The 72,089-nt window shown below is 40.3% G+C and overlaps 1 protein-coding gene and 2 long non-coding RNA genes across 3 annotated transcripts; all 3 read right to left on the bottom strand.

Annotated features, from left to right (window-relative positions):
- Nucleotides 1–24,841: 24,841 nt before the first annotated feature.
- Nucleotides 24,842–47,662, bottom strand: LOC121656509. The gene is made up of 3 exons (XR_006013407.1): nucleotides 47,344–47,662; nucleotides 30,027–30,032; nucleotides 24,842–24,851 (listed from the first exon to the last, which is right to left on the bottom strand). It is a non-coding gene; the product is annotated as an uncharacterized LOC121656509 (long non-coding RNA).
- Nucleotides 47,663–53,240: 5,578 nt separating this feature from the next.
- Nucleotides 53,241–56,897, bottom strand: sox4a (SRY-box transcription factor 4a). The gene is made up of 2 exons (XM_042011534.1): nucleotides 56,736–56,897; nucleotides 53,241–56,504 (listed from the first exon to the last, which is right to left on the bottom strand). The coding sequence occupies exon 2, from the start codon at nucleotides 56,444–56,446 to the stop codon at nucleotides 55,343–55,345; it is 1,104 nt and encodes a 367-aa protein (XP_041867468.1). The 5' UTR covers nucleotides 56,447–56,504; nucleotides 56,736–56,897; the 3' UTR covers nucleotides 53,241–55,342.
- Nucleotides 56,898–60,067: 3,170 nt separating this feature from the next.
- On the bottom strand, nucleotides 60,068–61,821 carry LOC121656508. The gene is made up of 2 exons (XR_006013406.1): nucleotides 61,292–61,821; nucleotides 60,068–60,996 (listed from the first exon to the last, which is right to left on the bottom strand). It is a non-coding gene; the product is annotated as an uncharacterized LOC121656508 (long non-coding RNA).
- Between the last annotated feature and the right edge of the window lie 10,268 nt (nucleotides 61,822–72,089).

Raw genomic sequence — 72,089 nt, 5'->3', positions numbered from 1 at the left:
GGATTTCGCTGCTATTCGCGGCCGTTTTAGTCAATGGTTTGGTTTCCACCGGGCGTGCCGCAGCGCATATTAGAAGTGTTCCATAAGTGCATGGTTGTGGAGCTCAGCTAAATTTACGCGGCAAGTCTGTTTTTGACGCGTCACTGCATTCTCCACTCTGCAGTTCTCCACTCCTCCTGTGATTTTGTGATCTCGCAGATCCTTTTAGGTGGACTGCACTCGCAGGTGCTCCACACCTGACACGCTCTCAGTAAAAATTGACGCGCCACGAAGGTCGGAACAAAACCATGGTGCAGCCGTGTCAACTAAATGTGTTCTCGTGAGAACATAACACACCTGCACCTCTCTCTCTGTGTGTGTGTGTGTGTGTGTGTGTAATTGGGGTGAAATATGTCTGACCGTTGCAAAGAAAGAAATAATCTGACATTTCTGACACCCTTTTACCCCCAGTTTGACTGCTGGGTCAAACTGACCCGAACAGTATGTGATATAAACATGTAGGGAGTGGTTGCAAATATCTGAGATGAACCATTTCATTTTATATATTGATTACACTAATTAAGGCGAACAGAAGAAGTTTCATACTGAAAAAATACTTTTACCTACTATACTAAAATACTTCAAGTACTTTTAAACTTTAAACTGGTCAGTATAACATAACAGGAAGGTTAAAACATGACTGTTTAAGTTAAGTAGAAATAGAGTAGATTTTGCATAGTAAAAAGAAGTCAAGCATCACTGTAACTCAAACTTTACCATGCCACTGGTTAGACTGCAACTGACTTTATGTTCCACAAACATAAATACACCACTTATGAGTAGTTCCCAACTCTTTCTTCACACTATTTATTTCTCAACTTTTTTTGTGTTGAAATATAAAACTTCCACTTAGGCAAGTTGCTCTATTTACTTATTCTTCTTTAAGTTTGGGCAAACCTAAAAACCAGAAGTAAACACAGAAAAAAAAAAAAACATCATTTTGCACTTTTACCTTGTAAAATACTTGCAAAAAGGCATAGACCCCTGATCTGAAACAAGTTGCTCCTTCATTTTATGGGTTACCATCGTAATGCGTGTCAACAACAGTGATTGCCTTTCCTAAAAAATAAAATAATAATAATAATAAAAAAAAAAAACTTAGATATTGGTTACTAAGCACAATTACTGCAGTTTTCCTCAATACATTAACACTATGTAACAGTAAATAACAATAACAAACTTAACTACAGATCCAAAGTAGTAGTACTTAACATTCCTACACATCAGAATGTTAGCCTCAAATGAAGGCTGCTGGTTACGCATTCTTTGTGGCCTCTTCTCTCCCAGAATTCATTGCGCACAAGATGGTGGCGAATGAGCTACTGAGCTCAGAAGAGTATGTTTTAGATTTCAATCAAGTTTTGCTGAGAAAAAAAAAGAGTACATTTTTTTTAACTACATCTTGTAGAAACGTAACATGCTTATTTAATGGTGACATTAAAATTCTGTAATATTTGATATTCGTAGATTTTTGATGGGTTAATGAATTTAATGAACCATTTTCTTATGTGTTTTGGCCTCAACTAAAAAAGATAAGCAACCAGAAGTTATTATTCTCTTTAATGTTTTGTAAAATAACCGTAAATGGGTCAAACAAGCAGTGTAGAGCCTTTATAGATTGTGAGTCATCTCAAGAGAAGTCTAGATTTTTCAAGGGCCACATTAAAATTCCTGAATTAATCTAATTCATTTTATGTACTTAAAATGCTCTGGTAATTATTAGAACTGTGACTTTCTCATGCGTCAAATGTAAAAGGATCTTTTATAGACCATATGCTGAAACATAGAACTGACTCACTATTCTCACTCCCATGTGATGGTGTCATTGGGACTGGACTCCTGCTATTGGATGATTGCATAAGGCCACTGCAGCAGAAGGAGTGCAAAGAAACTACAAGCCTTATCATAGTTGCTATACCACAAAAGTCTAAACATTTTTGCTTTGCTGAGGTTTTATTCATATTGCAGAGACAGGCTAATCAGCAAAGGCTGTCATAATGCACGAACTCAAGGCACATCAAACAGAATGCTGTACATGGAAAGTTCAGATCAACCTGGATGTATCATTCATTCCTCTGCTTCTTTATCTCACGCACTCCTCCAATGCTGGCTCAGCAGTTATATAAATTTACTGTGCATCCACTGACTGTGCCTAACTCCCACCCAGCTCTCGCTTTTCCAGCTTAATGGCCAAGTGTGTATGTATTGACACAGCTCCTCAAGCTACACAGCAGTTCGAGGGCACTGCAGTCCAGCTGGGGGTGAGTCTAATGATAAGGTTAATGAGGGTGGCAGGGACTCAGGCATGCTTCCATGGGCTATTACAGGAAGAAAAGAAGAGGAGGAAAAAGTAGGAATACACATGAAAGGTCAAAAAAGTGAAACAGAGGACAGAATATAATAAAAGAAAATAAATAAAAAAAGAAGGAAGTGGTTGTAAAAGGAATGATATGAGAAGAGGGAAAAGGAAATGAGTGGAGGAAAACCTAAGGAATGGGGTAAGGACGATGTGGTCGGAAGACATGAGAAGGGTATAGAGGAAAGATGTGAAAAGAACAGGAAGAAGAAAGAAATTAAGAATAATAAAAATGGAAGAAAAGCACAAAAGGAAAATAATGGATGAGAAGGAAAAGGAAGGGAAATGAGATAAGGGAAAGGAGAGGACAAAGAAATGGACACACACATGCTTAATCCTCCTCATTGACTAAATACCCCATGATGCATGGCTTCCCTTTTTCTACTTGTGGTTTATTTTACTGGGTGAACAATAGAATTAATAACCACATGCGTTACTTAATCATCAGCCCAGTTGCTGGTAAAGAAGTGGTCATGCTTCCAGCTAGATGCTGGCAGTCACACCCTTAGGCTGGAATAGGCAAACACACACACACACACACACACACACACACACACACACACACACACACACACACACACACACACACACACACACACATTGCTCACCATGCATTCAGTGCACATGCCTCTGACCAGACAGCCCAGTAGGTGTAAATCCTCAGCTGACAGACATATCGGTGTCCGAGCAGAGATTAGCCTATTTCCTTCTTTAGTCTGGAAAAAGCCCTGAATCAGCTTCAGAATACTGCTGATGCTCATCTCTAATAGCCTAATCTGCACTAAACTGTCATTTTGTGCACGTGTGAACATGCGTGAGCCTAAAACTGCCTCTTTTAGATTAACCTCACGGTTTCAGTGAGGGCTTGTGGATGTGTGCTTCAGCTTTTGCCAAAAAGTCTGTACTGTAAAAATAGCTTAAGCTACGGATCAAACCAATGGAAAGCATTCAGGGATTTTCTTTTTATCATCTTTTCATTTCAATTCATTATTCTGGTTTTTAGCTGATGCTCATATCCAGAGAGGATTAAGATATGCAGAACTATGGAATGAGCTTAGATTATCAGAAAAGTTATTAGCAACCAAAAGTGCAAAGGACAAAGTTCAGGTTATGGGTGCTCTTTAAATATCCCACCACTAAGAAAAAGCAAAGCTATTTTAAATCTTATTAAAACAGAAAAAGTAAGCAAACAGAATCTGGGGATTTTTGAAGTGGGAGTTGAGAGTGACATTTGTCTGTAAAAGGAGTAAATGCGAAACACATGTTTAAACACAGAAAAGAAAAAATATGTGCTCAAGAAAGTCCAGTATTTTGACACGACCGTTTAACAAAGTACATAAGCATTGTCACCCTCCCTTATCTGACAGCCAAAATGAGTAGCTTTTCTATGACCTCACACACAAAAAACAAAGAAATCACTTCCTCACTGACTAACAGTTAAAAATGAAATCATTTACTGTCATTTTGAATTTTGAAATCTTACTTTCCACATTGTTTTAACTTCTTTATCTGCTGTTACAAATCACTGATATTTCCCCAGCTGATTCAACTGGGAAAGCACCCACTCTGGTAAATAACAGAACTAGATAAACAATGACTGACACTTGAATGTAGGGACAAGACAAATACTCATCCATTTATTTCTACAGCATTGCTTCCATTTGTTATATGGTGTTGTTTACTTTTAGTAGACCAAAGCAAGTGATAAGTGTTAGATGTTAGCTATACTGTTGGACCTTGGTGTATTTTCTTCCCTTCCCTTCCCTTAATTTATGTTCTTTTAAGCCTTTAATGTTCACACGTTCGCAGTTCGGGGAGGGTTTAACCTATCTCTGATACTCTGGTTGCTGAGGTGGTTAAAAAGCTCCTCAGTGGCAAGGCTCCAGGGGTGGACGAGATCCACCAGGAGTTTCTCAAGGCACTGGATGCTGTGGGGCTGTCTTGATTGACACACCTCTGCAGCATCATGTGGACATCAGAAACCGTGCCTGTGGACTGGTAGACTGGGGTGGTGGTCCTGTTCTTCAAGCAGGGGGACCGGAAGGTGTGCTCCATCTACAGGTCTATTCAGTAGTCCTTGAGAGCAGGGTCCATCCAATAGTCAAATCTTGAAATAAGGAGGAGCAGTGTGGTTTTCGTCCAGGTCGTGGTACAGTGGACCAGCACTATACCATCTGCATGGTCCTGGAGGGGGCATGGGAGTTTTCCTAAGCCGTCTAAATGTGTTTTGTGGACTTGGAAAAGTAATTTGACCATGTCCCCCAGGGTGTCCTGTGGGAGGTACTCCAGGAGTGTGGAGTACTGCATCCCCTTGAATGAGCTGTCTGCCAGAGCTTAGTTGTATTTCCGGCAGTAAATCAGTTTTTTTTCCAGTGAGGGTTGGATTCCACCAAGGCTGCTTTTTGTTATTGATTCTGTTCATAACTTTCATGGACAGAATTTCTAGGCACAGACAAGTTATTGAGGGGATCTGGTTTGGTGGCCTCAGGATTGGGTCTCTGCTTTTTGCAGATGATGTGGTTCTGTTGGCTTATAGGCCGGGATCTCTAACTCTCGCTGTAGCAGTCTGCAGAGTGTGAATCAGTTAGGATGAGAATCAGCACCTCCAAATGCAAGACCATGGTCCTCAGCCAGAAAAAGGTGGAGTGTTCTCTCCAGGTTAGAAATGAGGTCCTGCCCCAAGTGGGGAAGTTCAGGTATCTTGCAGTTTTATCCACAAGTGAGAGAAGGGTGGGGTGGGAGACTGACAGGCGAATCAGTGCCGTGTTGATCGTGATGCCGATGCTGCTACGATCTGTCGTGATGAAGAAGCTGAGCCAAAAGTTGAAGCTCTTGATTTACCAGTTGATCTACATTCCTAACCTCCCCTATGGCTACGTGCTGTGAGTTGTGACTGAAAAAATGAGATTGCAAATACATGGGGTCCAAATGAGTTACCTCAGCAAGGTGGCCGGCCTCTCCCTTACAGATAGGGTGAGAAGCTGGGTGATCCAGAAGGGGATCAGAGAAAAGCCGCTGTATGGCGTTACATCGCTGCCAAATACCTTGATGAGCGTACTAAATATCCTGGTGAGCGTATTTATTAATTCAGCACCGCATTTCTCTGCTCGCTCTCTCTGTTCAGCGGGCGTATTTGTCAGTCAGGGGCGGTAACCTTCTGATTAATCTGATTGGCCAGGATTTTCAGTTCCAATTCGGTGACAGCACGGGACGTCAGTGTTCCTGCCTGCTGCTCCTGAATAAAGATATATTTTTTAAATGACTAGTAATGAGTAATGGCTAAACTAGCTACAGAACGTAAATGTAGAGCAGCTGTAACATGAGCTAATATCAATGAGTGTTACCAAAGAAGTCAACAAGTATGTGTGAAAGAGTAATACAAGAATAAAGAGGGAAGATAAAAGAGTGATAGTGAATAGAGATGCACAGGGAATCTGTGAAATATAAGTTAATTAGGAATCAAATTTAGGTGATTATTACTCAGTTATTGGTGGAACATGGAAAGCAAAAGGGACAAAGTAGTTTTCAAAAATATTTAAACAGTTTAAATAAAATTTAATGGAGAAAAGCCAGTAAGCTCTGGATAATTACCTAACAAGTCATCTGCTTTTCTATTATATGTAATAGAGCAGGGGTAGCCAACGTTGGTCCTCGAGGGCACCAATCCGGCAGGTTTTCCAGATTTCCCTGCTCCAGCACACCTGACTCAAATTAAATGGATCCAACAGCCTATAAGGATCTCCACAATGACTCGTTAGTTTAAGTCAGGTGTGTTGGGGCACGGAAATCTGGAAAACCTGCCGGATTGGTGCCCTCGAGGACCAATGTTGGCTACCCCTGTAATAGAGAATTCATGAAAAGCATTACAAACTCCAGAGGTTTCCCTGCTACTACACATTAAAATCCCCAGTACATGAAAAACTGTTCACCTTAAAATACAACACAGGACCCCAAAATGTCATCTCCAGGCTAAACATAACCAGCAATGTGAGAACAAGGTGATAATACGTTCCCACTAACCAAAGTCATATTACACATCAAATTCCATGAATCAATGAATAACAATGCACTTGATCAGTACACTGAAATAAATAATATAAGACCGTGTTTTTAACTAAAATAAAAAGGCTGTGAGGACATGGTGTAAAAGCACAATAGCTATAACATACAAAGGCAAAATACATTTAAACAAAATTGTATCACATGATCGTGACTTATAAGACTGATATTGCATTGATTTACCTCTGGAAACTAAAGGAATGTATTGATGATGATCGCAGTCTGATCTAGGTGTTTGGAACTATTGAATGTCTACAGTAACATTTTTTGTACACAGGAGTGAAAGTGTCACCACTCTAAGTATATTGAGGCAGAGCCGTCCATACTGCTGGGACATTATATACTACCACACGGCTTTAATAATTAGATGAAAGTAAGCCATAACAACCTAATCATTTAACCTTACAAAAGTGGTTATCAGTAAGAAATATGTCTGATCTTTGCTAGCTTGTTGGTTGAAATGAATGTTTCCGTCCAGAATTGTTTACACTTATTTAATCTGTTGTCAAACATGACTTGATCATCACTTAAATCAACATTAACATAATAATGCATTCATTGACAAACATATGTGCAGTATTAATATGTTTATTTAGTTTTAACCCTCAGTAATCCGATCGCTTTACCTCTCTGTATTATTTTTGTTTTCTAAACTGTCATTTAGAATCTTCCTGGTGCTCCAATAGGATTTTTCGCTTACTTTCAGGTTAAACTGCCGTGTTTGTAAATGTTTCCGTTCCTTTGGGGCAATAAAGTTGCACCAAGCTATTAAAAAAAAAAAAAAAAAAAAAAAAATGAATACAGCCAAGTCCCGTGCTGTCACTGAATTGGAACTGAAAATTCTGGCCAATCAGATTAATCAGAAGGTTACCGCCCCCTACGGACAAATACGCCCACTGAACAGAGAGAGCGAGCAGAGTTTTCCAACGAGAGCGTACTGGTAAGTGTGGGGGGCGTGTTTTACGCTCGATGTGCTGCGTTCACGGCCCCGCAAGTAATTAAAAACTCCAGTGATCAGAGCAATGCGCTCGCTCGATTAAGAAATGCGGTGCTGAATTAATAAATACGCTCACCAGGATATTTGGTACGCTCATCAAGGTATTTGGCAGCGATGTAACACCATACCGCTGCTCCTCTGCACTGAGAGGAGCCAGATGAGGTGGCTTGGGCATCTGGTAAGGATGCCTCCTGGACGCCTACCTGGTAAGGTGTTCCTGGCATGTCCCACAGGGAGGAGACCCCAGGGAAGACCCATGACACAGATGGACGGATGGATGTTCACAAGAAATGCAAACAAAAAAAATGCTTCTTTGCATTTTTTCAATTTACTTTAGACTAAAACATAAAAATCTTCTTTTTTTTTAATGGCTCAGATAATATTTAGTGATGTGATAATTAACAGCTAAATGATCAGAGCTTGAAACAGTAATGATATAACTAATAATGTTAGAATGGACCATTAAAAGGTTTAAAGTTGTTCAAATAGTATATATATATATATATATATATATGCATATATATATAAATCTATTTAATTTCTGTACCCACTTCTCTCCGTTTTGAGTCATGATTTTAGGTCATGTTGTGGTCGTGTGAGAGGTGATATACAGCCTGGAGAGTTTGCCTAGAAAAACTGAACTGTGATTTTTGTTTAATTATAAAACTTCTTCATTTTTATCCCTAAAGAACTGTCTCAAATCCATGAACTTTAGACAAAATTTTGTCTAGAAAGGGAAATGAAAAGGGAACTTTGGTTTCTGAATTAAACACTATTGCAGTGCTTCTCAAACTTTTTCAGCCACAACCCACAAGACAACATAAGTTAATTAATTGTGTGATATATCAAAAGGCTGTGATGGACTAGTGACCTGTCCAGGGTGTACCCTGCCTCTCACCTGCTAAATGCTGGGTTAGGGTCCAGCTTTCCCGCGGCCCTTCATTGGACGAAGCAGCATAATGGATGGATGGCTGTATCAAATGGGTCATCTTGCAGTGATCCTCTAAATGTAAGGCTGGAAACTGTCAGAATCTTTATAAATAAAGAGGATAAAGTGGTTTTTGGTGGTTCACTGCTGTGACAAGGCAGAAATTCTCCCTCAGAGATAATGTAAAATTCAGATTTTTAAAATTGCATGTGTACTAACTTTGTTATTTATGCGTTAATGTGTTAAAAATGAAGGTGCTTTTCAAAGATTTATTTCTTCTTTAATGGTTTTAATTTTGACAGACTTGGTAAAAATCCCAAATGTTTTTCATAAATGAAAGTTATATATTTTTTACAATTATCTGGTGAACTCATAAATTATCTTGCGACCCCCAGTTTGAGAACCACTGCACTAGTGTATGTGTCCTTGAGCAAGAGACTTTATTCCAGTTACAGAGTAGGAAATACCAGTGGCTATAAAAAAAAACAAAAAGAACGGAAAGTAACATGCTTGCTTGAGTAGACCCAGTTCTTAGAATTAAGATGAATAAACTTTGATCAGACCATGTACTCAAATGTGTGTATAAGCCTGACTGACCAGCCTTAATGCCCAGACTCTTTGGATTACACACATCACCAGTCTGCTGGCTCTACAGATCAAGTCAGGGTCCATTGAGAGGAGATAATTGAGTGTGTGTACAAAGAAACATATACAGTGACACTTCATATGAGCAAACATAAAGTCTGATCAAACATGTGGATATGGCACTACAGAATGCTAAACAGCTCTATTTGTGATCACCTAAGTGTGTACGAGCACTACGTATGTGACACTTTGTGCTTCATTGTGTTAATGAGAATTTCTGATCAAATATCCTCTGATCACAGGGATGAGCAGGATGTGAAGTCAGACCCCCATACATCATGGTGAATGCTAACATCTGTTTCTGCAAGGGGGTAACAGGAGTGTAAAGTAAAGATAATAAACTTTCCAAGGGAGAAGACAGTTTGATCATCTTCAGTGTCCAAAGCATATAAGCCTTGTGTCAAATACATGTGCCAGATTTGATAGTTTCACATTTATTGTGCATAATGGAGCAAATTAAAGTTTTTGGAGTTTTTTTTTTTTTTTTTTTTTTTTTTTTAAGCTGTGGTGATGAAGAAAACCAGCTGTAGATTTTTTAAGTGTACAAATGAGTAAACCCCTTTATAGTCCTGTAATAATCTACAAGCAATGGAATAAGATATTTGTTCAGTTTGTTGAATTATGCTCTTGCACATGCAATTGCAAAAACCTGAAAAGCTCTGTCTTGTGAAGGCGCTTTCATTGGGGTAAGATTTATGTAAGAGTTACTGAGCATTCAAACAGAACACCACCACTTCCTGTAGGTCTTCTGATGTTAGCCAGGGATTTTGATTTGAAGCTATTCTATGATCAGTGTCCTTGTTTTTCCAGACTTTTGAGATGACCTTCACACTGTTAACTGCCGCTTCTTATTTAAGTTATGAACTGAGGAAATAGCTACCTTAGAGTTTCATTCACCTCTGTATCATCTCATAGCCTTATATGTTAGCATTAGTTATTTCAGCTTCGTCATTGACAGTTGCTAAAGAGCTAATTGGTGGATCAGGGTTTGCAGCATGAGATCATTTTTAAAGCTTAAACTTTCTTTGTGAACAAGGTCCAACCTGATGTCTCATTTCTCTAAATATGAGTATTCAATCTCTAATTTCACCTGAAATATGGAAAATACAGTAGTGTTCATCAAGATTAAATATATTTCTTATTTAGGAAGGATCAAAATCCTACTGCAGCAAAAGTGTGAATTTAGATATCATTCTGTCCTGTATGTGCACTGAATTACTGTGGCAGAATGACAATGGCAGGGATCATTTTAAAAAAGGTTGATATCCCTGCTAGTCATTGTTGTAACACTGTTAGAAGCCATATGAATCACTATGTGAGTACTTAGGCCTTTTGCTGCACAAAATCCAATCATTTCAGTTTTACTGTTGGCTTAATAGCATTAAAAACATTTCACTTTAAAATAAACAACATTGGATTGGATCACCCTGATCCAGAATCCCATTTTTCAGGATCACCAAATCCGAATTTCCAGCATTTAAAACAATGTGAGCTTCCGGCAGGTTTTTTTCGGATTATGCAGTGATGGCTGACAGGAAAATCGATTATTTTATGTGTTTGTTATTAAATTTGTTTAAGGGTGTGTTTCGTGGGGACAAGATGATATTATGTTTTATTCTTGCTTTACTATGCAAAAAAAAAAAAAAAAAAACAAACATAGTGATAAGTTTGACTGTTAAGCTAATAGACTGTTAGCCTGTTAGTATTTTGTTCATCCAATGTCCTAGCATGTCATGCAATCTCACTTGGTAAACTACTGCAAATGTTAAGCATTTTATGTACTTGAGACAAACTCCAGAGGGGGGAATAAAGGAAAGTAAAGTCTCACACAAATTATTCAACTTCCAGTTGACTCACATGCAAACACACACTTCTGTGGAAATCAGATGTTAATAAAACTATACAGCCTGACACCTTTCTAATAGTAATCTGAGAGTTTAAAGCTTCCTGCTTCCACTCAAAAACAGTACAAAATTAATTAATACATTTACCTCGCTCTTAGTTATAGCTGGGTTAAGCTAGCAACTTGTTGGTTGCTCAGATGTTGAAAGCTAGTTTGCCTTCACTACAGTAGCACAGATATCTACCCACAGTATTGCTTGTTTATGCCATTTAAAAAATTGTCTGGTTTCTCTAACCTTGGGCTGCGGTCATTGCGTTTTTAGCTAAAATTGTTCTGTTCAATCAGTGTATTAATGCCTGTACATAGTCAGCAAAAGCAGTACATTTTCCTGAAGTGGCCAGAACAAGAACAAAGTTAATTCTAACCAAGACATTTCATGCTTCATCAGAGACCTCGGAGCATTGCCAGGAAGTGTTTTGCATGGGCAGGTATCTGTGGTTATGCCTTACATAATGTTTTATATAAATTTGCATAATTCATTTTGGCCACCTGTTTGAATCTTTCACATCAGTGGAAATTACAACTTTCCACCTTCTACTTTTCTCCATTAACTTCAAACCACTTTCAACTTCTGACCAATTACACAATGGATCTCAAACACCACCAGCCCCAAATGATGTCCAGGGCCCGGTTATTCAAACATAATCAGATCGAATTTCAGTTATAAGATAGAGTCAAATCTTGAAAATGGGTTGTTCAAAAGGGCAAATCGGATTCTGAAATCAGCTTGAATCACGTAAGCTAATCCTGGTTGTTATCCGAATAAAATCCTCAGTTTGGGTTGTTAAAACCGTCAGAGTAAGATCTGGATAACTTTATCCTGATCCTAACAGAGGGTAGGATTACAAGGCAGATTTCAGGAGGAAAATGCATTAAAACCTTAGATTCAAACAACTAATAGTGTCTTTTTAGTCAGTGCATATGCTAATATTTATATGTTGCACCTGACTTGTTTAACTGTTACAGGAATAAAGTGGTTAAAATAGTCTATTAAGCCTTGTAGCATAGTAAAGGAAGAATAAAACATAATATCATCTTGTCCCCACGAAACACACCCCTAAACAAATTTATAACAAACACACATAAAATAATCGATTTTCCTGTCAGTCATCACTGCATAATCCGAAAAAAACCTGCCGGAAGCTCACACTGTTTTAAATGCTGGAAATTCGGATTTGGTGATCCTGAAAAATGGGATTCTGGATCAGGGTGATCCAATCCAATGTTGCTTTGAACAATCAGGATTAAAGTAAGATGGATTATTTGATCCTCATCCTGAAAAATGGGATTCCCAAATCCAGACAGCTTTTAGCCGGATTAAATTTTTTTAACAAACGGCCCCAAATTATATGTCGAGAACAAGCTATGAAAACTCCCAAACTAGGGTTACGAGAAAAAAAAAAGTTATGCCGTTCTTTTCTTGCAGCCCTGGGAAAGAAAATAGCCTGTGGTTTTGTGGAGTAAATACAAGCCTTTAACCCAATGTTAGTCCAGTAAGTCTGATAGATATATTGGTCCACTGTGTACTCTCTTACTTTTGCAATAAAGGCTAAAACAAAAAAACAAAGAATACACAATCTTCCAAAGTGTGCCATTCTGTTGCATTATCTATCGTAACTTTTATATGTTTACTTCTGTGACATTCCTACCTGAGCTTGTACATCATTTAGGTTTAGCTAGTGAAAATCTTTGGGTAGTGACATATCTGGTGATAACAAGGTACTTTTTGTAGCCTAAAATGTACATGACTGGGTTTCACTATCATGTCACATCAATATCACCTTGAACTAAACAATAGTCTAGAAAAAAATGTTATTCTTTTAAAGCTTTTATGTGACATTACATATTGACTCTGTGGACCAACACAGCCTTTACAAATCCTGAGGTGACTGTGGGGCATTAAACTTCAGTTTAACAAGAAGGAAATATGTTAAAATGCAGTTTGGTGGTTTGAAAACCAGCCTTTATTAATAGCCCTCCACTCCTAAACACACCCCTTTTGCTCAATACCATAAGAAGTCGGGAAAGAAGGTCATGAAAAATAAAGGGAGATTTTTACATATCCTTCCTGATCTGGAACCTCGGGGAACAGCAGTGTGTTTGTTCACTGCTCTCAGCAACAGGATATGACACCATAAACCTGTTGTGTGAAACTGATCCTGCCTCATCACCCTTCTGCCAAACAGTAAGAGCTAGATGAGTGAGTTGGATAAATATTTATGGCTCCAGAACTTGGCCTATACTGCTCACTGTCCACCAGCAAAAGTGGCTGTGTGGGCTTAATGTGGGAGGCAATGGAAGTAAAAATAATTTCCAGCCAAAAAATGAGACTATATAAGGAGACCAATCTAGATAAATTACATCCTTGGGGATTATTTTGTTCCGGCTCGGAAATTATATCAACTTAAGCTGTTCAATAGTCTAAGAGGAGGTAAATTGGTCTGACTCGGGCATCCAGAGGACTTGGAGTTACTTCAAAACCTTCAGTGGGACAAAGGCAAAAACATAACAACGCAGCACAAGAGCCTAAACAGTCAGAGAGAGATAGATGAGGAGAGACGAAGAGAGAGAAGGAGGAGATGAATGGTGTTGTTTTTCTCAGTAAGGAGGATAACTGTATCCTCCTCTGGGAGCAGCGGAGCTGGAGAGCGTCTGCAAGCACCAGTCATGTGTCTCAGAGACAGCCAATGGAAATGCGTGGATTTGGTTCATATGCGAGTTTAGTGGGTCAGAGTCAGAGCAGCGGAGGAAGCAGTGGCCAATAGGAATGCGAGGCAGCGTCTGGAGGATTAGCCAATAAGGTTGGAGTCTGGTGTCTGGTACCAGTTGATGTCTGACAGTTAGACAGACTGTATCTAATTACCTCAGCCGAGGCTCAGCATGGGTCTGTGTGCACATATGTGTGTATGTGTGTGGGTGTAACTGAGGAGAGAGGGAGTGAAAATTAGAATTAGAAAGGAGGAAGGTGGTTTAGAGGTTTTGGCAAAAGTTGAAAACAAGGCATCAGATCTGGAGAGCTGCCACATGAAATAAAACTGTGCCAAGAGACACTAGATATGAATATTTTAAGCTCTGAATTAAAAAATCAGCCCTTTAAATGAACTATTTTACAGTTCACCCCAAAGCTTTACAAACCTGTAATGATATAAACCACTACAATTCTAACAAAGGAAAGATGAATAATGGCTGGATGTGAGTTAAAGTATGTGTCTATCTGTATATTTCCCCATTTCCTGTACAAAAGAATGGGCCCTCAAAAGAGAGTTCATTTTCCCACAGTGTAATGGGCTATTATTGTCTTCAAAATAATGTTCCTCTTAGTACAAGCAGCTTCATCCCATTCAGCCACTCTATTAGTGACTGAAAAAGACAGAGACTGCCAGGTGTTAAAGGGACACACAAACAAGAACACACACAAACACTGTGGTTATGTTCTGTATGGGCATACACAACTGAGCTCAACAGCAGCCAGAGGTGAGCAGAGGTGACAGACAAGGGCAGCTGGTTGGTGGGCTTTTTTTTTTTTTTTTTTTTCCTGTTTTGACTGCTTCTGTCTGGGCACAAATGCTTCACACACACACACACACACACACACACACACACACACACACAGTACTACTCACATTGTGTCACACAATAGCTGCCATGGCTAGTTCCTGCTTCTTTTCAGGCTTTGTGATGCGGCTCCATACCTACGGAGGGAAATGATGACAGAGTAAAACGTGGTGATTTTTAATAGCTCTATCCAGAGTAGTTTGAGACGGTCAAATATAGCTGCATGTTTTCTTGCCAATAAATAACAAGGTTTATAAAATATTTATGTCTGTGTGTCTATAATAAGGGTGTGTCCACATAGCTTATTTATGTATTTATGTATTTATTTATTTATTTGTCTGGCAGAAAATTGAAGAAAAAGCTTCTGCTGATCCCGGTGTTGACTACACTGTGCCCAGGCTTTCAGTTTGTATGGTGATAAAAGCAAAACACTCACCGGTAATGTTCAGTGTCTGCATAATCTACTACTTCAATTTAGCTTTTCTTTGTATGCAGTGATCATTTCTGTCAACATTTCATGGGAGTTTGACTCTGGAAAGACAGATAATCATAGCTAGAACTGCTTCAGTTAATTTCTTCCCCATACCTTAAAATCAGCTTTTAATACAAACTGATGTTTTTCTTAAAAGTTCAGATTTCTTTTCTTGAGTTGCTTTGAGCAGCTGTACAAAACAAAACAGGGAGCTCTCTAAAAAAGATGTGAGTTGCAGGATTGTTTTTTATTTAAACTGTAAAATGTGACAACATATTCCTTCCTTGTTGGGAGTAATTAACAAAGATGGTAGCCCTCAGGGAATTACTTTATGTAGATATAACCTCCTACAATGCGGTCCTGCCCAACTTGGCATAACATTAGCAGTTGCCCTTTATGTCCATTTACTTGTCTCCTCTCTGTCAGAGGGCAAAACGTTAAACAAAACTTATAACTATAAACTTTTTATTATTATTATTATTTTGATGTTTTGTCCATGTGTGTTATGGAAGCCACTTATTGCTGCTGCCTGGAGCTAATCCTGCATGTAAACGTCTGCCCTTTGTTGCCTGTTTGGAGTTGGCTGGATCTGACACGCCTTTGCATCCTCGCTTCTGATTGGATCATTGCTGGTCCAATCACTGCTCCTGATGTCTTCAAGCCAGGAAATAAAAGCCAGAGGCAACTACTCATTCATTGGCAACTGTTTGGCTCAGACAGTTTGCCCTTGGCTTGTTGGAACTTGGTGACTTTGATTGTGTGCTTACTTGGTGGTAATTTGAGTAGGTAGACTAGTTTCATCCAACAGTGTTAGAACTGTTTGGTTTTGTGTTGTAGTTTGTTTATCAACTAGTTGTCTTATTTTCTTTTCTATTTTGTAAAGCGTAAAGCCCTTTTGGCTTCTCTTTAAGTTGTTTTGTTAGCTTTAGAGTTATACTGTTAGTTTAGAATTGTTAAAGATAGAATGTGTTGGGCTTTTTCAGTTTAGTTGTAATTACATATAGAGTTTTGAAGCTACTGGAGCTGCTTCACCTTTTGATAACATAGATTAGTAGGCCAGTTCTTTGTCCACTCGTTTGATTAGCCGTGGTTTTGTTTTCAATTGGCTAATTTTGAGTTAGACCTTAGCGGTTCTATTGTGTTTTTACTTTGAGCTTTGCTAAACGCAGCACTTGTCATTTCCACAGGTTGTTTGTTCTCCATTTCCTTTTACAACAATAAAACTACTTGCTTCTGTTATTGCCATCTCTCCACATTTCTTTTCTTTTGTTACGCCTTCTCATACCCCTATAGTGGGTCGTAACAACGTGGAACATACATTCTGGGAACTTGAAAATGCTGATTTTTTTATTTTTTTTAACTGGGTCCTAAAAGTGAATAAATCTGAAAATGCCAGTATTTTGTTTAAAACTCATACACATCTTTCCTGATGACGCAGAGTCCCCTCTGACTTAACTCACAAGTGCAAACCCTGCCAACAGGCGGGATACAACAATGGAGTATTAGCCATGTTTACCTGGACACAAGTATCTGGATTAAAAGCCTAATTGAAATAAAAACACAAAAAATGCCTCTCAGATTCAGTCCCACTCATGTGACTCAAAATTCATTTTGATTTAAAGGGGTGGTTTTTGTTCAGTTATTCTGAATGGCATGAGCATGTAAATATAGTCTGAAATTTGGGTTGAAGTTATTCTTACTGCACATGCCTGTTACATCCTCTGTACATCAATGTAACATAATCCTGCACTTTATGTTACAGCTTGTGGAAAATATGGTGGGACTAGAACAGTACTGGTCAATATGCGATACAAATACATTGTTTGAGATTTTAAAGCACATAAAATGATTAGGGTGGCGAAACTTAATGCAGTAAGACACCAATACATAAGTGCACGTTGTGTGTTTGTTTACATTGGAAATTGCAGTTCTTCTGCTGCTTTTTCTGGTAAAATCAATTTTTCATGTCAAAATGATTTATTCTGTTCAAACATGTGATGCATCTAAAAGCACGTTATAATCGGAGTATCTTTTTTTAGGATCCATGTAAAAAGTACAGATTTGATCATGGTAACATGGTAAACACTCATGCTGTAAAAGCTACTGAGCAGATTTTTTTACATTGGAGTTTATGCGTATTCCCCAGGTTATTCTCTGTTTTTGGTGCATTACTTTGGTAATGTTACAGTGTTTTCAGTGGATTTGTGTGGACATTTCGTGACAAAAAGTTATGCTTTTATGGATTTTTTTTTTTTTTTTTTATGAAATCAGTTCTTTCCCTTTGTGACTGTAGCCTAAGACTACCTGTAAACCCACAAAATAATTACAGCATTTTGAGACTGTCACATGCTCCAGTTAAAGCCTGCTTTTATTTATTCATTGTAAATGTAGCGATAGCACCACCAGGATAAATAAGAGAAATTATGTTTTTATTTACCACCAGCCAAACTGGCCAGTAAGTTTTCATTTATACTAGTTAGAATTAATCTTAGCCTGCATTTGGTAGTAGTTTAGAGCCCTGCTAGCAATTTAGGCAGCTAGCGTAGCTTAGCTTAAAGATAGACTCTGTTGAGAGGTGATTCCTTTTGATCACCAGCAAATCCAAAGTTCTCCAACTAACATAAATCTTGTTGGATCAAACTATACAAGTAGTAAAGAGTAAAAACAAGATAATTTGACAGCGTGTGATGTGTGGAATGTTTTTGCTGAAAATGGCAACTGTAGATTAAGGCTTATTTTCAGTAGCTGTGAACTACAGTAGAAAAGCACATGACAGACAAATGTATTGTGACTTCTCTACAGTTAAAACAACATTTTTTTTAGGAAAATTATCAAATTGTCAAGCTTTTTATCTTCTCAAAACATTGCAAATTGGAAAATCATACAAAAAATGGTCATAGGAAAGGCAAGCTGAATAATTATTATCTAAAGTATTATGTAACATACATGGTAAATATTAATGCAAACAAAATCTCAAATTCATCTAGCTGCCCAACATATTTAAGAACTTCATTATTCATTAGCCTTAATTTCTTGTTTTGCAGCTCAGCACCATCATAATAAGTACACAACAAAATAGTAATTCAAAGTGATGTGTTTAAGCAAACAGCACTATCAACATCACCACTGTCAAACCAGCATTCACTTACTGGATAACTTAACAGCTCTCACATCCAGCACCTGTCAGCCAGCAGAACAGCTTATAGCAACCAAAAACAGAGGCTGTGGCTGCTTATTTAATGGACAGATTTGGGAGTAACATGAACATTATCATCTAACACTTGCTAAGCTGGTGTTACTATTGGAGGCACAACTGGGATAAGTGAAGTCAAATGAGAAAGAAAATAAAAGAAAAGCCAGTGTTATAAATTAGTGTGAATGTTGGTATTTGTTCATTTGTTTTTGCATGTGTGCTTACTTTGATCACTGATCAGAGCGCAGGAGTACCTCATCCTAGCGTGACTAAACTCAATTTGCTCTGGTGAAGTGTAATTAAAACAAGCTTGTCTTTCAACATATGTTGGCCAACACTGCTAGGGTTCAAACCCATCTAGACAAAGACCTCCAGTCTCCCCTCTCTTGCCACTTCTCTCACACTCTTCAGGAGTAAAAGTTTGGACCACCACATCAAGTAGCAGCAATAAAAAAAATAAAACAAACAAACAGAAAAAAAAAACAAAAACAATCAAGGATCAGTTATGAAATAATAATCCTGCATTTTTAAGTCAGATGAGAGCATCGGCATGGGTAGAGTTCCAACCCAGAGAAGGGCTGTTGTTGTTATTCTTTGATCAGACCAGCAGGAATAACAATCTATAATTCATAATGCTCAGTCTAGTCTGGGAACACTAAGCACTGCACCTTTAATTATTGATCAAACAGAACAGATTTAATATCAATCACTGAAGCATAGGCAGAAGTGAGCAAAGTAGAAGAAATGAAGGAACCTCATGGGTTCTGCTGTCTGACTATCTAATGAAAATAAAAAAAAGAAATATACTACGTTTAATACTGTAGTGGTGGTGTGCAAACAGGAACTCAGGCTTACTTGGACACATATTCAATGAAACTAGAACTCACAGTCTACAAGGTCTATGAAAACTGATGCTGACCATTTGGGATGTAAGCCTGTGGTACTTACTACGTTTTACAAATCAGACTGCATTATTAAACTTTCTCTGTGAATGTGATTCCACACAAGATAGAAAAACCTTAAAGTGTGTACCCAAAAATGAGTTTTTTCAGCTGTAAACAACACAGAATTACTTAAATGTGATGAAAATCCCATATACTGTTAATAAAATTTGTATATATATATTTTTTTTGTTTGTTTTTTTTAATTCTTTATTTTTAACAGGATTTTGTGGGTAAAAATGGCTCATAATGCCCTCTACTGGGTAAAACCAGGTTATGTTTTTTGTGACACAGAGCTGTATCTACGTCACAGGAAATAAAAAAAAAACCCACAGCCCCCTCCCTTCAGATGCAAACACACAGCTCAAATCGTAGCAGCGGTAACTTACAGCGGCACTTCCTGCAGCTGCCACAGTCTGCTGCGAGTCTCCTCAGCTTTCCAGAGCTGCTGGAGCTGCTGACAGGCCAACACAACAGCACTAACCGATCAGATTGATACGGTTCAGGACCACCGCTCTGTGACGTGGTGCTTTGTGAATTTCGCTTTCCATCTTCCTAGTGAGCTGAGCTGCTGTCTGTCAATCATTTCTGCCTGTGTATCCCAACCTGCCCACTCTCCGCTCCCTGATCACCCCAGACCTCCCACCCCAACCCTTGCAATTTCAGGCATTTTTCAAATTTGGCAGTGGGTGGAGTTATGCAACAAGAAGGTTGTGCAGTTATTCTTTAAAGACTTTCAGGGTTAGGCGCTAAGACAGCACTCATAATGCTCATTGCAATTTCCTACTGGGGTAAATTAAGTATTTTTATGTTATGCCTAAACTACCTGAACAAACAGGAAATCAAATGTCACTGCTGTACCTCTGTGCAACCCAATATCTGAGCCGCTGGTTGTTGTTTGCCGCATGCATGCATATATCCTCAATTGTAAACATCTCACCTACACAGGAACAGCTAGCTGTTAGCTGCATCAATGCTCATATTGCATTGCAATATGCATTGATATTAAATGCTGAACCAAAACAGCTGAGCAGATGTGCAGTCCTCCAAAAACAGCAATGCAGAGCCCATGGAGCTAATGCAACACGTTGATTGAATGTTGATTGGCTGACAGTGAACTCGAGCTGGAGAGACCCAACTTCAGCCAACAATGGTCAATTTCACAACGAACAGGATAAAGTATGAGAAATATCACCCTCATGATCACAAAAGCATTAGCTGTAAAGACGTTTTCTTTATTATCACCCAATTCTAGAGAATGCACTTACAACAACAGCAAAAACAAACCAGGCACCTGTGGTCCAGGCTGTTCCATATTTTGTGTACTGCCCCCATGAGGCAGTGAAAAGCTTAAAGAGAAGCCATTTAGAAGTAGCCTACTACTCAGAGCTATGCTCCAACCCTCTGTGTCATCTTTGCTTTGCTTAGGCAAGAAAACTACATAAAATCCAAAAAGTCATGGCCTTTTCCTGAACACAACCAAGTGATTATGATACTTCAGCAATGAAACAAAAGGACTACAGTCATAAATTAAACTTGCCACAACTATCTTCTTAAACTTCCCTATATAGATTGTTGTTGCTATTTCAGTGATTCGATAATATGCTGCATGTGGCTCGATGATGTGGCTGCCCTAAGGAGTTGTGGCATGAACATGCCTTCTGTGTTTAAATATTCTAAACTCAGAAATGAGAGCAATTCAAAAGCCCCTTGTAACATCTGCAAATTGAATGTTTCACGAGGTGGTGATATAGCTTCATTCAATTATACCAATCTGACCAGTTTAAACACTTGGTCAGATATGATGAATTCACACAGCTCACTGAAACAGAGGCTTGCTCAAAACAAGGCTGAGGTTGGCGTCTGATCTGTAGCAAGAAAAAGGTCATTTCTCTGCTCCTATCTGTCAAATCGGAAGCTATGAAATGGGAAAACTTTAAACTGAATCAATAAGTGGCTGCTGGTCAACAATATGGCAAAAGCAGATGTCAGAGATGGTGACTGAGATTGCGTACTGTATGTGAGTGAACAATTGATTTCTGTGGTTAAGACATATAGGTTTTTGTGGTCTTTTGGAGAGCACCCTTTTAAACTTCACATCTGACACCAACAGTGTAAGGTATCTGATCTGATATAACCTCTGTTGGCCTTTCTCCAGACATTTGAAGTTCTGATGTTAGCCTGATGTCAACGTTCACCCCCATGGCATACTGGATTTATTTTCCATTTGATCAAAAGATGTTGCATGTCCAGCACTTCCTTAAGTCTTTTACATCAGAGCAAGTACAGCAGGCAGATGAGGGGCTGCTGAACACATGTGAAACAGAAGCATTTCCTTTTCATTCTGCATGCTAATGCAAAATATATAAAATTTTCCACCATATTAAAAATAAAACTTAATGAAGGCATGAATGAGAACATACAGACATTGATTTTAACTACTTTAATGCAGTAGTGTGTAGTTTCCTGTAAGAAATCAAAGTAATGGTTTGACATTCTGCACTGGCAAATATTCAGTCTCAACTGATTTGGACTGGAGATCAAAACTCTTAGATTCATATTGACCATCTCAACAAGAAATATGTATTTTTTTTTATTTTAAGTAATTTAATGGGATTGTCATTATCAGTCAGAAGTAGTTTTTAATAGGCATGTATGTAAAAGAAAGAAAGAAAAAAAAACAACTGTAATCAAATCCAACAGTATGTAAGTGTACTGTATAACTAAGTCTGCATGAAAACATCAGTCTGGAGATTAACAAGGCAAAATGGTTTTAGTTCACTGAGTGAGAGAAATGTGCAGCTGGAGAGTACTGATTACATTGGGCCTGTAAGGGGCTTGCAGCTGTAGAAGCAATTGAAGACAAACATGCTTGCATACACACACGCCCACACACACTCACAGAGTTTAAAACCCTACCATGCTTGCAGCTTCCTGGTTTTTACTGTCTATTGTTATATTTAGAGACACAGCTCGAACAGACCACTTTCAACACTCAGGGTGCAATTAGAAGTGGGCATTTTCTCACACTTGTGTGTAGTTTGACACACACAAACTCAGGAGTCCCTGCAGTGTGAAGAGGCCCTTGCCTTCCACTCAGTACAGAATGCATGGAGAGAGAGAGAGAGAGAGAGAGAGAGAGAGAGAGAGAGAGAGAGAGAGAGAGAGAGAGAAATTAGAGTGACTGGGACTTTCCCCAGGATCCTAGAGAAAGGAGGGAGAGAGGAAGCAGACAGTGGGAGCGACGGAGGACAGGAACAAATACAGGAGGAGGGAAAATGGATGGGTTTTCTTGTGTATGGTCTTGTTTCTCTTTCCCACAGTGGAAATGACCCAGTTATAACTGTGCACTAAAATAAAGAGGCATTTCTACATGAAGGGAAAGAAGAGGATAAAAAAATATATATTTTACTGTAAAGTATACTTAAAAGTGGAGAACTTGTTAGAAGTTGAAGTTGAACATCTCAGCGTCCATGTCTCCCTATCAAATGATCCGTCTCTGGAGCTTACCTCAGTTGCCACCAATGTTCCCACTGATCCCACACACAGTCACCACCATTGCCTCCCACATGGCAGCGCTGAGGCTGTGTGATAGAGATCAGAACTCTTGATTGTGAGTCAGTTTGTTGCATGTATGTACAGCATGAGTGAGTGTGTGTGGTCTTCTCTGTGAGGCAGCTGTGAGCATTCTGGATTCTGTGTGTAATAGTAGAAGAAGTTCTTTGACTTTGCTAACTTGCCATGTCATATCAGCTCAGGGAGTCCTCAGTGTGATAAAAGAACAAGGAATCCTTCCACCCCATCACTGTGTGTCAATTAAATAGGTTTTTTCAGTACAGGTGTACACATCCACTGCATCTCCAAGTCATTTTGCGAATTTAAATGTGTGTGTGTGTGTGTGTGTGTGTGTGTGTGTGTGTGTGTGTGTGTGTGTGTGTGTGTGTGTGTGTGTGTGTGTGTGTGTGTGTGAATGCTGGCATGTTTGTCTGTGTGTGTATTTGCCCATACACGTCTAAATAGCAAGTGAGGGTGGTCTCCACCTGTGGATTAAAATGTAAACAGTCATAAAGTGCAGACCTTCATCTTTCTTGAACCCTCATTTCATCTCTGCTAAATGAAAGCCAAAACACTAAGCTAGCTTACTGCGGCTAACAATGCAGGAAAAGCAAAGAAAGGAAAGCCTGTTATTCTCCACATGCTAGAGTATACATTTTAATTCTGTTTGACAGAGTTAGCCGATTACAAATCGATTAATTCAGACAGAAATGTAGTCATTAGCCATTAGCTGCTAGCTTGTGGTTTGTGTGTTCGATGAAAATTCATCATGAGGACTGAGATCTGTGTTTAAGATGTTTTCTGTTATTCCGGTTAGATTTGATGATCTAGCACCATCTCCACAACCGTTTGCTTCTACTTTATGCCTCCCAAGAAACATGCTCATTAGAGTCTTTTCCTGGCCTCCGTTCCCCATCTTGTGAACTGAGATGAAGTCACAAAGTTCTTACATTCCCTCTACTAAATGTAAATTGGCATAATGCTAACACAATGCAGGTGGCTGCAACTCCACCAACCTCATGGTTTTAAGTTTGATTCCCTCAACCCCCTCCATTAATTTTAATGGAGCCACTATGCTCCCTACAGTAGCCATGTTTGTTTTTGTTTTTCCTGTCTTTGTCCTCTTCTGATTCTCCTGTGTTTTAGTTATTAGTTCCTTGTGCATCTTACCAATGTTTTCCCTTTTGTAGCCGCCAAATTATCTGCATCTCCCTCCTTTTGTAGATTTACTTTAATAAAGAAAACCTGGGAGAGATAAAGTAAGGCAAGCAGCTGCATTGCTTCTAGTGAATAAACTCAACAAAAGCCCTGTTTTATTGCTAAGACCTACATTAAGGTCAGTCAAACTCATTTTAAGTTTGTTCAACTTAAGATCAATAGTGAGTTTAGCAAAACTGGGAATTCATATATTGACCAACAGGTCCCAGGACAATAAAAGTATATTTTAATCACTGTATACAGTTTCATATAAACTTTCCAGATGGTATAGGAATATATTTTGTTGATGTGTAGAGAAACTGTTGCTGTTGTTGGAAAAGAAGACCAGTGGTTCAAACACCAGTCATGGTATATGTCCAACAACCTTGGCATCATTATTACAAGAATATATATACAAAGTTAGACAGCTTGAAGTTTACATAGTGAGTGAAGTTGCTAATATACATAGGTTTGCAAAACACAGGCCCGAGTTGATTTTATTATTAAGAAAAAAAAAAAGGTAGCAGGTTTTAGTTACTTTAATTATTTAATTTTCCATCTATTTTACAATGTTGTGGACAATGCATAACTATAAATACTAAATTTGGAACTGATAGTTTATTGTACATTTTCACCGTTTTCACTGTCAGGACCTGTTAAATGTTGGTCTCCTAAAGAGAAGTGTTGTACACATGTTAAAAAGTAAATTCTTTAACTGTTAATGACACAATATTGAGGAACCCAAAAAAGTGGAACTGAAAAATGTGGAAGTGCAGTGTCTGGACTGTTTGTGGCGGCCACATGAACAGGATGGCTGAGGATGAAATCTGACTGGCACCCTCTGCATGTGGAAGTACTTTGGGCTCTGTGGCGGGCTTCATTATCTCAGAAAGTCTGCTTCCTTTGGGGAGGTGCGAATATGCAAACAAAAATAAAAAAATAAAAAATAAACTCTGATGCAGATCAAAGAACTGAATTCTGGTCCACCTACAAACTTAACTCTCGGTTAGCCTCAAACAGACTATGACACAAAGGTTATTGGAGGTTCAACACAGGGCATTGTGGATAAACTCAGCCTAAACAAACATTTGTGCCAGACAATCTGCCTAGGAGAAATGTCCAGTGGAAGAACCTGGTTAAAGTTCTTTTTTGTTTGTTTGTTTTCTTATTTATTTATTTTCAGTTATGGAATTTATATAATCTTGCTAAACCTGATTGAAGGGGACAGAAAAAAGCAAAGTAGTGAACAGAAGTAAAAAAGGAAAGTAGAAAAAATAAAGGAGGAGACAAAGAAACAACAGATAAATAGCAATGACCCTTCAATCCAAACTAACGCCTGACAACCATCTGCTCCACCTGTACAGAATCACAGCAGAGTTTCCTACGGCTTTTACAGGTAAACAATTCTGACAATCATCAGGAGCTCCATCATCGTGCACATACGACTACACCTTTATGGAGGCTAGAGGCAGACTAGGGTGGTCCAGAAAACTGGGCCATCAACAGAAATCCCGGAGCACGGACCCAAACCCCCCCACAACAAAAACGACCCCATACCCCCCCCCCCCAGAGGGCGACAGAGGAAGGCCCCAGCCAAAGCCCCCTGTGGCCACGGGGAACAGGTGGGCCAAGACCAGCAGTCGCCGACTCCTCCGGGTACTGTCCATCCTGGGTGGCTAAAGCACAGGGCCCAAGGCCCCAAGAACCTGGAAGCGGTCAGCTCCCGGTGGTGCCCAGGAAACAGACGTGTGAGAGGACCCCATTGCAATCATTTTCCTCCACTCATAACTGTTTGTGAAGTGTGTGTTGTTTGAAATTAAAACTGAGTGGTAGTAACTGCAACGTGCTGGGAGTGAGGCTAGACGAGCAGCCCCGCCCGCCATGCACTGCATTGCACACCCCCTAGAAGTTGTTTGTGTGTTGTGTTTCTCGTGTATTGATGACTAAGTGTAATTAAAACTGAGAGGCGAGTCGCCACAGGGTGCAGCCAATAAGGCCACTTAGATGGCCCCCTCCACTCCACCCAGCATGACGTGCATGCCTCACAACACCCTACTTGTGTGTGTGAGAAAGCAGGGAAGGAGAGGGGAAAATGGAAAAAGTTCTGATATAAATATGGCCACCCCAAACAGCAAGGACCTGATGCAGCTTCCATTTTTGGTGTTTATATGGTGGAAACAGAAATTGCCATTAACCAATAGATGAATGCAGCAGAGAACAGGTGGGTCTTTAACCTGGACTAAAATAAGCATTTCAGGTGATCCGAGGCTTTCTGGGAGTTTGTTCCAGACATGTGGTGCACTGAAGCTGAATGCAGCTTCTCCATGCCTGGTTCTGGCTCTGGTAGGTTCATACTTAGTCAAGAGGGTCACTGATGCATTTTGGTCCAAAACCATTCAGAGCTTTATAGACCAGCAACATAAATTTAAAATCTGTTTTCTGACAAACAGGCATGGGGGAGTTTTCTACTTTGTCACAACAAATATGAGAAATCTTGTTACACATTCATACTCAGAAAGTAGTTGTAGTCAAGTAGTCACACAGGGAAAAAAGATGCATCAATGATCGTTATATAATCGCAACTTGGCCATATGAATCATAATTAAAGATTCCCACCCATGTTTATCATGCACATTCCTGGTGTTGCCCTGCAGCTTCCCAAGGCTAACATAACACACATCACAAACACACCTCACTTCTGTGTTCCAAACCTGGAGCATCGCATGATAGCTGCAGGTTGCTTTATAACATGATGTCACACAAGAGGACCTGGACGTCAAGACACTGGTCATTTTGGATTCGCACCATGAAGGAAAAAAAAATGCAAAAAGACATTATTGTAGCAAGTAAGAAAGGAGCAAAAAGAGAGAAAGTGACAGAGCAAGTAGTAAGACAAAAGTCAACATAGAACTGACTTTAACTTGGAGAGAGCTCAGGAAAGACAGGGTGTTAGACAGGTGCCAAATTAGGCTTCTTTAGGCAGCACTGAAGTGCGCAAATCTGCCAAAGTTCAGTAGTGCCACTTTCAGCTGTGTCAGTTCTTATGACATTGTTTATTCATCCAACCTATCTGCAAAGTCTGAAGTAGTTTGAAACATCTGCCAGAGGGCAGTGACGTGTTTAAACTGTTAGAAACAAATCCTTTAATCTCAACTAAGAACATAACTTTCATGAAAGTAACTTTTATGGTTGTTAAATGGCATGAAGCATTACTTTTATCTCACTCAGTGGATCAATGATCATCTCACCTCACCATCCACTAGTAACTAAAACTTCCTGGCATGTATCCACAATGCAACACAATGGTCAGATCCAATTACTGGCATAATTCAGATGTACACATTTCCATCAGAACTTTAAGAAAATTAACCAGCTTCTAGCAGAAAAAAAGTCATATGGATTGGTGGGAAGCCAAGCTCATCCATTCTGGAAACAATAACAAAAAAACTAAAAAAAAACACCTCTAGATCAGATCTTAGCAACTGAAAATTAAGAGCAATATATTAACCAGAAGTCAGTTAAAACTTTGCTTATTGTGCAATAGACAATCTTGACTGAGAAATTAGCTACTGCCTTTTATTTATTTCTAGATTTACTAGAGAGCCGTGGGCTGCCATGTCAAGGACCTTGATTGGGGATCCAGTGTGGTTCACCTCTGTCGCAACTTGAACCTGGGTCCTCCAGACCACCTCTGTAACTACTAGGCTACCACGTCATCTTTCCTATGTGTACAGAGATTCCTCCTGATTCTTTCTATGATATTACAGACTGGTGACATCTTCAAAGTCTTTACAATTTGACATTGTGAAACAAATTCAGGAAAATGTTCCTCAATCTGTAGGCAGTTTCTCAGTGAATGTCTGTCCAGCTTTGCATCTAAGAGGCTCTGCCTTTCTCGAATGTCCCTTTAATAATCGATTCATGTTACTGCCCTGTTTTCAGTTACCTAATTAGCTGTAAAATGCTCCTCCAGTTGTTTCTGATATGTGGCAATTACTTTTTCAGCCTTTTGTTGCCCCTCTTCCACTCTATTTTGAGAGGTGTTGCCATCAAATTAAAAGTCCTTACACTTTCATGAAATGGTAAAATGTCTCAGTCAACATCTGTTATGTTTTTTTATGTTTAGCTGGGAATAAATATGGGTTTATGAGATCTGTATTCTGTTTTTAAATTTGCATTTTACTGTTAATCCCAATATTTTTGTGAAATCGGGGTTGTACAGAATGCAGGGAAACTAATGATCCGAAAACCTTGGGGATGAATAATTCAAATTCAAAGTGAAAAGTTGAACGTTTTATTTACAATAGTGAAAGAGTAATGAATAAACTGGTTTCCTAGAGGTGCAGTCCAACAGGCTGTAAACGTGAACCTGAGATGGGAGGCAAGTGGTTGATGGGTCACTGAGGGGAAAGAGGTAATTAAAGATGGTGTCAAAACTGGTGAAGGGAGTGTGATGTATTTCAGAGAAGTGCAAAGCAGTTTAATAAGGGATCCAGACAATAATCCAAAAGAGTGATATAGGTGCCAGCAATGGTCAGTATGGGTGCTATAGGAGAGTCTGGTAGACTCGGTTAAGTTGAATTAGTTAAGTTGGTTGGTGTAATATTCTTCTGTGACCGAGACTGGGTTCATGCTGTGCTACTCAAACAAAGTTGGCACTGCACCAAGACACACATCGAAGAAGAAAACTCATTTATCAAGGGTTAAAGCAGAACAACTTCAGTTCCTTGTACATAACAGCTAAATATGGAGCTAAATCAGATCCTAGTGGTCTAGGGTTCATCAGATTTCTATCAGAACTTTTACTGAATTCTTCCACATCTAACCCCAAGTTATTTCTCCCATCCAAAGCCACCAATCACCCCACTCCTGCGGTTGTTTTGGTTGCATTTACCCTTGATGCTGTGCACTGCCCCCAACAATGCACTTTGTTTTGTGGTCCACTTGAAACGGACCGAAATGTGAGTTTTTTGGCAGACTGAATGTCATCACCTTCCTAACATAGTGGCCTAAGTAATTTTTTTACAAAAATTATTTTTTTTGCCTTAACCATTTTATTGTGATGCTGGCCACCTCTGATAATGTCACCAACATCCTCACATGAAGAGTTTATATGATCTGTTCATGTGTGGATGTTGATGACATTATCAGAGGTGGCCAGCATCACAAAAAGATGGTTTAGGCAAAAAAAAAAAAAAAAAAAAAAAAATTGTAAAAAATGACTCAGGCCATTATTTTAGGAAGGTCATGATATGCTTCTTTGATTTGAATCAGAATTCATCTGCACATTCACAATACCCTTAACGAAGTGGACTTTCCAAGCAAATGGACTAGGATTTGAATAAAAAAGGCGGGTGTGAATGCAACTTATATCTCAGAACAAACAATCTAGACTTACAAGGCTGGTAGTTGGCTTGCCAAAGTCAAAGCAGGCAGGCAAAGCCACCTACGTGAAGGCAAGCATCCAAGACAAATCCAAAAGGGCAAGACTGAGTCAGAAATCTCTGAGGCAGAAATGCAAGGTCAAACACTCTGTAGCAGAAAGGCTGTGGAAAAGATGCTGGATCACTGGGCAAACGGCAACAGGCAATCTGGCACTGGAGAAATGAGAAGAGGAGACTTAAATACCATGAGAAACAGGTGAGCATTTACCAGGCACAGGTGGACACAATCAGAAGCCTGGCAAGTAGAGCACCAGTCAGATCATGACAGAAACTAGCTTACAGAAATTACAGGGAGTAATAAAAGATAAAGCTGGGTTAACTAGGAAGTAAGCAAAGCACTCTTTCTTTGAACCTGATGTAATCTGTTTTGTCAGTATTTCCAACATGACTTTCTTGATCAAACAAGTCAGGCCTTGACAGTGACCTGATGTTAATAGTGGCTAATCTAGCTATAAGAATTGTCTCGTTAATATAGTTCTGCAGTGAATCATTCAACAAGGAAACTGAAATAAAGTGCCAAACCAGAAATATAAGTATTAGCATTCAAACTCCATATCAGTCTAACCCCAGATGGCGTGCGGATGAGGAAAAGAGGGAGACTACAAACCACATCTCAGCCTGCCAAAACTCACATTTCCCCTCCACAGTATAGCTGGTTTACATTAACTCTCACACATGCATAGCGAGGCCTGAGTCCACCCACTTCACATTTCATTACCAAGAAAAGCTCAAACTGCTATACCAGCCTCTCCAATAAAGCAGAATTCTCTAATGTGATTAGTCTTAACTTAACATGAAAAAAGATCTGGTAAAAATGGAGGTTTTGTGCTGGGAAGAGGGTACAGGAGGGGAGAGAAGCAATATAAATTCATCCCATGGGATTAGAAACTGGAAACTGGAGAATCTCCAACCAAACAAGGCTGTTACATGTGTGATCTAATGGCCAGAGCAGTGCAATAGCTTATGGCAGAAGAAAAGCTGAATATCAAATCCCACAGTTGTATTACAGTGTCCTCTGACTAAAGCAGTTCTTTACATGTAGGATGGTAGCAGGGACAGAAAACAGAATTAGGTTGTTCTCTAGTGATATATAAGGAACCCTTATAAGGCTTTATCTTGTATGTTTGCATGCTCTATGAACTGGAGAGCCAAGCATTTAATGAGCGCCTTAGAGCATCACATTTCAAAAGTGCTCTGAGATAACCTTGCTGATGTCATCATGGAGACAGTCCCAGATGATGTAATCAATGTTGTTTCAGCTTGAACTTCTAGTATAACATTTCAGCCTGTGTTACAAAGCTAAAACATGAATGCTTCCGTAAAGTCAGGATATCATTAAGGTGCTTTGGAGTTCATATAATTATAGGAAGAAAGTCTGCACTGCAACACTGGATGATGATTGCAGTTTGTAGGATTCTAAGATGAGTTTCTTTGAGGAGATTTATAGCTCACAACCCGTTCGTAAATGTAAGATTGGTTGAACTCATCATTTGTGTGGATAATTTAGTCTGTTTTCAGAGCCCGTATGGATCCGTTGCTTGACAGAGCAAATGGAGTAGTACCACCAAAAAAAACGTGAGGACAGTGTTGAGTAGTATAGCTGATGTGTGACCCCGCAAAAGAAACAAAGAAGAAAAAGCCACCACAATGTATTTAATGGCAGCACAGGCCACCATCGTCTATGGCACTGCCTCCTTCTATGTCTCTTTCTGAGGATGTACATTATCATAATCTCCTCCACTGTCACCCTGTTTGTTCTTGTCTGAACTCTGCTCTGTTCTCTGGTGGATGTATTTACGAACAACCATGACAACTTATGGGACACATGAAAGTATGAGAGCAGTGACGTGTGGAAAAGATATACCTATTCACTTCTGTTAGGGGAGGCACAAATGGGTCTTTAGATGTCTGTGATCATGCCAGTGTGATCAGATCCCGCAATGTTTTCAAACTGCCATAACAAAGAACTAGGTCACCTACAGAGATGCTGTCACTTTCACTCGAAAGTGCAGATTTGAAATTCTTCCACATTTTTTTTTTTTTAGCTCAGACCCTGTCAAACCTGTTTGTTAAAATTTGACTGAAAAAAAGTGGAAAGTATCATATAATATAATTTTTTTATAGACCATCTTGCCTTGTCTGTGTCTGACACTATTAATGTAATCCTACAGGGTAAATATCATTCATTGTGCTAAATGAAGGGATGCTAAACCTTTTTTCTCTGGGTTTATTAATGACTTTAAGATTTTTTTCATCTCTTAAAAAGCTACAAAGCAAATATGCCATAAAATTAAGTCTGGATTTTTCCCGTCTCCTGCTATTTTAAATCTCAACTTTCTCATTGCTATTCTGTTATTTCATTGCTCTTTATTAATTTAGACTTAAATGTCTGGTAAACTGTATCCCTTCTCCTAAAATATGGTGTGTTCTGCTTTCATGTATTTACTTTTTTAATTCCCTAATGTTATGTTATGCACTTTTGTGTATGCTATATACTTTTTGCACATCTGTTTAATTGTTTAATAAAAAATTGAAAAAAGGAAGAAAAAAAAGTGGGAAGTGATGGGATGGTCAGGCGTTTCATTTCTTTAGCTATTTCCATCATTTTCTGTCATTTTAAAAGTGGACAAAAGTGGCTGAATCAGCCTTGTCATACCTTTAGTGAGTAACACATTAATGAGAATGTCATTTGTTTTCATTAAGGGAAGTCTGTGTACAGGTAAATCCTTAGAGCTGTTTTTATCTTGCATATTTATTTGTTTGCGCAGCTCTCAGCACCCACATACAAGGCTTCTGGGTAATTTTTTCATGCAAACAGACAGATATTTAGTCCTTCAGGGAAGCTAACCATATCAATCAATCAATCACCATATGAAGCCTGCAGAGCTGATGCTACCAGCTGATCAAAATCTGACTGGTTAAAAGTTAACTTGAGTCAGAAAGGCCCAACTTAGCTCGTCAATCGTGATAAAGTGCTGGAGCTGTCAACCTCATGAGAACAAAAGCATCACCTGTATGGTATTTTGTGATGGTGGTCATATTTTTAAGCACACAATTTTACAATGTCTACTTTCACTACAAAAACTAATGGGTTCTTTTCCATGTCAGAGCAAAGCAGGTAGCTTTGATAATGCTAAGTGAACATGAATAAATGAGGGAACAGTTTGAAATGGATGACTGGTTTTAGTGAGGTGAGAACTCCTGGGGTCAATTTTTCTATGCTTCCTCTAAATAGGGTCCAAGGTTCATGTGCCAAGTTTTGTGTATGACTAATCAAAGACTAAATCAGGTATGAATTACTTCCAGTTTGACTGATTTGCCTGGTTCATTGTCAGTTTTAATGGATTGTAAAGGATGAATGCTTTTAAAATGGAAAAATCTATGTTTAGGGCCTAGAGATAATATGCGAACAATAGTATGCGGTCTGAAAGAAAGGAAAGGAATTTCAATATGGTCAAAACTGACATAACATGTTGATTTAAACTCAACCAGGTCCAAGGAATTCACTACCCCACTTCATAATTTAGTCTCTCAATCAGATATCTTGATTTAGGAGCCTCAAAGTTCATTATACAAACAGAAGGCTTCTTCAACTTCTATATGTGGTGCAGCAGTAACCAAGTTGCTCACTCCAACTTGTATAGATTCTTTCATAATCCACAAGATTTTGCATTATTTTACACACAACTAAAGAAATGTCAACTAAATTAAACCATCCTTAGCTGGAGTAAAAAATAATTAAATAAATCTAAACTGAAAAAAAATATAAAGTTTGGTAAAAATCCCCCCCCCCCCCCCTTTTCTCTTTTTTTAAGAATATTGCTCATGGCTCTGACTTAACACCTGGCAACATAGCAACACGCGGGTTAAAATTCAGTTTGGTGGGTATATAAAACTTATTAGTTTTCGATTAATTAGTGATGGATCTACCAAACATGAAGCACTGACTCCAATCATAGAACCTAAACTTCAGCTGCTCAGCTCTGTTGAGAAACTGTGCAGGCAGGGATGGGACATGTGGATATACCATGTGGCCAATCACATGCAAGGACAGACTAGAATCATCCCATTATGTAAAAGAAGAAAGGAGATCATCTGAAGACAGCTAGTGTAGTGGTACAAGCCAGATACAGAGGGAGACAGAGTAGCCTGATTTAAATGCAGGTGCATCAGGGAAAATGGTAAAGAAATGAGTAAAAACTATAAAAGAAGAAGCATCTGGTTGCATTTCACGGGTAATGGAGACTGAAAAGCTGAGAGCAAATTTGTAAAAGGAAAAAATATGTCCCTTTATGAGTGTCTGTGTTCAGACTTTGTCTGTTTGCTGTGGTTCTGTATCCAGTTGTTCATTTGAAGGTTTTATTGAAAGGTAAAGAATGGAAACCATATGGAAACAGATATAAAAGAGAACTGCAACAATTGTGTAACCAAAACAGAAAAACCAGGTACACCTGTAGCAAACCCTTAGAAAAAAAACAAAGCAGACAATCATTGGGAGGACCTATAAGAAGACAAACTGAGAAAAACATTGACAACATAAAAAAAACTAACAGCATCAGCAAAAAGACTGCAAAAGTAAAGGCGGATTTATGCTTGCGCGGCTTTTGCATGTGGTCAGCCACAGCGTAGCTGATGCTGGTGAGTTTGCTCCTGCACTCGAGTGTAGGAGGTACGTGTCGTTTTGGTGTTGTGTTGCAGTTTCTCCTCCTAATCTGAAGGGGGCAGCAGGGGTGGTATTGGTTGGTAAACTCACCAGGTTGGAGTTCTTTTGATGGTTCACTTCAGTTCGGTAGGTGATTTTTGTTTTAAAACAACAATGGTGTCTAGAATGGTTCAGTGTATTTATTAGCTTGTGGAAGAAAATGAAGAAATAATCTGATCAACCTCTCATCAACTTGATCCACTGGTTATTGTTTTAAAAGCGGTGGTTACTACACAAATTCAGTGAAAAGATTCAGATATCAGGCAACATGTGATCCCAAACTGAACAATCACAAGGGAGGACCTCCACGTAACCGTCTGCGTAGCAGGGGTGCACGTAGGAAGAGGTGCCATTAAGTCTCTGCGGAGTTACGCCAAGCCTACATCATGACTATGCATGTAGTTGCACCTTTAATCTACTTTTTTTTATCCTACCCCAGAAATAAAAATTGGCTGGTAGAAATTCTGATTGGTTGTTAACTTTAGGAATCTATCAGCAACATTGGCTGTGATCAACTTACACATGAGACCTGCTCATGTGCAAGTTAACAAAACACCTGGTGTGAACCTCAGCTTTGAGCTTGGGTCCATAACAACATGACTGGATGGAAACAATAACAGGATTGGCTGGTTAAAGCAGAAGATTGTGTTCTTGCCAGGAAGGTGGTTAGAAATATTCTATACAGTCCCCGTATTTGGCATTATTAAATTGTACCATAGACTTCTGTTTAGGTTTATGTGGTTTTTTTCTCACAAATAACATCTGTGGATTTCTGGTTTTAATCAGAAACACCACCAAACAGTGAGCATATCCTAGTGTTAAAAAAACAGCATGCACCAGTTAATACTATACTGCTATATTTCAAACTGTATTAAGATGGTGGCATTTCTGTCTCGCTCTCTTTTCCACCCCATATGGACCAGTTTAAACACACTATAGTTTGGCCCACTTTCAGCATGTCACAGGACATTTATCTTTATTCCCTTCTTCCTCTTCTTACCTTATAGAGAAATGGCTTTGACAGATGTGCTCTACGCACACTCATCTACCTTTTCCTCTCTCTCTTGCATTTTACTGACATTGTTTTCTGGTTTGTGCCTCACTCTGCGCCTGTGTACTCTTATGTAGCTTTCCATCTGGAAAATCTATCCTTTTCACTTGATGTACAGAAACAGTTTTTTTTTTTTCACTTCACCCCTTTAATCCCTTTCTTTGCCTTCTCTTGTAATCAGAAATATAAGGATGTGTGAAGAAACTACCAGTGTATGGAGGAATATGTCCAGCAATTATGTGAAATTGTTTTGGTGAGCATCACTCTACAGCTACAAGGAAAGGGGTCGGGGGGTAATATTCTGTATGAATAAATGTCTATTTTTGCCTCAGTCTCTGCCAAAAAAAAAGTAACTCAACCAGCAGCTACGTCAATAAAGCTTTTTGTTAGCACCACTTCTGGCTCTTAGAAAAAGTTTTTCTTTTTGTCCCAGCTCAACAGAAACAAGCAGCATACATTTGTTTAAAGTGTCTAAATATGTTAGTTTCATCAACAGAAAACCCAGAAATAGAAATCCACTCTGTTTGATGGTCAGATGATTGCATGTGGCAAAAACACCTTTGCCATGCTTTTTCACTCTGTTTGCTGGTCTTATATATATATATATATATATTACAAATACTCTGGTGTGTTTACTCTAAAATATAAAATACAGGAAATCTAAAAATGTCTATTACAACACATAGGTCAGTTTTAAGACTTTAAGAAATGCAATGAGAAATTCATAACTATGTTTTGATTAGACAAATTAAGGTCTGGATATTGGCATTTCCTCCTGCTCACCCTGTTAATGTAGTCAATAAAAATGTGACCTTTTTGCAAAGTTAAAACCTTACATTAAACCTCAAAATTTTCCCCACCTTTGACAGTAAAAGCCATGGTTCATAGAGGGCTTATAAAACAATTGACAGGCTCTCACTGTTCAAAGCTAGATGCACACAATTTAGAAGGCATTGGTTGTACCACTGAACGCAGCGAAGACAGTAATCAAAAGGTAAAGGAAATGTAAGACATTAACATTGCAAAAAATGGATGTTCCCTTCAAAACTGAAAAAAAAAAAAAAAAACTAGACCATAACTGGTCATGGAGAGTATTATTGAAGGAGCTGCAGGAATTTCTGATTGTGACAAAAATCTCAAGAATAGATCCAAATCAATAAAAGAATGTGTTCACCAGAAACTATTAAAGTGTTCAACAGATCTAGACTCTCTTAGACAAGGTTTCTTTGAATTTCTTTTTCTTTCTTTCTTTCTTTCTTTCTTTCTTTCTTTCTTTCTTTCTTTCTTTCTTCAGGAATAGTTAAGTTTTACTGAAGGTCCAGAAGCATCTCTAAGGACCTTGTTTCACTCACCACACTGTTTTCTTTTTTCTTTTAAAGATGCATTACGTAACTTTCCGACCTTAAAACTCTGCATTCCAGACTTGGTTGATGGTACAGTGACATCTATCATGAGCATTTCTGGAGCCGTTGCTGCACAGTTTCATTCCAAGACTGAAAACCCGCACGATACAACGTTTTCATCTGGGATGCCGCCTGATTTTACATCCAAGTCTCGCTTTACTCACCATGTCATGCACCAGCAAATGGGTATAAACACATGTGCCGTTTTGAATGAGCATTGTGGCTGATTCAACAAAGAAACACAGGAGGACATTATTGGAGGAAGAGAGAAAAAGAAAGAGAGAAGACAAAACTAGATAAGTCGAGTCAAAATGAAACTGCCATTTACTGGCTGGAGAGAGCTCACAGTACAGACAGGATGCAAGATGGATGCTGAATTAGTTTGTTGCTGCAGATTGCTCCATGTCACATTGCACGGTCCTGGATTGAGTGCCACACTTGATGGTGTGACAAAATAGCCCCTGATGACCTACTGTAGAGGACAAGTGCCAGTTGGTGACTGCGCTGCGATACATCTTGAGATCCCGGATCACCTGATTGGTTGCAGCTTGGCCTTGCAGTGCTGGATCACGTCTGCAGGAGACCACTGCTGCTTTGTTTGGGAGGATGTAGCTTTGGATAAGTCCTGCTTAGTTGCAACAATTGTTTGACTATTCTTGGTGACAGAGATAATCACCTGATTACCAGTGTGACTTTCGCCATTAATAGCGATCTGCCAATCTATCATGTGTGCATACATGCATGCGTGCCTGGGCAGAGGGAATTCTGTTTTTTGTTTAAATTGGTGGTCCCAAAATTTATTTGATCTTGTTTTATTTTTAAGTGTATTTTATAATCCTTTTTGTTCTCTTTCCCTTCATCAGGTGCTGAGCCTATGGTGGTGGTTTGGTATCTCTTCATGTGTTTTCTGGATTTAAGTTGGTTTGGTTTGTTTAACTTCACGTGTGGTATTCCTGGGATCCCCTCTTTTTTTCTTTTGTTTGCACCTAGCCAACCTGTGTACCCTGGGGAGTGCTATGGGAGTGCTCTGGGAATATGGAGTACCGCACAGCAGCTTCACATAGAGTGTGAAGATGGTAGAATGAGAATCAGCACCTCCAAATCAAAAACCATGGTTGTCAACAGGAAAAGGGTTGATTGTCCTCTTCAGGTCAGGAATGAGATTTTGTCCTAAGTAGAGGAGTTCAAGTACCTTGAGCACAGGTCCAAAATATGGACACCATGTCCAAAATATGCCAAGAAAATACCTGCCACACCATTACAACACATTCACCAGCAGCATGTTGTTTAAACCAAATTCTGAGAGCTCAAATAGAGACTCCAATCAGGCGACGTCTTTCCAAGTTTTTTCCAGTTTCCTGTTCTTAGCTAACAGGAATGGTACCCAGTGTGGTCTTCTGCTGCTGTATCCCATCTGCTTCAATGTTTGAAGCATGGCACATGCTAATGCCTTTTTTGTCAGTCCAACCAGTCTATTCTCCTCTGACATTAATTGTCATCCAGATAACTGCTGCTCGCTGGATATTTTCTCGTGTCAGATCATTCTCTATAAACCCTGGAAATTGATGTGTGGTCAAATCTGAGTAGATCAGCAGTTTTTGAAATACTCAGACCATTTCTTCTGGCAACAGCAACCATGCCATGTTTAAAGTCACTTAAATTCCCTTTTTTCCTCATCTTGATGCTCACTTTGAACTTCAGCAAGTCTGATTAGCTGTTAGTGTTAAAAATAAATTGAATGGGTCTCGCTAACACAGTAAGCAGGGCTCCACAGAATAATTTACCCTGAATAACCTGAATCTGGAACTGTTTGTTCACTCACCACTCTCATTTGAAACTGAAAAGGAGCTCTTACTGCCTTGTCTTTAGGATTAAACCCACACCAACTTGAAATTAATCTTTTGTTTTGTTACCTACACCAAAAAGACCTTTGAATTCAAGAAAACAGAGTTAAAAAACTGTCTTCTGATGTGACAGCAAGGCAAAATGTAAAGCAAAAACCTACAGGCTGCCTTTTCCAGGCATCACTATACAGATCAAATGTTGAAGTTATGAAAGCATACGAAAAGCTTGCACAAGGACTTAAAAACAGTTTTAGAATTGTACTTTATAGGCAGCTGTTTATCTGACAATGATATTTATGCACTAGAAGATACACACTCCAGCCATTTTCTTTATCAACTACACCTCTTGCTACTTTGGCTTCAAAGCTTTCTAAAATAAACTTGCCTGAGAAATCAGGAAAGTGTAAGGAGCATTCGTGTCAAGTCTCATAAGTTTGCCAATATTTGACCTTGATCAGTGTCTAGACGAGACAAACAAAACCTGCCTGCTCCTCCTGTGTGCACTGCATCAGATGGAGTGACCCCGCCTGCCTCCACTCCACTTATATAAGGATTACACAAGTATAAAAAACAGCACAAGGAGCAGCTGAATATAGCTCAGTGAATCTCTGTGTATGTTTGATCAAGCGTGTGAGCTACAGTATATGCGAAAAAAGCCTTTGAAAGACTGCATGAGTCTGTATGTCAAAGAAGGGCGGAGGCAGATAAATAGCGATGGAGGAGAAGGAGGCAGGGGAGGTTGAGCACATTTTCTCTGTGGTTTTGGGAGGAAGGGAGCAATTTATCACCTCAGCGCGGCTTCAAAGTGTAAACTGTTTTGGCTGTTGGAAATGTACATTTCATACAACTACTTTGGCAGCATTGTTTCTGATGAAAGTCACAGCAGTCAAGTTAATGCAGTGAATTCGGGTGAGGAGGGAAAAGGCAGCTGGGAGAAACAGCAGACAGGGAGATGAAGGAGGGGAGGGAGAGGAGGTGTGGGTTTGACTTAAACAGCAGAAGGACTGCTGGAGCTGCTTCCACACTTCAAGGGCTTTAGTGACAGGGAAGCTGCTTTATTCAGCACTGTCAGCAGTTTTGCTCATGCTTGTGTGTGCGTCTGTGTGTGTGGTACATGTGTGCCTATCCACTGGGAATGAAAAAAAAACTCCCTGTGTTGTTCCATAAAGCAAGGACACAGCTACATTGGCGCATAAGGGCAAGAGCACATATGCTCAGGACACAACAAACCTGTGCTGACAGATGAAAATACCAATGATTACATTCTGATGTTATGGTGACCTTTATCCACTCTAATGTTAATATTCAGGATTACTATAAATATGTTGTTATTTTTAATAACTAAATAATTCATTGGCAGTGTTTATGGAATCAAAACACATTTAGATGTATGACTGGCACTGTTCATTCCAGGTTTCCTTTTCAATGGGAGGTGATAGAACACTGGACCAAATGTAACCTACAAAACCTTAAAATGGGCTCATTTTGGGGCGGATCATAGGTGTTCAAATATTTTATAGCAGGTTTTGATGATCTCCATTTATTTACTTTGGGATCTGGTTTAAAAAGTTTGGGTTTTCAGGCTCCTAAAGCACCAATTCCATGTGAACAAAATGTCCAGATGATTTAAAAAAAAAAAAAAAAAAAGACAGTTGTCTCAGTGGACATGGTCTTAGTTTTTAATCATAATAGCTCTGAATGGTCAAAGCTCAGTTTTGTTGGTGGGGTGGAGGGTAAGCTTGTGGAGCACGGTTATTACCTGTTATTTATGCCACATATTTTCAGAGACATGCTCTCTCTCTGTCTGCTGGTGAGTGTGCCCACCTGCATGAGCACGCACACCTGTCTGCACATCAAGGTGGAGGAGGAGGAGCTAGCTTTTGATCTGTGATATACAAAAAGGGTGAATCATCTGCTTTTTGCAGACCTAGACTACATTAGACCAGGTTCTGGTGAAAAACTTTACCCTCGGTTTCTGCCTCTACTGGACAGGAACCAAAAGTGTGTGTAATGGAAAATTTCAATGGACAAAGGGGGCTTTGAGGTAAAATATAAAAAATGGAGATGAGTCATTAGGTTTTGAATTAGATCAGTTTTGTGATAATTGTGTGATAGAAAGAGGATCACCAGTAGACAATCTATTATATTATAATATGAAAAAAATGGAGGTGATAAGACAGCACAGCCATTTTTATTCAGATGTATGTGATGATGCTGCAGCTAGAAAACAAGGTTGTCATAGCTGAACAGCAGCCTGAAAGTGCAGTATAAGTGAATTCATGTTAACATGTAATTTTAATGGGCCACTTTTCACTGATCATTTCTGACTTGTTTTGCTGTGAAATGTCAGAAAAACATAAAAAGACAAATAACTGAATGAGAGTTAATTTATGTAAATTAGGCTGAGTCCTTTAACTTAAAGTTACTTCTGAACTTTTCACACTTTGGCGCCTCCTAATGAGGAATAATTCCACATCCGTCTTGCATCCTGTCTCTTCTCTGAGGTCCTTCCAGCCAGTAAAAGTCAATCCAAAGTTAACTCTTGTCTTATCTCTTGCTCTGTCGTTGTCTCTCTTTCTTTTCCATGCTTCCTTCAATAACAACCTATTTCATTTGAATTTCTATATACCCTAATTGCCAAAGTTAACAGAGAAAAATGTGTTATTCTACAAATGTATAAAGTCATTTCTATTATGTCTGTATCAAAATGAAACAAGGACACTTAAAAAAAAATGAACCACACTGTTTCATTGAATTAATTAAATTTTATAGCTAAATGCCAACATTTGAAGACTCATGTAGCTTCTTGGTCCATATTGTTTAATTAATTACAAGGAAAACAACCACCATGAACCCCGAAAAGTGTCAGACTCATGCTGACTGTTACTAAATGATAGCATAGAAACCATAAAAGAGCATTTGCATCATCAGAAAGCTATGAGGAGTAGAAAAGAATGAACAGAAAACACACACACACACACACACAAAAACTTGAGTCAGAACAAGTCGGTGTTATGGCGGCCGTGTAGCACCCTGCAATAAAGTGCAGCCATCCCTGGCTGGCACATAGGACACCCATTCACTCTGTGACAGGGTGTCACACCACATGATTTATGACGGGTAATTATGGTTATAGGGGTGACATCATATCCTATTCTCCAGCTTTCGCATGTATCCATGCTGTGTATATGTGTGCCTGCACTCGTGTATGAGTGCGTGTGCATGTACGTTTGCATGTGTGTTCCTCACTAATTAGTTCTGCTGTCTGGATCCAGCAGCGACCGTCTTTGTTTTTCTACAGAACGGAAGACAAGGCATGTCACAACAACATATCTCGCAGTTCCTCGAGACGTGCTGTAATGCACGCGCGTTCACACAAACACACTTGCACATGTGAGGCCCACAGGATATTGTCTCCACTGCGCTCTTTTGCTCAAAATTGTAATGTTTTGTTCTGTTCGATCCAAACAGGATTTTTTTTTTGTTAGTCTGTTTTTGTTTGTTTTTTTCTTCTTCAGGAATAGTGAGGGTGAGCAGAAAGTAGAAAGAGAACAGGGACAGAGATCACTGGTGCTCATTTTTGACAGAGTTAACCATCAGTTTGCCATGGTCTCAAATTGGCAGCAGGGAGAAGCATACAATTAGAAATCATTACTCTGCACCTAACTGCTGCTGACAGGCATGGACACGACAAATGAGAAAATGGAAAGATTATAACACAATTTCTCTCTCCTGCACACGCATGCTAATTCATTTGCCAACTCTAAATAAATGCATTCACTTAAACATGATTTGACAAACCATGCCTACCGCTTGGATTGGGGATGACGAGGTTGAAAAAAGAAGTAGATATTTATATATGTACATCTAAATATTTTCCAGAGGCTTTAACCAGTCATGTTAAATCCGCCGTCAACCTGAGACATATGTTTTAACCCATAATTTAAAAACATTTCCCAACACAAGAACAAACTTAACAGTTTGGAGGTTTGCAAACTCTGCACAGGTCACTTCCTGCAGCTAATGCACCGCGGTCACCGTGGGGCAGATGAGCGCATCCTTAATGAGCCAATTTGGAGGAAATAAAATGATTAAAAATAAAGCAAAAAATATTTTAGACTGACTGAGTCAGTCGGCATAATGAGTATAATTCCTTCTTCTTTTCCTTCTTTTGCCACTGAGTGGACCCATTACTGTTTACTGAAAAGCATGGTAATAGCCACAGGGGCCTGATATGGAAAAGGGCTTCAAAGGTCCATATTTGAACTATAAACTGCAATTAAGGCAGCAGAAGCTCTCAAAAGTCACTAGAGATAAACTTTACAATACCCTGTAAAACATGTATGTACCGCTTTGCTCCCTGACCCAGCAAATATTTTAACAAAAGTGACCTTTTGCAGCTTTTCACCTTTGGCTCGAGCATGAAAAGTTTACACTTCTGCCAGGGTACATTTGACATTGCACACATTGATCTGAATTTTAATTCAAGATTTTAAAAGTGTTTATATAACACGGATGGGCAACTGTCTAAAAATTCTAGTAGAAATAGCGGAACTGAATAAAACAAAAAAACAAACAAAATAATCTGTTAATCATACCTGATCCAGTCTGGTCCATCTTGCATTTTATCCTCCACCGTTTTGCTGTTGCACTTAAATGCATCACAGAGATGTTTTGCTCTTTCTTTTCCTCTGCAGCCTGAGCACCACTCTGTGCCTCCTGGAATGCTACCATCAAGCTGCGTAATTTAGTGGACGGCACAGCCACTGAGCAATTATTGGTCCGTGTGACACTGTGCTATACTTGAAGTGGTGCTTCTGTGGAACCTAAAGGTGCAAGCTAAGCATTGTCGAAAGAACACAATACCACAATATTATCATTGTTTTATTTTGAACTAAATGCAGTTTGCTCTTTATCTATTCTTTGTAGCAAAAGAAAAAAAAATCACCTGTTTTTCAAGGATCATATTGCATTTCAAGCATTTTATTCAAAGGAAAAGGACAGTGCCAGCAAGGAGGAATAATACTAATGATAATATTAATCACAGAGTCCGACATTAAAAACTTGCAGGAATCGTAACCATGGAGGACTGAGTTGTGGCAGAAACTGCATGCTCATCACTTCACAAATGAAGGGCTAAACAGTGATCTCTGTTGAATCTGTTTTGAAAGTCCGCCATCATCCCTCATATAGCAAGAGGACATCTTTTAAAGCCCACAAGAAGATTTTCTTCCTTAAGACCTAGAAGGTAGCTCGGAGCTTCAGAGGCAGTTCTCAGGTTTAATAATCAAAAGCATCTAATCATCCTTCATTCTTGTCTGCCTATGTGCTAAGCCTCGCTGCACTGCTGCTCAGTAGGACATCGGCTGAGGGAAAGGACAAGACAGATTGTCATCAAATCTCCTATTGCTGCGTTTCAAGGAAAAACTTTTATCTGAGAGACAGAGCTGATCCACTGAGAGCAAACCACAACACCTGAACAGGAGTTGTGGTTAGTTTCTCAGCCTCCATCTGCTACTGACACCCTTCCAAATACCTCAGACCCCCTGTGGAGCTGTAATCCTACTACTGGAGATTTTTTAGCATATCCTATTAAACTGGAAACGACTGCCACACCTTCTTGCCATCTATATAGCTGCTGCTTGTGCAGTCATGTGAAAAAGAAAGTACACATTGTATATTTTCTAAGGTTTTACATGTCGTGACGTGAAAATGAAACGATGATGGTCCTCGCTAGCTCTTAGAATTAGGTATAAACAAAACCTCAGATGATGCAGTGCCATTATTTATGAAACAAAAACAAAGACTTGAAGTAGTCATGTTCTACATGACGTTTTCAGTCTCTCAGATGGGTGTGGAAGAATTTTGATGCAATATTCTTTACAATGTTGCTTCAGCTCAATGAGCTTTGTAATTATCTGTACATGTGCAGCTCTTAACAGTATTATGCTGCATGTATCATATTTGATAAACACAGTTTCTGAGACCCTTTGCATCATTTTATGGTAAAAACTTTGTTCAAAACCCTGTTGTATATACTGTGACAGACTGGTGGCCTGTCCATGGTGTACCCTGCCTCTCACCTGCTAAAATGCTGGGATAGGCTCCAGCTCACCCGCGACCCATAATGGAATAAACGGTCAAGATAATGGATAGATGGATATATATATATATATATATATATATATATAGAGAGAGAGAGAGAGAGAGAGAGAGAGAGTCTTTGTCTTTGTTTTTTTTTTGTTTTTTTTTGTTAAAGGCCCAAATAAAGACATCAGATCAAAATAATAATAATAATAATAAGAATAATAATAATAATAATAATAATAATAATAATAATAATAATAATAATAATGAATCTTGACATTTTTTCTTGTGACAGGCTTCAAAATTTTAAGGTCTCACCACAGCATTTCAACCGGGCTGACATTTTGACTCTAACTGGATCATTGCAAAACCTTGATTGTTTTTCAGCCAGTCAGTTGTAGATTTGCTCATTTGTTTTGCTGGATCAGTGTCCTGTGGTATGGTCTTACTGATTTAACTTAAGCTGTTGGTCAGACAGCCTCACATTTGACAATATAAATACTTTGACAAATGGACAAGTTTGTGTTTATGTTAACAAACTAGTCACCCCTCATTAATCACTTGTTAACACAAATATCTAATCAGCCATTTACATGGCAGCAGCTCAGTGCATTTAGGCATGTAGACATGGTCAAGACAACTGGCAGAAGTTCAAGCTGAGCATCTGAATGAGGAAGAAAGAGGATTTACGTGACTTTGAGCGCAGCATGGTTGGTCTGAGTATTTCAGAAACTGCTGATCTACTGGGATTTTTATACACAACCATATCTAGGGTTTACAGAGAATGGTCTGATAGTCTTAGAACCAACCAAGATGACTACAGCAGCAGAAGACCACACCAGGTGTCACTCCTCTCAGCTACAAACAGGAGACAAACATGAAGGTTTTAATGTAATTAATTGAGCATTTGAACATAAAGCTGCTTTTGTATGATTTGAAGTCCACTGTGTGATCACTTATAGCCACATGTCACTTTAAAAATGAGAACAAATGGGTTGCATTGCTCAACTTTATTATTAAAATTAATTTCCATTCATTCTTTTGACAGTATTTTTTTTTTTTTCCTCATGTCTGTGTTGCTTTTGTCTCTGCCTGCGGCCCATGAGTCTCATGACCTTTTATAGGCATTTTCAGACATTTCCCTGTGGAAAGTAAGCACCAGCTGGTATGTCCTTTTAACTTATAGAGATTCATATACCGATCTTAGAGGAAAGGTACAATTTTGCTATCTACGACCATGTTTTGTAAATAAAAAAAAAAAGAAAAGAAAAGAAAAAAGAAAGACACTTCATAACAAATTTAGAAAGCTTTGTGAGATGTTGGTGAATGAGGCCTAAAAGTCTAAAAGTCTTGTGATTTTATTAGACGCCACTTTTGAAAGTAAAGCATGCAGCCATTCTCATATGGAAGAGAAGAAGCTTTTTTCTAACACTCAAGAAGACATACTTGTTGTTTTTTCTAATTGTACTATCATAAACCTTTAACATGCTGACTGAGGCCTGAAGAGTCTAATATCTACCTTGTGGGATCTTTGCAAGGGATGAGCGATACAACGATTTTTCCAGTCGACACAATAACATTAGGTACTTTTTCATTGATACCGATACCGATAGATACTTTTTGCCCATTCATGATTGTACAGTCTTCATTAATATCGTTATTGCAAGGATAATGTAAAATATAAACAAAACTTAAGATACTTGAAAGAAATGCTTTGAAACAATAATAAATTATACTGATGAATGAATTAAACAAATTAAGATAAAATAAAAATTTAAATTATAAAATAAACTACAGATTAATATAAGATTATTCACATTTATTGAATGGAAAATAAAAAAAATATATAATGTGTACTACTAATATGATAAATATAATAAAACATTAAGCACAATAACCTTTATTAAACCGTAAAAATATCAAAACAAATCCTCATCCTCACTAACCATGTCAACATCATCATGACATCATGCCATGTGATTGGCTACCATAGTCATGTGACAGAAGGAATACGTTGTTGGGCTTCACACTCAGTTATATTGATTAAAACTCTTAGGCATGAACACAAATGGCAGGTTTCAGCAGAGCAGTATCTCAATATTCAAAAAAGTATCAAATCTGATATTTTGACTGGCTGATATCGAAGTGTCGGCCATACCTAATTTTGAATGTCAGTACAAAATTACCTTAATCAATAACATGTGGCTGATTAAGTAAAAAAAAAAAAAGAAAAAAAGGAAAAAAAAGAAAAATGCAAGAGGACATTATCAGAGGAAGCGAGTAAGCGAAAGGGAGAAAGTGACAGAGCAAAAGATAAGACAAGATTCAGAATGAGATTACAAACATTAATATTAATATAATACAATATATTGAATTGAATTGAATTGAATTGAATTGAATTGAATTTTTTTATTTCGAATAAGCATGAAAGCAAATTAAAACAAAAGACAAAATTTAATACAATATAAAAAAGCACAATTACATATTCAAAAGGGAGTGGGAAGAAGTATAACTTATGAACTCCCACCCCACCTCCTTAAATAATAAATAAACCTGATAACCTCCTGATTTAGACCTGTCTAGAAGATAACCTGATATGATTAGTTACATGACGACTTAAAAACTTAAATTTTATATACCCATACTACATACATATTCAATGTAAATATACCCATACATACACCCTTACATACACAAGTCATAGATACCCGTATCCGTACCCAGTTAAAGTGACCAGTAAAGAAATATAACACAAGCACAATATCCTCATAATAGTACTACTTAACATTTTCCTCATCCCTATACCTCTGTGAGCAAAACTAGATAGAATCAATGTAGGGTACATGCCAGACCATTCAGGTCGCCTGCAAGTGATTTAGCAGCAGGCTCTCCACAAACATGCTGTGCGCATCGGGAGAGGGGCAACCATCCTCCGGCCGCCCCCCAGCCCCATCGCGAATGGCTTTCCGCACCGGCCGGAGCCGGCTATCCGAGACCAACCGAAGCTCTGTGGCACTTCGGTATTGTTACGTCTAGGCGGGATTCTTACTTAGAGGCGTTCAGTCATAATCCCACAGATGGTAGCGTCGCACCATTGGCTCCTCACATACACCTAATGTCTGAACCTGTGGTTCCTCTCGTACTGAGCAGGATTACTATTGCAACAACACATCATCAGTAGGGTAAAACTAACCTGTCTCACGACGGTCTAATCCCAGCTCACATTACCTATTAGTGGGTGAACAATCCAACGCTTGGTGAATTCTGCTTCACAAGGATAGGAAGAGCCCAGAGATCTCAGTACAGGTAAGATGCAAGTGGGATGGTGGATTAGCAGTCGATAGGGCTAATCCAGCATCGCTGAGAAAAGTTACATAGTGTGTCTTTAAACTGAGTTTTGTAATCAGCTATGTTGTGCGAGCAAAACTAGATTGAATCGACTTAACAAGGCACCTTTTCTTTCCTTTCATGTCATTATTCCTTTGTTGGCCTCTATGCTGGCACATGCTCTGACAAGCTGGGCATTGAAATTATGACAGGCCAAGAAGATGATGTAATGTAGGCTGTGTCACAGTAACAATGACACATTCCAGTTTGATCATCTAAAATTCAAGCTGCATGTAGGTCACCTCTCCTCATGGAGCAGTTTTATGTCTCAGGTCCATATAATCACTGTCACAATCATATGCACTACTTCTGTATCGCATATGACTTTTAGATGCATCCTCAATGTTTCCTTAAACAACACTGTCTGCAAAGTGTTCTGTTCTGCTCCAATCAGTCTGTGCAAGCCTCAGTGCATTCAAAACTTGTTCCTATTTTTTTTTCAAGCACACTAGAGTACAACACCTACCACTGTGACTCAGAAGTGCTCTGTTATGGTAAAATGTTTTAGCACAGTGCTGAACACCGAGTCCTCGCTGTGCACTACAGCAGGCCACAATGTCTGAACACACGCCGAGGCCTGTTTCTGGATGTAGGAGGAGTGATACTGTCTCTCGTCTGTCTCACAACATCTACTGACTGTGAAGGCCGGCTGCAGTTTGCTATTAAATGTGCTCACGACTTTATGTTCTTCTGCATCCTGTACTTGGCAGATAAAAGCTGAGTCAGACCACATGCAACCAGAGACTGTGTGAAAACTATTAGGTGGTTTGAGGTCATGGAGGGAAAGTTATGTATAAAGTACAAGAAGACATTTTGTCTTAAGACCATGGTCAAAGGATTTTAGTTTATTCTAGTTCAATCAGTATTATGAGCATTTTACACTAAGATTGCACATATTTGGCAATTATGGTTTACTGGGTCAATATGGAACCTGTAGACAGTATCATATGGGGCTTATTTTTAGCCCATTTATACCCACATCATTCTTTCATTCCCTCCTCCTGCTATCTTGCTAATAGAATCATCCTAACAAGAAGAAAATACATTTATTTTTCCACTTAGGTGGGATGTTTCCATCGCTTAAAGTTGGAGCTGGGGCCAATTAATACTGCAGTCATTCAACCCGTGCAAATATTCCATCAAGTCCAGATGTTGTTGGTTGATACTGGGGTTACAGAGCATCTAAATCCCTTTAAAGGAGTGAAATTAAATCTTAACTTTCCATCCCTACCCCATTCATTTTTGTGAACTTCCATAAATCAACACTACCGTCAGTCACAGCCTCAGCGTCAACATTTAACTGGCTGTGTTACTAACAGACGTGCTGATGTATGCAACGACGTGAACATAAAAATGTTTGTTATGAGAAGCAGCAGCCCACCATTAAAGAGCCACAGTGGTGTGTTTACAGCTGTCTTACAAGCTATGATCAGTCAGTTTGTGTCACTCAACAGTTCATCTGCTGATGGGAGTTTAATGGGGGCATTACCCTGTTTTTCTTGCCAGAAGCCCTGAGGGTAAACATGTCCTACACACACACATACACACAACCCTTCCTCTCTCCATCATCACCAGACATCATTTAACCCTGCACTGACTGTCCACTTTGTGGCTTTAATGGCATCTGTCCAATGAAGTCTTCACCACAAACACACCCTACATTCAGCCGCTGTCCAGCCCTCACTGTGCTGAAACAGAGCAGTCAGCACCACCAGTTCACTGTCAGAAAACTTTGCAGTCATGTGTTACTGTGGGTGCACAAGTTGCATTTAAAGTGTAGAAGCAGCATCACACATCCCTGAGAAAACTACCTGCGCAGCACTTTTTAATGCGACAATAAAGACGCGCAATCTCTCCTCTGAGACATTTCTTCCCTTTTCACTGACTTGGAAGCCAAAGCAAATGCTATTTTTTGAAGATGTCAGATCCCATCTTCATAAAAACAAGAAAATAAAGCGCTTATGAGCGGTTTATAGATGACGCTTACCCTTCCTGCCTCCTTTCACCTGTTGGTGCTCGCATGCATTTCTTTTCTCCAAACTTCACACGCCCACATCCCATGTTTCAACTTCTGCTTTTATTTCCCTTTTGTCTCCATTCAAACCACTGACACATGACTCAGGACATACAAGTTATTTCCTCACTTTTCAAACTTTTCTTCTTGGTCTTTCAGATTTCCGTTGTTTTATTGGACCCCATGAAGCAGCAGCAGCAGCAGCAGCACAGAGACAACAGGAGCAGCTGAGATGAATAAGATCAAATTATTGGGCTCTGCGCCACAAACAGCGGTGTTTGTGTGTTTCTCTCTCTGCTTGTGCTTTCTGACTTTCTGTTCCACCTTCAACTTCACCGTCAACATATGGGGGGAAAAAATAAATAAATAAAAAAATACTGGAGTGCTCCTGGATGACTCTGGGGGGGACCCTGAATGCATCTGTGGCATTCAACAGCATGATTTATTGATTTAATGCTGTTTATTTATGTGTTTTTTTCATTTTTATCTTTTATCAGCTGCCATATATGATGCTCCCGTAGGGCCTCACTATAGTGTGTAGTGTGTTTATCTTTCTTCTTTGTAATACTCCAGCAGGATTTTCATCTGCTTCTCATAGAGTGTAAATAAGTACTGGAATACATTAGCACATTACCTGGAAGTGTAAACCCTACAGGTGTCTGAGACTTATACATGAGATAATACACCTCATTCATACAGCTGCATAATGTTTTATTATAGGAATGAAATTCACAAAGCCTGTATTGTCTAGATTTTAGTAGCTGATAATGTTATTTTACAGAAAAACGTAACATTAACTTATTCATTTACTGTGGTTTGTTTCCCAGGCTGCTGTTTCTCACCTCAACTTCAGGTCACAGGTTAAATCTGAGGGATATAATTGTTTGTTCTCTGGTGGACAAAAAAAAATAAATAAAAATAACTCTAAGTGTAAAATAGTAAAATGAACACATAGGCCGATTCTCTATGAAACCATTGACACATATCATTGCTCATCCTGTTGAATAAAGGGTGAAGAACTGAAGACACCTTTTGGATGAGAGGTGAAGCGTCTTTATGAATCAAAAAAAAGGAAGTCCAGTTCCCTCTTTTCAAGCTCTTACTATGACCTGGATGTCCGAGAATCTACATCAGCATTCTGTTTCAATAAAAGGTTCTAGGGGAAAAAGAACTACATACTGATATTCATACAGCAGTATTGCTCTGACTTGCCACCTATTCACCACCTAAATATCACCAACAAGGTTTTTCTCAAAGAAAATTTGGAATATATTAGCATGGAGTGCAATGTGTTCTTAATAAATAAAGAAAATGGACAAGAGGAGGAAAAAAGAAGAACTGTCAGGTCTGCGATGGCATTTTGCTTAACTGACTGCTTGGTCACCACATCTTCAGAAGCTGAAGCTCCTTGCAGCCGGCCTGGTATCCTAGAAAGGGGACCTATGCTGTATGTCATTCCCTCTCTCTGTCTAGAAGTGATGTCCTTAAATAACAGGAGAGAAATCCAACCAAGACCTCAATCAGGACCTCAGAGAAGCATCTGGACTTTCAACTAATGTGTCTATCATTTCCTAAAACCTCATAAGGAATATTTATTAATCAATCATTCTTAAGGGACAGAAACAAAATTATACAAAAACTGGACTGAAAATCGGTGGCAGCAGGTTTGATGGAGTGATAATTCCTCCAGAGCTCAGACTGCAGTATTAGTACTGCAGTGTGGGATCATCTTGACAGAACAGAACAAAAAGGCAGCAACATCCAAAGAAGAGCTTTGGAAAGTCTGTCAAGAAGCCTGAAGAACTATTCCTGACTGGTTAAAAACATAAGAAAGCTCATCTTCAAACTGTGTTTAAGAATGAAGCTGCTCAGATCAAACACTGACTTTTTAGCTTGTTAGAATTCAGTTTTTACCTTAAATATTGTATTTATATTAACGTTTGCACATATTTAAATAAATTACCTCTTCTGGTCCTAGTTTCCCTTTCTATATAAAAAGAAATAACTACAGCCTAAAATGTTAGTGATGGTTGCTTTTAGTTAACGGTGTGTTTTATCTCATAAACTACTGTGTACACAATCTAAATATGTAAGATAATGACAATTATATGATGAATGCAGCAGAATAAATAAAATATTGATTTTTGAACTGCAGTAAAACAGGGGTGTGTAGCATATCGTAAATATGGTGTGAATAAGAACAATAAATTACTGAATTGCTGCATATTTGCTTAAGTGCCGTTTACTTTTACTTCGCGTGTTAAGCTGACACTCTGACTCAATCTTGTCAGACTCACTCAAGTTCAAACAAGACACAAACAAACTGCAGTAATCAGCCATGAAGGTTAAGTGTGCAGTGCTGCTCACGCACATGTCTTTATGTGGGTCAGTGTGTGAACATGTGAGCCTGGACAAGGAGGGCAACCTTTTTTTTTTATTATTTCCTCCTGAGCAACCCTCCTTCCTGAAAAACAGGGACACAGCACACAATTTATTTCCTGTGTGATGTCATGTTTATTGCAGATATGTTGGGGACAGGGGGGGGGGCCTGGTGTCTCGTCTTTGGGATGGTGTGTAATGACCATGCTTTATCTTTCTCATTACCGAGCTGGAGATGTCAGAGGAAAGCTGGAGACGACCCTGCTCTCCTGACAGAGAGAAAGAGATGGAAATAATTACCAATGTCTCTTGTGGAATAGGGCGTAAATTGATACACACTAAATACTGCACCTTAGGGGTCCCTCTCTGGGTCTTTCTCGTCAGATGTACCAGACAAATGAATGCATCCAGAAGGAATTAATTGGATTTGGGAGCAGTCTCTTGCACAATCCACCAGGACAGACAAACATCCCCCCACTCACACACACACACACACTTCTCTCTCCTCCTACTACCTCCCTCTCTTCATTTGGCACATGCACACCCACAGACAGTCACATACGCCTCCTCCGCCTCCTTTATTCCAGTCATGCCTTGCAGAAATGTCTGCCACCCCTCCAAACACACACCTAACCATCCACCCCACCCTGATGGATCAGTCTGTGTCCCTTATCCCACACACACACACACACACACACACACACACACACACACACACACACACATAAGTCTGCTGTTCCCCAGTGGATTGCAACCTCTCTCTTGGATACAGTGTTTCCATGGCAGCCACGTTTTCTGCACGTGTAGAATCAGGTGGCCTGTGATAGGGGGAAAGAAGCCACTCCTATCATTCATATCCCTACCTATTGATTCGCACCTTGGGAGTAGAACAGAAACAGAAAATAAACATCTGACTATTTTTTTTTCTTTTAAGATAAAGGCTGCAGTTGTGAAAGAAATCTTTTTGTGTTTTTTTTTTTTTTTTTGGTTTTTGTTTTTTTTATATTTTCTCATATTCTTCCGGTGATTGTTATCTTACAAGATGATGGTGTTTCAGCTAATGGAAAGAAACAGAAGTTAAACAATTTGCACATTTCAGTTCCAGCTGATTTTATTTCCTTCTCAGAAGAAGAAGAAGAAGAAAACAAAACAAATAAAAAAAGAGAAAAAAAACAACAATCTGTACAGAGGTCTGAGAGGCAGTGATTGACCCAAACATTGGCTGGTTTTTGAGCAAAAGACATCAAATGATATTGGCATGATTGGACAAAACGTGATCATACACAACATATTGCACAAATGAATGAAAAAAGGAAAATTAAAACGGGAAAGGGATGATAGAAAAAAGGTGTCGAAGTTAAAAAACAAAAAAATAAAAAGAAACTCCTGGACCACAATCCTCTTTAACATAAGAATGTCCAAAGATGGCTGTCCTAGTGCCTGTCGTTGATCATCATCGTCATCATACATAAAAACACACAATCTTTGCTTATAGTACAGTCAGTTTACATAAATATCTTCATGTTATTATTCTTTTAAAAATCTTAAACACAACAGCTATAGCTACATATACCTGAATCTGAAATACAAATGCTATTTGCCATGCCATAATATAGGAAAAACAATTAGCCTGCTATACGTAGCCAACAGGTACAGAAAGGTTAAATACTATTTTTTATGCAATTTGCGCAATAACAGATGAAGCACTTCATACATCTCCCTCCCTCCAAAGTCTAGGCAAAGTGGAATGAGTGTGTAATTCCATCCAGTGGTTCAAATAAAACTTATCTTGATATAAAAAAGTAAAACAAAACGAAAAAAAAAAAAAAAGAACAACAAAACAATAAGCACACAGAGGTATTAGCTCTATTCAAACAGAGACTCTGGGATCTTTCACTCAGAAACCTTTAGGTTTGTGTGTAGTGGAAACACAAGTCACCACTCAAGACTTGGAGCTCAGTGGTGCTTTGTTTACTTGGCTGGTGAAACTGGAGTCACTGCGCCATTAAGAAGCATGTGGGTAAATACTGTAAACACTGTGTGAGGTCAGATTGTGCCAAACAAACCCCCCTCTCTGCACTAAAAAACACCAATGTAGATGCAAACAATGTAGGCTGCTCCACATGTAGGAAACAACCGCCCCCCCCAGAAAAACCCACCCACCCATTTTTTTCTATAGATTTTGTACAAAAATACAAGTAGAAAATCATGACACACTCAAATCTCCTTAAAAGTGAGAGAAGTCAGACATTTTTTTTTAAATAAGAGACACTTCTAGCCCTTCCGCGCTGGATACAGACAGGTGTTATGTGCACAAACACAAACGAGACCTGTACGAGAACAATACTTCTATGTATAAAAAGTTTGGCCGGTATAAATACATCGATATAAAAAAAGAAAGAAGAAACTGACACAGGAACTAGAAAGTTGAAGCACTAGGCAGAAAGATGCGCATCGGGGAACGTTGGTCCTGAATTGTGCACTGAGTGTTTAAAAAAGGTTTTGAGTCAGTCTTTTAAGTCCTGCCGTTGAGAGAGAAGCTGGTGATCGTGAATTGTGTCCTATGGTCACACACACACACACACACATAATGCGTAATTACGCAGCAAATGAACATTTTTTACGCATTTAATAACAACAAAAATCCTCCTCATCATGGAGGGCATGCGTGTTGATGCTGAAACTGTTGACCTGGGAGAGGGGGGATCAAAAATAAAGAGAATCTACACCTGGACTTCAACTTCGGTGGTCAGTGTGAATTTGTTGCATCTTAAAACATGAAGCCCAAAACATGATGACCTCTCCAGCAAGTGTCCCACTTTCTCTCGACCAGGAATAACATCAAAGATTCAAAGTTCAGTCTCAGTCCTCATCCTCTGCGGATTCGCGTTTGAGTCCGTGTGTTTCTCCGCTCTTTGCTTACATTCACTCCTCCTCTCTGTCCAAATGCAAACTAAGCATTTCTCCCCCCACCAGTCTGCGCGCTCCCGTCAAGCGCTGTCCAAGTCTGTCAGCGGCGCGTACCTGGGCTTCAGGCCACCTTTTCTTTCCTGTTTTCACTCTTCCTCGTTTAGTGAAAGAATTGCGGAAATATTCTGGTATACACGTACACGCCTGTCTTGGAATGGGGGAGGTTTAGAAGAGTTCAAACGTGGGAGGGGGCGTCACGGTGCCACTCCGCCGTGGTTCCTTCAGTAGGTGAACACCAGGTTGGAGATGAACTCTCCTGAGATCATCTCGCTGACCTCCGGGGTGCAGTAGTCGGAGAAGTCGAAGTGAGATCCCGCCCCGCACTCCCCGAAGCTCCAGTCCAAGTCCCGGTCTAGCTCTGCGTCGGAGAAGCCCATGCCGCCCAAAGACATGCTCTCGAACCCGGGACTCGGGTTTGGGTCGAGCCGCTCATCTTCAAACTCCTCATCTGATGATGTGGATGAGACAGAAGAGGAAGAGTGAGAGGCTGACGGTGTTGGGGAAGAAGCGCGAGCGTACCTGAGGCGCGCGGTATGTGTTGACTCGCTGGACCCGGGGCTCTGCTCCTCATATAGGCTGAGCGGGTCGCTGGACTCCGCTGAGCTGCTCAAGGTGGGACTGGCCGGGACACCAACGGAAGGAGGCCCACTCTCCAAGCTACCGGTCCCGCTTAACGTGTGGGCGCGTCTCGCCTCTCCCGTGCGCTTCTCTGGGATTTGCCTAGCGCCGGACACTGACCTAGATTTGAAGAGCGACTGGTGGTCACCGGGAGACGCGTGGTCATGCCCCGGAGCGCTCTTGCTGCTCCCTTGCTTGTGCGTCCTGCTCACTCCCTTGGACGCGGGGCTCCTTTTCACGCCGGTTTTTGAGCTGCGCTCCCCGCTCTTCTCCCCGCGCTCTGCCTGCTTACTCGCTCCACTCCCCGACTTCACCTTCTTCCTGGGCCGGTACTTGTAGTCAGGGTAGTCGGCCATGTGCTTGAGCCTGAGCCGCTCCGCTTCGCGGATGAACGGGATCTTGTCTGTGTCTTTAAGTAGCTTCCAGCGCTTCCCAAGCCGCTTGGAGATTTCCGCGTTGTGCATGTCCGGTGACTGCTCCATAATCTTCCGCCTCTCGATCTGCGACCACACCATGAACGCGTTCATGGGTCTCTTGATATGCCCCGTCGGAGTTTTGCACCACGCCAAGTCGCTGCGCTCCCCGGAGGAAGGAGATTCTGAGATCGGAGAGGCATCCATCTCCAAGTCCATTTCTCCGGTGTCCGTGGAGTCCCCACCGGGAGAGTGAGCGTGGGCGCTCTCTGTCTGGCTCATATGCTGCACCATCTCTTCCTCCAAGTGTCTGGAGGCACTCAGCTCAGTGCGGTGCTCTAACAAAGTTCAACTGCAGAAAAGAAAGAAAAAAATATTCCTCTCTTGTTATTTCAGGCGATTTGGAAGCAGACTGCTGGGTACACGTCTAAGAAAGTTCATCCAAGTTTCCTCTGTCTCTTTTCAGTTCAGCCCGTTACTAGAGAATCTTAAGTCTCTTAACTTTTACCAGTGAACCGATCCCAACATTAACTCTCAGCTGCCTGTACGGCTGAAAACTCGCCCTGTAATGCTGAAAACGCACCGTTGTGGGCAACAGCAGTCCCTTATGTGAACCTGGCTGTCTGCAGCGCAGCTTGTCTGTGCGGTTGAGGAACCATGTGGTTGAATGAAGCAGCTGCGCTTTCTCATAGTCTCCCTGTTTCCTGTGCGCTCTGTAATATTACTGTAAACACAACAACGAAAACCCCGCCTTTATATAATGTTCATGCGAGACCTAAAAGCCAATCAGCGCCTGTCTCCATCCTGATTTTCCCTCAAAACACACCCCCTCACCTCGTATTGGCTGAAAAATAGAAAAAAAGGATGGGTAATAATAATAATAATGTGCAATGAGGATCCGTGCGTCTGACCTCATTCCTGTCAGACTCCAGTGGAAGAAAGAGGAACTTTGAGTGTGTGTATGTATGTGTATTCTTTAAAGGAACACGCTGTAGCGTCCTTGTCCCGGCTGAAGCTTACAAGGATAAACTGAGGACTACATTGGTTTCATGTGGATGAGTCCTGACTAAAATTAGGCTGTACGTAATGTGCGGTGTCAAGGAAGTGCTGAGGAAACATAAAAAGAGGAGCAACATGTTGTGTCAGTCATGGTGCATAACTCATCCAAGCCTGTTATTTACCAATCATGACATCACATGAGGCTAATGCATGTTTTTATTTACCCCCTCCACGTCAGCGCAATGCGGTGTACCAGTCACACGCACGAAAATTATTAGGAGTTTTTAAAAGAAGCTGCGCATCAGTGGCTCGAGATTCCTCCTCCTTTACAGCCCCTCTTTTATGTTAACATGTCAGTGTCATGTAAGATCACATTGCAGCCAAGTCGCTAGATGTCAGGCTAGAGCCAACAGGGAAAGCAGGCATACATTGTTTTTACGTGTGTGTCTGTGTGTTAAGTGTACATCAGATTTATCTCCGTCCTGTAAATCATCTGCTTTTGAGCTGTTGTCATTAAATCATGAGGGGGATGTCATTATCTTTTAGCCTAATGTACAACAGACTGACAGGTGATCAATAAATAAAAAAAGGCAATGAAGAGCAAAACTCATCACATTAGCTGCATTTTTGTTTATTCTTACGATTTATACTAAAAAAATATTATAAACTCCTTAAAAATGGACACTCAACCTCTTTACCCCCCTCCCCCTCCCTTCCCATTCAATGCTTACATAAATCAAAATAAATAATAATGAGCTCCTTCCCCAGTCTGTATCTTTAGCCGCCCCAATTACAAGTGTGCACCTGCTGCTGGATTAGTCTGCTACCTCTGTCTATCCCCTTAACACACACACGCGCGCTCGCACACACAAACATAGTGGCGTGCATGAGGTAGGGGTTTGTTTAAACAGGTGTAGCAGGTATACCTGTAATCTTATCTGATATGCTGGAGGCAGCTGTCAGGCAGATGCTCCACCATGCACGGGCCATGTGCTCAACTCTAAAGAAGTCTCAGCTTTTTGTCTAGAGCTCTGTTGACGCCTAAAGGGATGGTGTCACCGTGAGAGTGTTAAGAGAGTGTGGCACTAAGCCTGAGTTAACCTGGTAGGGGGTATCCAAGGATGTTTTGGAGTATTTTCATAAAAAAGGGCATGAAAAATGTCAAATTGCATTGATTTCATGGTGGGGTAGCATTTTTGGCTAACCATGAGATGCTTAAATCTTGGAGTGGTTTCTTGAATAAAAAAAGCAGTTAAAATGACAGTTTTCATTATTTCTAAGAAGACTGACACAGTGTTTAATATGCAGCTTTTAATAAAACATAAACATTAACCCGAAATGTCTGGCTAACCCTGGAGCAACCTCAGGGCTAAATGAGAAACCAGCATGTGACTGCACTCAGAGTGTGTAAGTGTGCTTCTTCACATGCAGTTTTATTGTAACTGAGGCCTTCATGACTGCACTGGGGTGGTGGTGTGAGGCGGTGTTTAACACAGTCGTCATAGGGTGTCATAAAAAGTAAGTTATGAGATTAAGGATCTAAATACCAGAAAGCAGAGAAACGGGGGAACGGGAGGACAGAGGTACTTATTACCATATACTTGCCTTTTGTGACTGCCTTGGAATGACGCGACACTTTGACCTGCCTGATCGTCATCCGGAGGGTCAAACACAATGAGGCTCTTGTGTGTGAGTGTGTGTGCACATGTGCTAGCAGCCCTAACTGAATTGGACCATTTCCAGGGATTGAAAAGTTTGAAAAAAACAGTGGGAAGTCCCCCTCCACCCTGCAGTTAAACAGAAAAACTGAAGAGTAAGCACTGATTTGCATTCTCTCTCTCTCTCTCTCTCTCTCTCTCTCTCTCTCGCTCTTTCTCTCTCTCTGACTCATCCAGTCAGTCTGTCCCCTCTGTGTTTTGTGTGGATGTGGCAGACAGTGCAGGTGGCCATCTCGCCATATCACCCACCTACTGCTGTCAGCCCTTACACAACACCAACAAAGTCGGTTATTTTTAAGTTGCACTGGAACGTACAGTACCTACTACTCTTTGTTTCTTCCTCAAGTTTGATAACCAGAAATAAAAACAGAAATAGATGTTAGATAACTGGCTTCCTTCCTTCTTTAATCATATTCAAAATAACAGGAACAGCATATAACTTATTGTAAACTAATAAAAAAGTTTAAAATAACAGCTGCTGATTTACTTTTTTAAATAATTAATGAGGCCTGCTTTTGGATTTTATAACACCATGGAGGCTATTTTTATATTCTACCACACCAGAAAGTTTGGAAATCATTCATTCAAACTTGTGTCTGGCACTGCTTATATTTCCATTTAGAGACAGTAGAAGTAGGTAGAGTAGAAGACAGAATTCAACTTCTCTCCCTACTACTGTCATCCCCACATCCTTCCTTTTCTGGCATTCTAAAATCCTTAAGAATAAATGTCACATGGATGCATGATGGAGACAAACAGAGCATTCCTTACAACATGAACAAGCCTGAGGCAAAACAGAGTGACATTATGGAGCAGGAAGATGAAAGAAGCTGAAAAAAAACAAAAAAAAAAACAAAAAAAAAAAAACCCCACAAATGTTAATGCAGTCCTCGCTTCGTATCTGGATGGAATAGTGAGGGTTCAGACAAACTAGGGGTTAAAAAGCGATGAGAGTCAGATCAAGGGAAATCTAAGGTGTGGTCAGACCAGCGACGCCACGCCCCAGGAATTCCCAACCCATCTCTGGGTGGTGACGCTGCAGGTCAGATGGTTGCTGTGTCAAGGCGATGCACACAAACTCACGGCTAGACTGAGCCAGCCAAGTGCCAGAGTACCCACTGCAGGACCCAGACGTGCTGCAGAGACATATCGAGAGCACAGACACACATCCAGACACTGTCGCAGCAGCTGCACTCTGATAGAACGATCATTTTTTGTTTTTTTTGTTTTTTTTGGGGTGGGGGGGTGGTATTGTCTAAAAGCCAGAGGAGTGAGAAGGAGTGGAGAATGAAAGCAGAGAAGAAGGAGAGCAGAATAAGAAGATGCTGAAGTCGTCAACGGAGCTTTATGCACGTTTGGAAAAGTCATCATCCATGCGCTTGTTGGTCTCTGTCAAACGGGACGTGGGGATACAAGAGTTGGAGGACACTTGTGGTTGATCCGCCTTTTTGGGATGCGGGACACTGCATCTGTAAGGAACAATATGGCAATGAAAATGCTGCAAGAGAAGAAAGAACGGACACAGCTGTTAACGCTTTGTTATGGAGTCTGGAGTTTGCTGGGTCGCTGTAGTTTTTGCAGAAATGGCGATGGCAGTAAAAGAACTGCATAACACATCATGATGAGGTTAGGCTGCGAGAAAAGAGATGTGAAGACAGAGTATAGAGTGAGTGTTTGACAGGGGTTGTAAAGGCGGCATTACATGAACATTTTCCCACAAAACCTAGAAGATGGAAACCCAATGGTGATGCTCGTATCCCCTCAACCTCCTGCATATTTACGGTCTGCTCTGCCTTGCTGTGTCATTCGTTTGCAACAACATATACTAAATAAGCTCTCATGAAGTACACAGACTACATAGTTTCACCCTGCATACCCCCCTTCTCCTGCTTCCTCTTTTCCCCCTCCTCTTCTACTCATACGGCAAGCACATCCTACTCCAGGGCAAGTCAGGTCAGGCGGTGGCGATCCTGTCCTCACATAGCCCAGTAAGCACTGTCCTCAGCTCGGGCGGCGGAGGCAGCCTTCACGGGGGTCGATGAGGACTAGGCTCTAAGGCTCTCTGCAGCTCCAGACAGGCTCCAGACGCACTGACCTACATCAGCCTCAGTCAGACGATGAGAGAAACTGAGGGAGAGAGAGGAGGTGTGGGGGGAGGTGTGGGGGGGGGGGGGGGGGGGGGCATTAGAGGATGGGCGGGAATGATGGAGAGATGGGTAAGCAAGCAAAAGGGGAGGAGAGTCTGGGTTGGAAAACAGCAATATTTTTCAAAAAAAAAAAGAAAAAAAGCAATATGAAAGGATGAGGAGGAAGGAGGCGAGGAGATTTTTTTAAACTTGTTGGATTAAATCCATAACTAACCCTCTTCTCACAGTGAGAGCGACGGAAAAAGAAAAAAAAAAAAACAGGTTTTCATCCTCACCTTTTGCTAATCTGCATCCTCGCTTTACTTTTACCCTTTAGCCTTCCGTCCCTCCCCATCCAGCCTCTCTCTCTTCTTTGCTCATCCTCTCTTTCTCTGTCAGTTCAGTTTGATTTTCATCACCTTCCATCCAAAACGTCTCTCACTGTGGGAGGATTAGTCCGTCTCTGGCCGCCTGCTTATCTGTCTGCTCTGGCTTTCGGCTGTATAGAGAGAGAGGAGGAGGATGCGGAGGTGGAGAAGGAGGAGGAGAGGTGTGTGTCTGTGTATGTGTATGTGTGGAGGAAAGGTTTTGGCATCTCTTGTTTAGTTGTTGTGTCTGCATCAGCTCCACTCAACTTCATGCCAGTGTTTTTTTTTTATTTAGTTTTTTTTTTTTTTTTTTTTTAAATCAGAGTGGAGTGGAGGAGGAGGCTCTGCATTGCGGTTTTCTAACACTGATCTACTGTATGATGAGGCAGCTTTGTGTGTGTGTGTGTGTGTGTGTGTGTGTGCGTGTAGCTACCTTCGGTGGATCTGCTTCCATGTGTGGACCAATTGCATCATATGTGAATCCACATGACGGTGTCTGATCATTTCCCCCCAGTGCCAGTATCGACAAACACAGATCAATAGCAATAGTGGAGCAAATATGTCTGGCTAACATTATTGTGGCTCCCTTGGGACCATCTGTGATCGTTGAACTCGCTCTCTAAAGCAACATACTTCAGTCACACTAACAATAACTTTGTCCTGAGGTGAACATGTTGGCCCTAAGGGTTTAAAGAAAAATCAAGAAGCTAGAATAAAATCCAGCTGGGTCAGTGTATGTTATGCAGTTTGATGAAGATTGAAGATGGTTCTGGCACTTCAAGAGTTAGTTTAGTTTTCTTTCTGAAAGATTTTATGATTTATTGTCACTTGTCAGCCTTTGCTTATGGCTGTAGGCAGATTTTAAACTGAGATTTTAAGATTGAGGAGCATGGTGGCAATCAAAGCAAACAATGGTGGTAAAAAAATCCTCCCAGACACCACAAGTACATCCAGTGCAGATCTTCTCATATAATTTAACCAAAACAACAAATAAAACTTTTACTTTTATCTGTTCTCTTATTTATGTTTGTAAATGAACTAACAGAGATGTAATAGTAAGTAAGCTAGTGAAGTTTGCGATTTAGCTAATTTACTTACGAAGACCTAGCTAGTTCCACTTACATCCATCAGCTGCTTTGAATAACATGTTTAAAAATAATGAAGCTATGAAGAAGAGGATGTAGAGGAAGATTTACTTTCTTTTCCTTTTTTACTCTGAACAGAGCCAGGTTCAAGTTCACATAGCTTTCAAAATTTTGTTACGCTAATATTAATTACCTCTAAACCGACACACAGCACAGAGGAATTATTAATTTTTATGGAAGCATATGTCTCATTCCCCTAACAACTAACACATTTTTTGAAAGTCACAGATATGCTGTCATTTAAAAGAATGCATTTTTAAATATGACACTTAATTATGCATTTAACTGTTAGCCTGGCTAACTAGGACACGTTCCCATGTTCCTATCTTAGCCCTCAAACAATGTAAAAGCATCCTCCCCTGATATTGTAAGTATACCCAGTTTACACAAATTACACATAAGCAAAACAAAAAATAAAGGACTACTATTCTTGTTTTTAACTGCTTTCTTATTTATATGAGATTATAAGCTAACATTGATGGAAAGGGAGAATGATAGGTTTTCAAGCTTGCTAAGCTAGTTTGCCAGCTAAGACTGATTAAAAAATAACTCAGATCCTGTCAGGTGTGGTTAACCACATGGTTTTAAATAATCCAGCTCTTCTACAGCTCTTTTTTTAAGCCGAGGCAAATTATCAAGTTCACATATCTTCCAACGTTTTGTTATGGTGAGTATAACTGTGTCCATGCTGTAGCTCCATACACAGCACAAACAATGAATTTCATGGAAGCATATGTGAAACTCATTTACCTAAAGATGTAACAGATTTTTTGTAGGCAGCTGTCATGTTGGCATTTTAAAGAACACAATTTTAAGTGTGAGACTTATCATAGTTGTAACCACTAACCTGGCTAACTAGGCAAATGTCCAAATGTGAACTCTTCTTAGCCCTATTGTTTCAAACAATGGTATGTATGTATATATATATATATATATATATATATATATATATATATATATATATATATGATTTATTTACAACATTATATAGAGAAAATAAGTTTTATATATGTTTTTGTTGTTTGTAAAACAGGTTCTTCTGAAGCTATGTATAGCTTAAAAATAGGGATCCACTAATAGTCCTACTCCCGATATTACAAGTACCCAAAACAGATCTTTTCATATAATTTCCCCAAAACAAATAAAGTTGATACTACAATTTTTTTTCTGACTTTTTTTTAACATTTTTTATTTTATTTTATTTTATTTTTTTCATTTTTTTTATGAAATAATCAAAATTCATACGTAATAGGAGGTTGGAAGGTTTTCAAACGACAAGTTAAGACCATGATGAAAACAATAGCTCTGCTCATTTTAGCTTAATAAGATTCACTTTCTTTTCTCAATTTTTTCATTTTCTACTTTGAATAGTCAGATTAGCTAGTTCATGCAGCTAGTTTTGTCAAGCTAATGGTAATCACCTTCATGCTTCGTGCTCACCTTAACCATGTGCTACCAGAAATTAAGGGGTTAACATGTGATTTACAGGTGTAACTTCAGGTCTGTAAATGTAAATGTAAACATGTGTGGTATTCACAGAAAGTCCAGAATCTCAGCTAACAGTTTAGTAAAACAATTTCTATGACCATCAAACACAGTTAAGACAAAAACAATTAAAAGACCATAAAATGTAAGTTTGACCTCACTATGACCAAGATTCACCAAACCAAATGCAAAAGAAGGCCCAATTCATGTTTCATGTTTCTAAAACATAGTCATAAAATGCCTTAAAGTTATCTGATGGAATGCAAAATGCCAACATCCACTGAGGTGCACAACCAAAAGATAAAAAAAAACCTTCAACTCCAATATCACTAGAGCTTAGGATTTTTTTACCCACATCTTACTCCATTTACATCAAGCATAGCCTCATTTTTCTTTCCTCACCATGTATATAAAGGCTATAGCCACAACCATTCAGTTACAAACACAGGAGTATATTTACAATTGTGACCCTTAAAAAACATTCACTACAAGCTAGCTCTAACCACTGTCCCACAAAATAGAAAATTACATCCCACCTTAACCATTTACTTACATCAAAACAACTTATACTAATAAAGCAAAAAAAAAAGAAAACTTAACTATTACTTCCCCAATCTCCCCCTCTCTTCCAGCCACTTTGTTAGTGCCATCCAAACTAATTAAGCACACTAGACCCTTGTTAGCAACACTCATGGGTGTGCCTCCATGATAGCGCTGATCTCCAAAATCACCTTAGGGAGAGAGAGAGACGAGAGGCAAACCAAAACATGTATGCAAAATAAACAAAACCAATGAATTAACCACTAAATAGGATCCATCTTTATGGGACCAATACATCAACAAAAGCAATGAAACAAATAAATGACATCAGAGTGTATAGGGTGTATGTATATGTAACCACATACTGAGCACCCGATTAGTGAGGGTGTGTCTGCATCTCCCTCACATCTTATCTTTGCCGTCTTGCCACAAAGCTTCAAACTATATATCCACAAGGATGAAACCGCATTCAGTTTAAAAAGAAATAATAATAATACGTTTATCATGGCCTTTGGGAGCAGTTTCTCATCCACAAATCACAATTTTCTGACCATTTGCATGTGTTTTGACAAAGAGAAATGTTGGCTCTTTTTCTGCTTTCTTAAGTGTCAGACAGAAAATGTCTCTTCATTTTGAAAAATCTGCACTCCCCTGATTTCATGAGACACACCGCTGCAGCAGGATGAGACATGGAGGACGAGACATGGACTGCAAGCCTCTGCATAGTTTTACTGTGTTCAGAGCCAGTGAGGAAAAACTTAAACAAAAACAAAAAAACTGTTAACTGCGTTAATGTGCGCTAAAATAATTAACAAGGTTAATTAATCAATGTGTTAATGTGATAATAATGCAGTAATGTGCTGACCTTTAATATATATATATGGTTTTGTATGTGCTAAATATGATAAGTTCTTGAGACTATAATCCTTAATGCAGTTACTTTCATGAGTGTATGCACATAAAAACAAGAAATGTGTCCTCACGCAAACATTAGTTTTCCTGTCAGCTTTGTGATGCTGCATTATTTGTTTAAACCTGAGAATTTATGACAAATAAAGCAAGTAAACATGAAACAGGTAGAGTTTATTCTTTGATTTAATTTTCCTCTCCTCTTAATTTTTCTTTTCAGCCACTGTTTGGTTGGGTTCATGCAAGGGACTTGGTTTTGGGAAAAATGTTGAAAAATGTTGCACCTTCATTTGGTTTGGGTTGCTTTTACACTAATCTTTACTCAAGTGGACCAAACCATCTGGACAATGTCATGCAGTTACAACAACTGCTCACTAGAGGCAAAATTCCCCAAAACAACCATTGACCAGGAAGAAAAAAATAGAAAGAAAAATAAAACCCAGCTCATTGACTGGCTAAGACCAAAAATGTAAAACCTTCCCCTTCACATGGCTGGTGAAGCAAACAATAGAGAAATACCAATTTTATGCAGTCTTGTTTTAACGTAATGTTCAAATCTAATGTAGGTTTAACAAGAAATTGTACAGTATGAGCTGCAGGAGAGGCAGTGAGCATCCCACCATTTTACGCTTTGATTTGCTCTACGTCACTTCTTCTCTTTGGTTCACTGGATCGTACGTTTGCTTTCACACTGTAAGTGAACTGCACCAGGGTTCACTTGAAACCTGGTCTAGCTTTCAAGGAGACCAGTTTGCTTCTTTCTTTTACTCATAGATTTGTAGTTTGAGTCTCGGTGCTGGTTCCCCGAGATAAATTCGGTAATTTAATATTTTCTCATTCGCAGTGTCACATATTTTACTTTTGGCAAACCAAAATTAATCCAGTTCCCTTTACGCAACCCCACATACAATTAAATGTATAAAACACAGTAGGACAGCCAACTTTTTTTTTTTTTTTTCAAAAGAGTGATGCCTCCCATCAACAGATAACATGCCTTAAATTAGAGTAAATGGAACTCAGATTCTCCTCTTGAAATCATTTCTTCTAGTGGATTTACTTGCAAAAGCAGATTAAGCTTTGGTAAGCTTTTTATCTAAAGTTTAACTATGATATAATTCTGACACAGATTTTTCACATTGACAAGAAGCAAATTGTCTTGACTGCAGTGACCTTTACAGGAACAAGTGAGCCAGTGAGGGAAGCTATCACATTATTTTGTCCAGTTGTTTTGATGAAGCCTAATTCTTGGCCTTTAATTCTTGAAAATGCTTTTGTGTGCTGGAAGAGACTTACAGATCTAATTGGAGATCCAAACTTGACCAGATGAGGGAAAAAACTTATGGGAAAAGTTTATGACAGAACTGTTTGGAGCTTTGACAAACTCAATATCTTTCCCAAAAAGAAAATTTGATTATCTGGACTGAAATGCTGCATTCAAGTTTCAAAGTGAGTCCAAATCAAGATGGATAGAGACGTCAATGTCTAGATTTCCTCCCAACTGCTGCTGTGGAGCAACCTTATCAGGTCCAGATGCAAAGAAAAGTGGGTCACCACACCAAACATGAGCCAGGCTCTATACTTCCCTCTTACGTACAGAGACCCACTGCTTATACTAGTGCACATATTTACTCTTGCCAAGTCAGACCGTTTTCTTCCCTCAGTCCCAAAATAGCTCAGAGCAGACTCAGAATGAGTGTGTCTGTCTGCTTCCATCTGGTGTATATCTTACATCTGCCCATACATCCCTGGCTGCATGCAGTAAATCTCGCAATTTTATCATAACTACAGGGTGTGTTTCACCTCCCCTTTCAAGTCTGCCTGTTACCATGAAGTCTTTGTCTTAATGTCCTTCTCATGTGACATCCAAACTAGTAGCTGCATTAAACCCCCTGACCCTCTCATGTTGTCCCTCTGCCATTGCAAACAACAGCCATCTGACAGCAGTGGAGGAGTGTGGTTTGGCCCACAGATCTTTTTAATGGGGAGTTTATAGGGGGTTTTGTGCGTGGGGCTGGGATGATGCCAGTTTGATTTCACGGGGGATTCATATTCTGAGAACCCCCCCAAAAAAGTGTTGGTTGGGAAATTTAAGGCTGTTTGTTGGGGCTTTACTTGGATTGCAAGCTGCTGTATATCATCAAAAATGCACAAAGCCTGAAGCAGAATACTATTTATAAGCATTAATGTATTTTAGGCCAAGACTGCACTCTCAAAGGCCTCATAGAGTTTTCTGAGTACAGCCCAGCACGACCTTCTTCTTAGAAAAACAGGAAAGAAAAACTAAAAAAAAAAAAAGAACAAGCTACCCGGTCAAAATCCATGACACACTTTTTCTCCCATCCTGTTTCCCTCAGCTTTCTTCCTCAGCTTTACACTTTACATGTAGTGACAAATTACACTGCTAAAAGCACCACAAAATAACAGCAGAATCTAGATGAACTCAGTAAACACTCGGTTGCAGACAAAAACAATGCTGGGCTGGCTGGGAAGGGTAAAGTGATTGGAGTGGACAGCAAGTGTCAAGCCATGGGGCAAATCAGCTGTGTTATGATGCGTAATCGGTCGGCCGTCTGAAGAGGCGTGTGCTTGTATTTGAGTTAATGTCACACTGCTGCACACATGGGTCAATCTCTAGCAATGCCCAGGGTGGATCGTATTGATTGGCCTCTGAGGGGTCGTCAGATTTTAAGCCAGCAATGTACACTCTCTTAACTGGGGTACCCTTAAAGAGGCTTCTTATTATTATCATTGTGTTATGTAACCCGAGTCATAGCAATTTTGCACTAGCAAGTACTAACATTTTTTTTTTTATTTTTGTAGCTTAGGCTATGTTTTCAATCTGCTGTGTTGAGATTAAGTTACATAGTTAAGTTGTTTGATCTGAAAAACTTGGTGGAATTGCAAAGGTTAATCAATTATGAGTTATGCACTCCTTGGCTACTTTCTTACATAAACCTGTTGTTTGTTAACACAAATTGCTACTTAGCCAATTAAATGAGAGCAACTCAGTGCATTTAGGCATGTAGACATGGTTGAGATGACTTGCTGTATTCAAACTGAGCATCAGGATGAGGAAGAAAAGGGATTTAAGTGACTTTGAACAAGGTTTGGTTGTTGGTCTGAGTATGTCAGAAACTGTGGCCCTAATGGGATATTCACACAAAACCGTCTCTAGGGTTTACAGAGAATGGTCTTACAAAAAGAAAATATCCATCCATCCATCCATCCATCCATCCATCCATCCTTCCATCCATCCATCTATCCATTGTCTGCCACTCGTTGGGAGTCGGGTTGCGGGGGCAGCTGCCTAAGCAGGGAAACCCAGACTTCCCTCTCCCCGGCCACATTCACCAGCTCATCCAAAGGGATCCCGAGGCGTTCCCAGGCCAGCCGAGAGATGTAGTCCATCCAGCGTGTCCTGGGTCTTCCCCGGGGCCTCTTTCTGGTGTCCAGGAGGCATCCTAGCCAGATGCCCGAGCCACCTCATCTGGCTCCTCTCGATACGGAGGAGCAGTGACTCTACTCTGAGCCTCTCTCGGGTCACCAAGCTTCTCACCCTATCTCTAAAGGAGAGCCCTGCCACCCTGCGGAGAAAACTCAGTTCGGCCGCTTGTATTCGCGATCTTGTTCTTTCGTTCACTACCCACAGCTCATGACCACAGGTGAGGGTGGGAACGTAGATTGACCCGTAAATCGAGAGCTTTGCCTTTTGGCTCAGCTCCTTCTTCACCACAACAGACCAATGCAGGGTCCGCATCACTGAAGACAAAGCACCAATCCACCTGTCGATCTCTCACTCCATCCTTCCCTCACTCGTGAACGAGACCCCGAGATACATGTACTCCTCCACTCGGGGCAGGACCTATTGCAGACTACTGAGGACCATGGTTTTGGATTAGGAGGTGCTGATTCTCATCCTAGCCGCTTCACACTCGGCTGCAAATCGCTTCAGTGAGAGCTGAAGATCACTGCCCGATGAAGCCAACAGAACCACATCACCATCACCAAACAGGATACCTAGATGCGCCTAGAAATTCTGTCCATAAAGGTTATGAACAGAATCTGTGACAAAGGGTAGTGTTAGTAGAGTCCAACCCGCACTGGAAACGATTCAGATTTACTGCCGGCAATGCGGACCAAGCTCTGACACTGGTCGTACAGGGACAGGACAGCTCGTTCAAGCGGGTCTGGCACTCCATACTCCTGGAATACCCCCCACAGGAATCCCCGGGGGACACGGTCGAATGCCTTCTCCAAGACCACAAAGCACCCCCATGTCCCCTCAAAGACCCTGAAGAGGGTGTAGAACCGGTGTAGGGCCTTGTCACCGAGGAGCTTTTTAACCACCTCAGTGACCTCAGCCCCAGAGATGGGAGAGCCAGCACCAGCTACCCCAGACTCTACTTCCTCATTGGAAGACGTGTTGGTGGGATTGAGAAGGTCTGCGAAGTATTCCCTCCACCATCTCACAACGTCCCGAGTCAAGGTCAGCAGCCCCCCATCCCCACTGTACACAGTGTTGAAGGAGCACGGCTTTCCCCTCCTGAGCTGCCAGATGGTGGACCAGAATCTCCTCGAAGCTGTAAGCAAGTCATTCTCCATGGCCTCTTCAAACTCCTCCCATGCCTGAGTTTTTGCCTTATCGACCGCCGAAGCTGTGCTCCGCTTAGCCTGCCGATACCCATCAGCTGCCTCTGGAGTCCCACAGGCCAAAAAGGCCCGATAGGACTGTTTCTTCAGCTTGACGACATCCCTTACTGCCGGTGTCCACCAACGAGTTCGGGGGTTACTGGCATGACAGGCACCGACAACTTTACGGCCACAGCTGCGGCTGGCCGCCTCAATGATAGAGGCACGGAACACAGCCCACTCGGACTCAATGTCCCCCGCCTCACCCGGGACATGGTTGAATGTCTGCCAGAAATGGGAGTTGAAACTCTTTCTGACAGGGGACTCTGCCAGACATTCCAAGCAGACCCTCACAACACGCTTGGGTCTGCCAGGCCTGACCAGCATCCTCCCCCACCATCTGAGCCAACTCACCACCAGGTGGTGATCAGTTGACTGCTCCACCCCTCTCCTCACCCAAGTGTCCAGAACATGCGGCCGCAAATCCGACGATACACCTACAAAGTCGATCATTGAACTGCGGCCTAGAGTGTCCTGGTGCCAAGTGCACATGTGGACACTCTTATGTCTGAACAAAGTGTTTGTTATGGACAGTCCATGATGAGCACAGAAGTCCAGCAACAAAACACCACTCGGATTCAGATCAGGGGGGCCGTAAACCCCAATGTACAGGCGCCAAGTCAGGGGCGATGAGCATGCCCACACCTGCTCGGCACCTCCAGAATGGAAGAGGGTCCAGCCCCTCTCAAGGACAGTGGTTCCAGAGCCCAAGCCGTGTGTCGAGGTGAGTCCAACTATATCTAGCTGGAACCACTCAACCTCACGCACCAGCTCAGGCTCCTTCCCTGTCAGAGAGGTGACATTCCACATCCCTAGAGCTAGCTTTTGCAGCCAAGGATCAGACTGCCTGGGTCCCCGCCTCCGGCAGCCGCTCAGCTCACACTGCACCTGACCCCTATGGCCCCTCCTGCAGGTGGTGACCCCACGGGAGGGAAGGCCCATGTCACACCTTTTAGGCTGAGCCCGACCGGGCCCTATGGGCAAAGGCCCGGCCACCAAGCGCTCACCTCCGTGCCCCACCTCTAGGCCTGGCTCCAGAGGGGGGGCCCAGTGACCCACGTCCGGGCAAGGGAAACCCTGGTCCTTGCTTTGTCATCATCATAGGGGTGATTTGAGTCGCACTTCGTCTGGTCCCTCCCCTAGACACCTGTTTGCCATGGGTGACCCTACCAGGGGCATGAGCCCCCGACAACATAGCCGCTAGGATCATCAGGACGCACAAACTCCTTCACCTTGATAAGGTGGCGGCTCAGGAAGGAGAGAAAATATCCAGTGAGCAGCAATTGTCTGAATCAAAATGTCTTGTTGATGTCAGAGGTCAGAGGAGAATGGGCAGATTGGTTTGAGATGAATTTAATAGGCAACACAAAGTCTAATAACCACTGGTTCCAAGCAAGATATGAATTTCTGAATTTGCAACCTTAAAGCAGATGGGCTACAGCAGCAGAAGACCACACAGGCTATGGTTCACACAAGATCACCAAAACTGGACAATAAAAAAATGGAAAAAAAGATAGCCTGCTCCAATAAGTCATGATTTCAGCTGCAACATTCAGTTGGTAAGGTTAGCACTGGGTGTAAAAAACATAAAAGCATGGATTCATCTTGCTTCATATCAAGTCGGCTGGTGGTGTAATATTGTTAGGGATTTTTACTTGGCACACTTTGGACCCTTAGTATCAATGTGGCATGGTTTAAACACCACCTGAATATTGCTGCTGACCATGTCCATCCTTGTATGACCACATTGTAGCATCTTCTGATGGCTACTTCCAGCAGGATAATGCACCATGTCACAAAGCTCAAATCATCTCTAACTGGTTTCTTGAATATGACAATGAGTTCACTGTACTCCAATAGCCTCCACAGTCACCAGATCTCAATCCAACAGAGCAGCTTTGGGATGTGGTGGAACAGGAGATTCTGTCATGTCAATATGGAGAAATATCTCTGAGGAA

Source organism: Melanotaenia boesemani, chromosome 17 (assembly GCF_017639745.1).
Source record: "Melanotaenia boesemani isolate fMelBoe1 chromosome 17, fMelBoe1.pri, whole genome shotgun sequence".
NCBI classification, from domain to species: Eukaryota; Metazoa; Chordata; class Actinopteri; order Atheriniformes; family Melanotaeniidae; genus Melanotaenia; species Melanotaenia boesemani.
The sequence above is the reverse complement of the archived record's forward strand: the minus strand, read 5'-3'. Positions and strand labels throughout refer to the sequence as shown.

Excerpts from the sequence above, each read along its gene's own strand:
- sox4a (XM_042011534.1), bottom strand. The coding sequence starts at position 56,446 with ATGGTGCAGCATATGAGCCAGACAGAGAGCGCCCACGCTCACTCTCCC.